Raw genomic sequence first — 72089 nt, 5'->3', positions numbered from 1 at the left:
TTACTCCTGGGTCTGTGCTCTGGGATGTGTCCTGGGAGTGATGGGTATGTTAATTTCCGTGGGAGGCATGAATTTTGAATCTTAAATACTATCACTATGTTTAAACCTTTTACCTTTCTTTTTAGTTGAATCACTGTGAGATAGACCCTTACAAAGCTGTTCAAGATATAGTTTCAGTCAGTGTTCCAACACCCATCTCTCCACCAGTGTACATTTCCCAGCACCAGTGTCCCCAGTTTCCCCTCCCACCACCCTTCACCCCCCACTCTCTAGACTTCCTCTGTGACAGGCACTTTTCTTCACTCACTTTTTAAATGGGACATTTCCTATTATATTAACTTTTTTGTCTTTTTTAGGGGTGTTACACCAGTGGTGCTCAGGGATCACTCCTGGTGGGTTCAAGGAATGCTATGGGGTGCTAGGGATTGAACCTGGTTGACTGCATGCAAGGCAAGAGCTCTACTCACTGTCCTGCTTTAGTTCGCTTGGTATACCTTTTTGTTGTTAACCTTCATTCATCATCTGGTTCTAGCTTTGTCTTTTATAGTCAATATTTAAGTTTTGTTTTTCATCCATTCTGAACATTTTACTTCAAATAGTGTGTTTTTTTGGTAAATAGACATGGTGAGATCGTTAACATAAATCTGGTACGGGATAAGAAGACTGGGAAATCCAAGGGATTCTGTTTCCTTTGCTATGAAGACCACCGGAGCACAATTCTGGCTGTTGACAATTTTAATGGCTTCAAGGTGACTAAAAGTATGAAGCAGGATTTGGCTGAATGTTTCTGATGTAATGGTTTGGTTTGATTTTTCCCCTGATTCACACAGGCCCAGGGACCACCAGGATGAGACAATAAAAGTTTCAGGCATGTGGGGAAATTGTTCTAGGAAGCAATAACATGGGCCTCTGCTCCAGTCAGCACTTTTTTCTTCCTCAGTATTAGCTATACCACCACCCACCCAGGGAGGCCTTTGTTTCTTACCTTTCCCACCTCACCACTGTATTTCTCCAGCCCAGGAGAGTTACTCTTAGAGAATTTGTCACTGATTGCACCAGTAATAAGTAGTTACAAGGACAGCATGGAATGGGGTTATAGATTTTCATTTTATGGATCCTATTTTCAAAGTCAGTCAAAGAAGGGATGGTTTTCAAAACATTTTTTCCCTCTTTGGTCATACGTAGCGATGCTCAGGGTTACTCCTGACTCTGCACTCAGGAATTACTCCTGGCCTTGCTGGGGAAACCATATGGGATGCTGGGGATCAAACCTGTATCGGCCACATGCAAGGCAAATGCCTTACCCTCTGTGCTATAACTCTGGCCCCTCAAAAATGTCTTTATTTATTTAGTTATTTTGGGGTTTTTTTTTATGACATCCCGGGGATGCACAGGGACTCCAGGCTCTACATTCAGGAATTAATTCTGGCCTTACTGGGGGGAGCATATGGGATGCTGGTAATCGAACCCAGGTCGGCCGCGTGCAAGGCAAACGCCCTATCCTCTGTGCTATCTCTCCAGCCACTCAAAAATGTTTTTAAGTTGGAAATAGGATAGATGATAAGAGGTAGATTAGACTTAAAGGTAAAACTAAAATCAGACCTTGTATTGGAACAATAAAAGCTAGACTTTGGGAATGTTGGGTGCCTAATGACTATAGAATTAAGTATGTATTGGAGAGTGAAGTGATCCTACAGTTGGTAGGCCTCATACCCTACTTGTGCCTTACCAGGGTTATGATCTGGACACCCTATATCATCTGAGCACATTCAGTATTGTTTCAACAACCCCCACCATCAAAAAAGAATTTTTAAGTCTATGCTTAAAAAAATGAAATGATGTTGATTAATGTGAGTGATGACTATTTTGTTTATTTAACAGCAAAAGTATCAGTGTGGGCTAGTCACAAAAATTCCCAGAGGTTTTTTTTATATCATGACATCAATACAGCACAAAAATATTTGTATGGCACACAGGGGTAAACTGACTGAAGATGCTAGTGCACTTGCCTCAGGGGCTCAGTAGCCCTAAGGCCTGCAGAGAAAATTGCTAGCTGGGAAAGAGTACTCAAACACAACAGTTGGGCAAACAGTATTGGAGATTTCCCCAGAGATAGAGTTAGCAGGAAGTTTTTGTGGGTCACTTCATTTGGTAGGAGGGCTGTCTTTGCTGATGCGTCGACTTTCTGTCTTAGTTCAAAGGACGAACTCCTCCAGTGGATCATGTGTCTAACTATAGGGCTCCTATGGACTCAGATGAATTGGATACTGTGTCCAGACTGCTTCAGAAGACGGGCTGTGGGGATTACACACCTACAAACAGTTCATCTAAGGACTCTGAAGATGACAAACCAACAAAAAAACACATAAAAGGTAAAATTTTATGACCAAAAATGATTCCAGGTGGTCTTAATTTTTTTGATGAATAAAGCTGTTTATTGAACGATAGAAAGGTAAGTTTATTTTCAAATAGGAAGTAAATGTTCATATAACCAAAACTGTTAAGAAATAGTGACATAACCAAAACACAGAGACAGTCTACAGAATGGGAAAGGATATTCGCCAAATACACATCTGATAAGGGGTTAATGTCAGGGATATACAAAGTACTGGTTGAACTCCACAAAAAGAAAACATTCAACCCCATCAAAAAATGGGGAGATGAAATGAATAGAAACTTTCACAAAGAACAAATCCGAATGGCTAAAAGGCACATGGGAAAATGCTCCACATCATTAATCATCAGGGAGATGCAGATCGAAACCACAATGAGATATCACTTCACACCACAGAGACTGGCCCATATCCACAAGAACAAAAGCAACTAGTGCTGGCACGGATGTGGTGAGAAAGGGACACTCCTTCACTGTTGGGGGAATGCCGACTGGTTCAGCCCTTTTGGAAAACAGTATGGACGATTCTCAAAAACTTAGAAATTGAGCTCCCATTTGATCCAGCAATACCACTCCTGGGAATATATCCCAGAGAGGCAAAAAAGTATAGTCGAAGTGACATCTGCACTTGTCTGTTTATTGCAGCACTCTTTACAATAGCCTGAGTGCCCGAGAACAGATGACTGGTTAAAGAAACATTGGTACATTTACACGATGGAGTACTATGTAGCTGTTAGAAAAGACGAAGTGACGAAATTTGCATACAAGTGGTACTACATGGAAAGTATCATGTTAAGCAAAATGACTCAGAAAGAAAGGGATAGACATAGATTACATTCATCTGGGGAACATAAAGTAACAAAATAGGAGACTAACACCCAAGAATGGCCGAGATTAGTACCAGGAATTTTACTCCATGGCTTGGAGGCCAACCACACATACTAGGGGAAAAGGGAGCTCAGATAAAGAAGGGAACACCAAATAAAGGTGTTGGGAGGATCCTCCCAGGGTGGGAGAAGCATGCGGAAGGTAGACTATAGACTAAACATGATTGTCACCCATTGCCTCTTTTGCAAACCACAACACCCAATAAGAGAGAGAACAAAAGGGAATACCCTGCCACAGAGGCAGGGTGGGAGGGCGGTATGGGGGGTGGGAGGGATACTGGGATCCGTGGGTATTTGATCATTGTATAATTGAAACCCAAGCACAAAAATGTGTAAGTCTGCAACTGTACCTCATGATGTCTCACTATTAACATTTTTTTATTAAAAAAATAGTGACTTAGTAAACTTAAGTTTATTTCAAGATACAAATATAGAATCACAATTTTTTTCTTTTTGGTTCATACCCGGCAATACACAGGGGTTACTCCTGGCTCTGCACTCAAGAATTACACCTGTTGTCGCTCATGTGACCATATGGGATGCTGGGAATCGAACCCAGTTCGGCAGTGTGCAAGGCAAACGCCCTACGTGCTGCGTTATTGCTCCATCCCGATACTGTTTTAATTTATCCGACTTCTCTAGAGAAACGTAAATTTAAGGAATATACTGATGGGCTTACGAACTTTCTAGAAAATCTTCTAAGACTTTTACAAAGCTCATCATTTTTAAATTGGAGGATGACGATTGGGATACTTTGACTCTTCATCTTATAAACCTTGCTGTTTTTGCTGTCTTGCCATGAATATTAATATACTATTAAAATTCAAATTATTAAACTGGATGATAATAGTACAGTGAGTGGGTTGGGTGTTTGATTTATACACAGCCAACCCAGTTTTGCACTCTTGCATACTATGTGGTCCTCCAAGCCCCACCACCCCAACTTCAAATTATTTTTGGGGGGTGGGAGTCACACCTGATGGTGCTTTGGCTTACAACTGGTTCTGCATTTGATCTAGTGTATTTAGAAAATAGGAAACTTTGGGGAGAGTTGTATGTTTTTTCGTTTCCTATTTGTTCCTCCCGTCCATTTTTTTTCTCTCCAGACAAAAAGGAAAAAAAGAAAATCAAAAGCGGGAGGTACAGCCAGATCCACCAGTCTCCTCTTCATCACCCAGAAGCAAGATGCTAAAGGAAAACAATTCCCTTGACTGTAAAAAGTTCAACAGCAAGAACTCTGAAAAGGTTCAGAAGTAAGAGTCCAGGGAGGGGCTGAAGCAGTACCACAGCTCCTCTGAGGTCAGGACAGCCTACCACTCCGGAGCAGAGGCCCAAGACAGGGAGTCAAAGAAGAAGCCAGACAGGAACACAGGTCCTTATGTAGGAGAGTTGAAACGGAAGAAAAGAATAGGCCTAGGGACAGAGATCAAAGGTCAGATACCCACTTTGGCTGGCAGGCACAAGGAACGTTCTGAATGGCATGGTCGCAGGAGTAGGAGTAGGTGTAGGCTACGAGTAGGAGCGGTGATAAATCCCACAGGTATCAAAGATTCTGGCACTCCCAGGATTGGGGATCCCCTACTTCCAGAGACTACAGGCGTCACTGAGACTGCAGCCGATTGAGTTGCTTGGTAGAATTGGAGATGAAATGGTTTTTTCTTGTGTGTGTGTGTGTGTGTATGTGTGTGTGTGTGTGTGCGCGTGCGTGCGTGCGCGTGCGTATATGTATGTAGAGTCCCATCGTGAGGTACTCATGACTTCTAGCTCTGGTTTAGGGGTCAATCATGGCAGGGCTCAGAACTATATGAGGTTCCGGGGACAGAACTTAGGGCAGCTGCCTGGAAGAGAAACAATCTGTACACCGAACTGTCTCTCTGGCCCCAGATTTGAACTATTATAAGAAGCAGTTCTTAAAAAGCAAAACCAATTATTTCTCACTTTTGAATATGTAAAATCTTCTGAAGATCAAATATTTTATTCCCTTGTATATCAATCCTTGAGAGAGATGTACTCTCTATAGTCGGATGTCCTTACTTCTTTTCGAGGGGGGGCAGGTAACACCTGGCGATACTTATGGTTTTCTCCTGGTTTTGTACTCAGTACTATTGACAGTGCTTGGGAGACCATGTTGGATGCCACGGGAATTGAACGCAGGTTACCTATTTGCAATCTAACGCCTAACCTGCTTTTTTATCTCTCCGTTGCCTGATGTTCTCAATTTTTAAGCGCAGTTTGTTGTCCTTGGGAATATATTTGGTACTAATCAGATTACATGTGGTAAATTGGTTGATATATAGATCCAAGAACCTATAAACCCCCTAAGAAGGATGAGAAATATTTAAGAAATAGGAAAATATCAGTTCTTGAATTTTCGTCTGTGTTGGATGACTGTCCATTTGGCAGATAAAACCGATAGAGATGTGTGACTTAATTCAGTATAAGTAGCGTGATATAGATACAGTAATGAAGCTGTTAGTCTGTTCTGTTTATGTTGAGATGTGTCTTTTCCTGAACAATTTTGTTGATACATTTCCACATATGTTCCTTGCCACTTATTTTTATTGATAAATTGACACAAAAAAATTTGCCTCATACAAAAATGCAGTTTTTCAAAATTGCCTTAAAATTGGTTTGAAATATTGTGAAGGTTCTGCTGTTAGCTTCAGACCTTTATATGTGTATAATTGTCACAACATCCACCACCAATCTTTGAGTGCTATCCCACCACGAAAAAGACCGTGCTGGTTCCTTCCACTACCAACTCCTTCTCTCTGAGAGTCACCATTGTGTTCCTTCAGTCTAGAAAGTTTGTTATTTTCTTTCCTTTTTACTGTTTTTGGTGAAGCAAGAGAGTTTTATTATTTTTTAAAACTCAAACTAATTGATTTTTTGGGGGGTCAGACCCGGTGAATCTCAGGGGTTGCTGCTAGCTCTACCCTCAGTAATTACTCCTCGCTGTACTCGGGAACCACATGGGTTTGTATTTTAGGCCATATCTTGCTCTGCTCAGGTCTTACTTCTGGCTTTGTACTCAGGAATCACTCCTGACAGGTTTGGGAGAAAATATGCTTTGCTGGGGACCAAACCCAGGTCTCCTGCATGCAAGGCACACACCTTACTTAAATACTCTGTCAATCCTTGAGAATTAACCATTTTGTCATAGACTCGCAGACTGTGACTCTCAGGGTTGATATCTCGGCTCTGAATTCAGGATTCCATGGTTCTGAAAGTTCCATCATTCCTTTAAGTTTCGAAGTTTATTTAAACACTGATTTACAAAGTAGCCTGTCCCAACACTGAGAAAGCCTGTAGATTTTAGTCACAAAGCCTGTAGATTTTGCACACCTGAACTTTCAGCAGGTTAATTTCTGGGTAAGGCTCTGTTCTGAGAGAGTGGAGTCTCTCCAGATGCATGACTGCGATTTTGCTGTTGGAGAGTGAGCAGCTTCTGGGGCTCAGTTTGAACAGGCCCTGGGCTGGCCCCTGAGGTCTCAGCCATGCATGGGTGATAGAAGGAGTTTTGGCAGCTGCTTCATCTCTTTCATGATTTTGAGTCTCTGGAGCAAGAACAATAGATGAACCTACACGGAACAGTGGGTGATTCATGGGTTTTACTGCCAGAGCTTCTAGAAGTACCAGGGAGGTAAGGGGAGGGAGCCCATCCCAAGTCAAGATATCAGCCACAAAAACTTGCATACTTGAATTTTCAGCAAGGTAATTTCTCAATAAGGCTCAATCCTGAAACAACGGGGTCCACTCAGAGAGAAGGCAGTGTGGGCTGGCTTTCCCACCGTGTAGAAAGTTTTCTTGCATTCACAGGGTTTCTCTCCTTCATGAATCTTCTCAAGTTCAGTGAGGTTTCATTTCATGGATAATCTTTGCCTACGTTTCATGCTCTAAGGGTCTGTCTCCTTTGTAAGATATGTTGTGTATCGGGTGACCTTATTTGTTGTAAAAAGTTTTCATCCACACTTTACATTCATAGGGTTTCTCTCCTGCACGAATTATGTTGAGTGAGGTACAATTTTATCAAAAAGGTTTTCCTACATTCTTTGCAATAAACAGGGTTTTCACGTGTATGAATTCTATATTGTTTAATGAGATATGATTATAAGGAGAAAGTTTTCCTGTTTACTTTCCATTCACAGGTTTTCTCTCCATGAATTTCATTCCTATTCAGTGAGGTATAATTTTTTTTTCTACTTGAGTCACACCTGGTGATGCACAGGGGTTACTCCTGGCTCTGCACTCAGGAATTACCCCTGGCGGTGCTCAGGAGACCATATGGAATGCTGGGAATTGAACCTGGGTTGGCCGCGTGCAAGGCAAATGCCCTACCTGCTGTGCTATCGCTCCAGCCCAATGTGAGGTATGATTGAAAAGGAGAGTTTTCCTACATGTATAGGGTCTCCTCTCATGGTTAGTGAGGTTTGATTTCAATGAGAATGTTTCCCTACATTTACAGGGTTTCTCTCGTGTGAATCCTGTTATGTTCAGTCAGTAATGACTTAATGGAGAAAGATTTCTTCCTGCATTCACTGCATTGGTAGGGTTTATCACATGTGAATTCTTATGTTTAATCAGACATGACTTACAAGAGAAAGATCTTCAGCATTCAGTACATGAATTAGGTTTCTCTGTTGTTTGAGTTCTTATGTTGAATGAGAGAGGATTTCACTGTGAATGTTTTCCAACATTTTTTTTGTACATAGGGTTTCTCTTCTGTATGAAATCTTTCATGTAGAATTAGATCTGGCTTCATTGAGAAAGTTTTTCTACATTGTTTTTATTTGTGTTTCTCTCCTGAGAGACTCTGTTTTGAGTTATCTATCATGCATGGCTCTACTCCTTGTTTTATTTTTATTTTTTCATGGCTCTACTCTTTCTTCAACTTAATGATTGCTTCAGGTGTGATGACAGAGTGTCCCAATGATTCCAGGTCCTGTAGTTTTCCAGTGTCTCCTCACTGAACAGGGTCCTCTGTTCATCAGCCAGGAACTGCCGTTCTTTCCACGTGAAGTTCACACGCTCCTCCTCAAACAGCACCGTCCCCAGAGGTGATTTCATTGGTATCTTTTAGAAATTCGGTGAGCTCTTGAAGTAGAGTTGAGGAAGATTGGGAAAACTGGCATGGCTGGCTCCTGTTTTTTAAGAGTCTTATATTTATGGTTTGATCAGAAGATTGCACAATTTCATGATCATGCCAAGTTAGAATCTTTCCGTCCTGTACCTGCTGTCTGTGCTCTTCTGCTGCCTTACAACCTGTGTTTGGTACCAAGGTCTTCCAAAATGAATTTTATTGAAGCAGCCCATCATGTGGAGTGACTTTTGCCCATGACGACCCTGGCAGCTGCAAGTTCTGGTGGAAAGCGTCATTGGAATTCTGATGGGCTCTGCAGGAAATCTGTTGAAAACCAGAAGAACTGTGCCACCCCTTGAACACCAGGGTATTTTTCCGTGGTGACCTCTGACAGGGAACGTGTATCGCTTGAGCTCTGCCCCTCATTATGCTTATCCCAAATTGATCCTCTCTGGGGAGAAGTAATCTATTCTTGGTTAATTTTAATTTTTCTGGGTGGAGGCTGGTGGAGATGGGTATACCACCAGGTCTCAGGGCTTATTCTTGATATTAAGCTCAGGAATCATTCCTGGGTGAGCTGTGTGCAGGGCAAGTTTATTAGTCCTAAGGCTATAGTGAACATCATTGAAATTGGTATGAGTATGTCAGGCAATCTGTTAAATAGTTTTTGTAGGATGGTCAGGATAATGGGGGTAATCTGCTCCCCCCCTTGGTGAACACAAACTTTTCTTCCACTTCCTAGTTTCCTCTAATAAGGAAATTATATTTCTGGTACCCTTCACCTGTTTTGTTCCCCCCCCCCCCCCAACAATTTATCCAGCCGTGCCTGTTGTACTGGCTCTCTAGCTCTCTTTTTTAAAAATTATTTTTTAAACTCAAAAATGTAAAGCACAAAACCCTGATGTGTGTATTCCTAAGAGATTGAGTTTTTCAGAATAGCAGCTCCTTCCATCGTTGAATGAGGTGTGGAAAGAGGAAGCTAGCCACAAGCCAGTTGTGTCATGGAAAGGCTCTGGGCTTCCCCTATAGCTCCAGGATTGAATTTGAGTCAGCCACGAGCAAGGCAAACTCCCAATGCTCTGTATTCTGAATCTAGCCCCTTCTGTAATATTTTGGACAACTCGCTCATTGTTTTATTTATTTAATCATGAGCTTCTGCAATCTCACTGAAAGTGGAAAGGGAATATATAATAATATGAAACTGAAAGGAAAGCACTAGCATCAGAGGACATGAGTATGTATGGGATGGAGGGCTCCTGAGGTACAGAAGGAATGGTCTTGTGGTTTAGTTGTTTTGTTTTGTTTTGTTTTGTTTTGTTTTGTTTTGTTTTGGGACCACACCTAGCGATGCTCATTGGTTATTCCTGGCTCTAAACTCAGGACTTAATCCTGGCAGAACTTGAGGAACCATATTAGATGCTGTGGATTGAAGGTGGATTCAAGAAGTAAAAGACATACGTCCTACTCACTATTTAGTGCTCTTGCCCAATGTTCTGGTAGTTCTAAGAAAAATCATAAGCCAATTCTTGTCCACAGTCTGAAATCATATTTTTGGTGGTCTTGCCATTCCTGGATGCAAAATGCTTCCTGGGTTCCACAATATTCATTTCCTATTCGAGCATGCCAAAATCTTTGTTCCTGCCATCCAACCAGTCAGTTTGATGTTGTGGGGGCAAACCTGGGAGTCTTTTGTGTTGGGTCCTGCTTTTGCCATGGACAAGATGCCAGGATTGGTGTGCTCCTAGATGAAATTCTCCTTACTCAGCATCTCCTTAATTTTTTCCTTTTTAAAAAAACTTTTAATTGTAGCCTTTGACTATCCAGTGGTTTGTGATGTGCCCTCCTAGGGCCTCACTCCTATCCCTGCATTCATGACAGGGGAATGCAGGAGTCTGGCGACCAAGTGAGAGTTCATCATCGACAGGCATAGTTTTGCGGGGAGGGTGTGGCTTGCTCCCCATGAGGGAGACCCAGTGCTCCCAGTCTTTCTGAGGCAGTTTGGACGCTTTTTCAGTGATGTTGATGGCTTTTTAATTATTTATTTTCACATCTGGATGGCAGTGGTAAATGGTGCGTATAGTTTTGGGCCTTCACCACTGCAAAAAAAAAAAAACAGATAAATAATTTAATAAAAAATATATATACACCTGATGTCTTTAAGACTTGTTCTGAAAGAGACTAGGCTAGGATTATTAAAAAGAAAGAGAGAGAGAAAAGATGTTTACTGTAGGAAGTTTCTAGAACCTGCATATGCATACGCTGCATTGGTCCCATCAGAGATACTTTTGCTGAAGCATCTGAACTTTGGGACGGTGGGGCTGGAGGAACTTAGGAGGGGTCTGTAGTGTGGAGGGGGTCCTGGGTGCAGGGGCCTCAGGCTCAGGGTCCGGGTTCAGGTCGGCGGCATAGAAGATCAGATTGGCGGCATAGACGAGCAGGGGTTTCAGCAGGTGGGCCTTATCCTGCAGCTGTGCTGTGAGGGGGTCTCCCAGGATCTGAACAAGGCGCCAGTCTGCTTCTTCATGTCCTGCACGATGATGTTGCCTTGCTGCGGTCTGGCCTTCACTGTCTTGATGATCAAATCCTTGCAATTGATCAGGGAGCTCCGCAGGTGCTCTGCCAAAGGTGTAGTGGTAGGTCGGTTGAAATGTTCCGCATAACATAGCCTGTTCACTTTCTTTCTTCCTTTTGGGGTCACACTCCATGGTATGGAGGTTTTTCATCTGGCTCAGTCTCAGGAATTACTCCTGATGCTGTTTGGAGGATCCTGTGGGTCAGAATCTCCTATTGATGAGTACTAATCTGCTGGTGCTGTTACGGTGAAGGAAGTCTCACCCCGGGATTATTTTGGGAAAGCAGGAACTTTTGTAACCAAAGCCTTTCTTACTGGTACTCAGCAAAAAAATTCTGCTGACTTTGAAAGTCTGCACTTCCCTGCACAACTATTGGATTTTTTTCTCCTATCCCATTCCAATCCATCTGTCAGGTTTCCTCCTGAAGGCAGATCTCATTTCTGTTGTTTTTGGGACATTTGTGGACTCTCTCTTTTTTTTTTTTTTAGCTCTCTGAATTTTCAATTCTTTTGAATTGATCTGAGAGTTTGTTCCTTATTCCAGCCCCACAAGATTTTAATTGCTCCAGATATGTAGTACACTTTGAAGATGGAAATAACAGGTTTATGGGGTGCTCTAAAGGTACTTTTGCGCCGTCCTTCATTGCACATCAGATTTCTTTTCTCCCACATTTGGAGAAGTACATGAGGCATTGGTTGCAGTCCTGCCCTCACGTGCAGTTTTAGGAAATAGAGATGTCACTCTGAAGGTGATTGAGGTCCTTTAATTGACTACACAGTGTGGAATGTGTCAAGGTTCTCTGTAGTCTACCTGCTGCCTAGAGATCAGGGTCATCTTACACCATGTTATCCCTCTGCTGAATAACAGGAGGAATAATAGTACTTGGTATCTTTAATAGTGGTGACCAAGAGAGATGGATGCCTTTAAATCTTAAGGATGTCTCTGCACAAATATTATATGAGAAGTCATTCATTACCAAAAAGGAATGACTAAAAATGATCACATCGCTGAATAAACGGTGGGTATGTTATGTTAGTTACATAACTGACTGTGGCCTCAATAAGTTGACCAATTTTGAGAGATCAGGGTCCCCAAATAGGACTCTAAAATAGAGCAGATACTTTATGTATTCAGAAGAAACTTTATAAACTTTTTTTTAATCTGCTTTACATTGATAAGGTTTTTCGTCAGCGTGACTTCCATATTGTTGAATTACATATTCTAGTGGGAAGATTTCCGACATGCTTTACACCCCTAGGATTTCATACTGTATGAATTTGATGATGCTGAATTCTGCATGACTTTTGTGAGACTGTGTATGTTTCACATTTGAAATGTTTGTCTTCAGAGTGACTTCGATATTGTTGAATTAGATGTTTTTTCAGTGGGAAAGATTTCCTACATGCTTGCTTGCTTTGCATGCAGCCCATCAGTTTGATGCCTGGCATCCCAGTACTCTGTCTTAGCATTTGATGTTTGCTATTTTGCTGAGAGATATCAGGTGATACTGTGTTACTGTTACTGTGTTTGGCATATCGAATACATCACAGGTAGCTTGCCAGGCTCTGCTGTGAGGGCAAGATACTCTCAGTAGCTTGCCGGGCTCTCCGAGAGGGGCGGAGGAATGGAACTCGGGTCGGCCATGTTGGCTGCGTGCAAGACAAACGCCCCACCGCTGTGCTATCATTCCAGCCCGCCAGGTGATAAGTGTTTGGTATTTTCTTAATATCTTACAGACAAATACCAATTGATAAGCCTCTTGAGGATTTGACTTGCATTACCCTGATCTTTCACTTGCCTGGAATATACTCATTTCCTGATATATGTATCTGTCAGATTCTAGCAAGTAAACAACTCTGAAGTCAAGAATGTAACCTCTTCTGGAGAGGCTTGATCTGATTGGTAAGGCCCACTAGAATTTTGAGGTTATTGACTTATACTTAAGTATTTCTAGAGCTGGGGAAATCCTGCATCAGGTAAGATGCTTCCCTTGTATGTGGTCGACCGGGTTTGATCCCTGGCATCCGTAGAGTTGCCTGAATGCAGAGTCAAAAGTAAGCCCTGAGGAGATTGTGCACTGAACCAGGATGGGATTGGTCCTAAATCCAGAAGAGAAAATGCTGTAACTTGCATGGGATTGGATGGACTTCTGGTAAAGTTAAGAGAATCAGAAAGAACAAAGGGTTCATCGGGTAGTCTCACCTATATGAGGTGTAAGGAAACAAGGTACCACCCAAGGATAGTGGAAAGAAGACCAGGAGGATTATTCCATGGTAGGAAGCCTGCTTCAATGACTGGTGGATTCCCAGTGTCTCCCTCTTTGGGTTTTTAATTGAATTAGATATTTTTTGTGAGAACATTTTCCTACCTCTTCCGTGAAAATTCATGTGAACTGTTACCTGTATGAATTTATTATTTTTGTCTTAGATGTTACTTTATTGAGAAAGGTTTCCCACCTGTCCAACTTTGATAGCGTTGAGTTAGGTATGATTTCAGTGGGAACGATTTCCTACATGCTTTATACCCCTCGGATTTCTTCCTGTATGAATTTGATATTGTTGGATTCTACATGACTTTCGTGAGAAAGTTTTACTACTTGCTTTACATTGATAAGGTTTTTCTTCAGAGTGACTTCCATATTGTTGAATTAGATATTCTAGTGGGAAAGTTTTCCGACATGCTTTACACCCCTAGGATTTCATACTGCATGAATTTGATATTGCTGAATTCTGCATGAATTTCGTGAGAATGTTGCTGTTTCACATTTGCAATGTTTATCTTCAGAGTGACTTCCATCTTGTTGAATTAGATGTGATTTCAGTGGGAAAGATTTCCTACATGCTTGCTTGCCTTGCATGCAGCCCATCGGTTTGATCCCTGGCATCCCAGTACTCTATCTCAGCATTTGATTTTTGGTATTTTTCTGACAGATGCCAAGTGATAAGTGTTTGGTATTTTGTTAATACCCTGGATGGCTGATACCAATTGATAAGCCTCTTGAGGATTTGACTTGCATTACCCTGATCTTTCACTTGCCTGGAATATTCTATTTTCATGATTCTAGCAAGTAAACAACTCGGAAGTCAAGAATGTAGCTTCTTTTGGAGAGGCTTGATCTGATTGGTAAGGGCCACTAGAATTTTGAGTTTGCTCACTTATACTTAAGTATTTCTATAGCTGAGGCAACCCTGCATCAGGTAAGATGCTTCCCTTGTATGTGGTCGACCGGGTTTGATCTCTGGCATCTGTATAGTTGCCTGAGTGCAAAGCCAAGAGTAAGCCCTGAGCAGATTGTGCGCTGGACCGGACTGGGATTGATCCAAATCCAGCAGAGAAAATGCTGTAACTTACATGGGATTGGATGGACTTCTCGTAAGTAAAGAGAATCAGAAAGAACAAAGGGCTCATCAAGTAGTCTCAGCTCTATGAGTTGTAAGGAAAGAAGGTGCCACCCAAGGACAGTGGAAAGAAGACCAGGAGTATTATTCCATGGTTGGAAGCCTGCCTCAAAGGCTGGAGGATTCCCAAACTCTCCCTCTTTGGGTGTTTTAATTGAATTAGATACATTTTTGTGAGAACATTTTCCTGCCTCCTCCGTGAATATTAATGGGGACTGTTAGCTCTATGAATTTATTGCCTGTACGGGACTTTCGTGAGAACGTTTTACTACGTGCTTTACATTGATAAGGTTATTCATCAGAGTGATTTCCATATTGTTGAATTAGATATGATGCTAGTTGGAAAGATTTCCTACATGCTTTACACCCCTTGGATTTCATACCATATGAATTTGATATTGCTGAATTCTGCATGACTTTCTTGAGAATGTTTTGCTACCTGCTTTAAATTTAGAAGGTTGCAGTAGCCGATCTGTTTGATCCCCAGCATCCCAGTACTCTGTCTCAGCATTTGATGTTTGGTATTTTCCTGATAGATACCAAGTGATATGTGTTTGTTACTGGGTCACTTGCAGGCAGATACCAGGTGATAAGCCTCTTGACTTGCATTGCCCTGATCTTTCACTTGCCTGGAATATACTATTTTCCCAATATATGTGTCTGCCATATTCTAGCAAGAGAACAACTCGGAAGTTAAGATGTTAGCTTCTTCTGGAGAGGCTTGATATGATTGGGTAAGCCCACCAGAATTTTGAGGTTACTCACTTATACAAGGGTATTTCTAGGGCTGGAGCATATGTGCATGAGGTGTGATGCTTCCCCTGTCTATGGTCAACTGGTTTTGGTCCGTGGCATCTGTATAGTTGCCTGAGTGCAGAGTCAAGAGTAAGCCCCGAGCAGATGGTGCACTCGACCCGGCTGGGATTGTTCCCAAATCCAGAAGAGGAAATTCATGGGGTTTCTTACGTGTACCCATTTAGTGTTGATGACTTACACGTGACTTTCGTGAGAAAGATTTCTCACCTGTCCAAATTTGATATTATTGAGTTACATATTATTTCAGTGGGAAAGACTACATGCTTTAGACCCCTCCTATTTCTTACTGTATGAATTTGATATTGTTGAATTCTTCATGACTTTCGTGAGAAAGTTTTAGTACCTGCTTTACATTGATAAGGTTTTTCGTCAGCGTGACTTCCATATTGTTGAATTAGATATTCTAGTGGGAGGCTTTTCCTACGTGATTTACACCCAGAGAATATTGTACTACATGAATTTGATATTGCTGAATTCTGCATGACTTTCCTGGGAATGTTTTCCTACCTGTTTCACATTTGAAATGTTTATCTTCAGAGTGTCTTCGATATTGTTGAATTAGATGCGATTTCAGTGGGAAAGATTTCCTACATGCTTGCTTGCTTTGCATGCAGCCCATCAGTTTGATCCCTGGCATCCTTGTACTCTGTCTCAGCATTTGATGTTTGGTATTTTGCTGAGAGTTACCAGGTGATTAGTGTTTGATATTTTCTTAATATCTTGCAGACAGATACCAACTGATAATCCTTTTGCGATTTTGACTTGAATTTTCCTGATCTTTCACTTGCCTGGAATACACTATTTTCCCGATATATGTGTCTGTCAGATTCTAGCAAGAGAACAACTCGGAAGTTAAGATGTTAGATTCTTCTGGAGAGGCTTGATCTGATTGGGTAAAGGCCACTAGAATTTTGAGGATGCTCACTTATGCATGAGTATTTCTAGGGCTAGAGCGATTGTGCATCCGGTAAGATTCTTCCCCTGTATGTGATCAACCGGGTTTGGTCCAAGACATCCGTATAGTTGCCTGAGTGCATAGCCAAGAGTAAGCCCTGAGCACTGTGTGGGCTGGACTGGGGTGGGATTGGTCCAAATGCAGAGAGAAAATGCTGTACCTTCCATGTGATTGGATGGAGTTCTGCTAAGTGAAGAGAATCATAGAAAAAGGGGTTCATCAGGGACTCTAACCTATTTGAGGTGTAAGGAAACAAGGTACCACCCAAGGACAGTGGGAAGAAGACCAGCAGGATTGGTCCATGTTTGGAAGCCTGTCAATTGTGCTGGAGGATTCCATAATTTCCCTCTTTTTTATTTTTTAATTGAAATATATAGGATTTTTTGGGTACATTTTCCTACCTACTCCTTTAAAATTCATGGAGTTTCTTACCTGTAACAATTTAATATTGTTGACTTAATTGTGACTTTCGTGAGGTTTCTCACCTGTTTAAATTTGATATTGTTGAGTTAGATATAATTTTAGTGGGAAAGATTTCCTACATACTTTACACCCCTCAGATTTCTTACTGTATGAATTTGATATTGTTGAATTCTACATAACTCTAGTAAGAAATTTTTAGTACTTGCTTTACATTGATAAGGTTTTTCGTCAGAGTGACTTCCATATTGTTGAATTAGGTAAGATTACAGTGGGAAAGATTTCCTACATGCTTTACACCCCTAGAATTTCATACTGTATGAATTTGATATTGCTGAATTCTGCATGACTTTCGTGGGAAAGTTTTGCTACCTGCTTTGCATTTGAAAGGTTTGTCTTCAGAGTGACTTCGATCTTGTTGAATTAGATGCGATTTCAGTGGGAAAGATTTCCTACATGCTTGCTTGCCTTGCATGCAGCCCATCGGTTTGATCCCTGGCATCCCAGGACTCTGTCTCAGCATTTGATGTCTGGTATTTTGCTGACAGATACCAAGTGATGAAGTGTTTGGTATTTTCTAGATACCTCCCTGGCAGATACCAAGTGATAGTTCTCTTGTGGGTTTGACTTGCAGTTTCCTGATCTTTTCCTTGCCTGGGACATACTATTTTCCCGATATGTTTTTCTGCCAGATTCTAGCAAGAAAACACCACTGAAGACAAAAAATTAGCTTCATCTGGTGAGCTTGATCTGATTGGGTAAGATCCACCAGACTTTTGTGAGTAGTCACTTATACTTAAAAATGTATATGGCTGGAGCAATAGTACAGCAGATTAGATGCTTTCCTTCCTTGGGGCCCACGTGATTTGATCCCCTGCACAGCAGATCATTTCCTGAGTATAGAGGAGTTGGGATCAGAATAGGGACCATATTGACAATGATGGTTGGAAGGGATTTCTCTGGATGGAGATGTGTTTTGAAATTGGGTAACTGACCAAACATGATGGCCTCTCCGTATCGGTATTGGAAGCCATAAGCCCAAAAGGAGACAGAGAGACAAGATGAAATATGCCTGTCTACAGGCACACTTGGTGGCCCAGAGTGTGTGGAGCTGGTAGAAGGGAAACTCAGGACATTGGTGGTGGAAGTGTATTTGGTGAAATGATGGATGTTGGAACATTGTATGTCAAAAACCTGATCACAAAAAGTTTATAACTATCTCAAATATTCAGGGAAATTAAAATGAATTAAATAATATTGGTCACTGTCACTGTCCTCCATTGTTCATCAATTTGCTCAAGCGGTCCCAGTAACGTCTCCATTATGAGACTTTGTTGTTACTGTGTTTTGGCATATCAAATACCTCACAGGTAGCTTGCCAGGCTTTGCCCTGCAGGGAGATACTCTCTGCAGCTTCCCGGGCTCTCTGAGAAGGGCAGAGGAATCGAACTCGGGTCAGCCATGTTGGCTGTGTGCAAGGCAAATGCCCTACCCGCTGAGCTATCGCTGCAGCCCCATAATATTGGTACTATCATAAAATATACATATATATTTTATACAAAAATTCAGTGGTGGAGGGTCTTTGGTACTTTGGTGCTTTCCAATGTACAATAACTTTGTACTTGAAAATGTTAATGTTAATACTTTCATAACGTGTTACTTTCAGTGCAATAAAAATGAAAGAAAAATGTAAAACCTCCACTGGTGGAGGTGGGCACATTTCATTGGGGTGTTTTAATGCCAGTCAAGAGAAATGGAGACTATGGTGTGGATTGTGGTGTTTAAAGGTTGTTTTCTGAAATCTTATCATTGACAATATTGTAAAATTGTAAATCCCACTGAAATTTTAAAAAAGCATTTTATAGAAACTGTGTTCTCCCTGATTACTTGATGTCAATGAACAATCTGCTGTTCTGTGTATACAAAATACAAACCAAAAATCTTGACCACTGTATAGGTCAATACTTTTGTAAGCACGTTGCCTACACTATAATAAAAATTAAATTTTGTTTGTTTTGTTGCTTTTTGGGTCACACCCAGCAATGCTCAGGGTTACTCTGAGTATAGAAAACTGTTTAAGTTTGAACATGGAAAGGACAAGGAAACAAGTAATGTGAGGAATATTGTCTTTAATGGAGGCATGGGGCAGGTGGGAAAGAGGGATATACCAGGGATATTGGTGGTTAGTAATGTGCAGTGGTGAAGGGATGGGTCTTTGATCATTGTGTGATTGTAACCCAAACATGAAAGCTTGTAACTTTCTCATGGTGATTCAATAAAATCAAAATACAACAACAACAACAACAAAAGAAAACCAGTAATGGACCAAACTAATCTTTCCTCAAACCCCCATTTTTTTATGTTTTGAAATGTTTTGTTTCAATTATGTTGCAAGATCCAGCTATGCGAAAGGATCACTCCTAGAGGTACTCAGGGGACCATAAATGGCAGGTGGTAAAGTGGTATGCAACTAAGGTTAGCCAAGTTCAAGGCCTTACCCGAATACTGTTTGACCTTCAGAACCAAAACTTTGTAGACAAAGGAGTTAGTTTCCAACATGACAAATCTATCTTAAAATATATTATCAGCAGTTAAAGAGAGAGTACAGCAGATGCTCACTCGCTTTACGTGTAGCCGCCACAACCTTGATCCACAGCACCCAATATGATTCCCCCAAGCCCAGAGTGATCTCTGAATGTAGAGCCAGGAGTAACTCCTGAGCACAGCAGGTGTGGCCCCAAAACCAAAATATATGTGTGTATAGATATGATTGTATATGCATATATATGTGTGTGTATATATGGGCTGGAGCGATAGCACAGCGGGTAGGGCGTCTGCCTTGCATGCAGGCAACATGGCCGACCCGAGTTTGATTCCTCCGCCCCTCTCGGAGAGCCCGGCAAGCTACCGAGAGTATTCGATATGCCAGACATAGTAACAACAAAGTCTCCAATGGAGACATTACTGGGCCCGCTCGAGCAAATCGATGATCAACGGGAGGGCCTTTTACTTTACTTTATATATGTGTGTATATATATCTGTGTACACATACATATATATGTATGTGTTTATATACAAATAAAATTGCCCATAGTCATGCTAGAGCAGGGAGAGCGTTTGTATTCTATGCAGCTCGCTCAGGTTCAATTCTTTGCACCACATATGGTCCCCATGCCGCACCAGAAGGAAGCCCTGAGCTCAGAACCAAGAGTAAGCGTGAGCACCACTGTGGCCCAAAAATACAAAAAAAAATTGTTGAAGTCATCCATTCTTTATCCCCCATAGCTACCTTTAAAATTAAGTGTTTTCAAGGGGGCCTTACAAACAGAACTCAGGGACCATTCCACGGTTATTGGGTCAGACATTTCACTGGAAGGGCCCAAGGATGTGGTGCTGCACTGACTCTGCAGATTGGGGAACCTCCAGTGCCACCTGGCAGTGCTCTGGGGCCACCAAGGCTACACCTGTTGATGTTGTGAACAGGGCTTTTAGTGCTGCGGGAATCAGACCTAGTTTAATAATCTACGCTCCTAACCCGCTATCCTCTTGCCCCCCAAAATCAGTTGAAATATGCAAAGATTAACCCTACCTCACACAGACTAAGGATTATAAAGAAAACTTTTAGGCATTTAACAAAAGTAAATCCTCGTTCAAACATATCCTACCTCTATAAATGCGTTTATTAGTATGACTCATGGGATTGTTCAAAGCAGCAAGGAATGTGTCCCAGGCAAAACAAGGAGAGGAGGGGGAAAGTGAAGAGGGGCAGGGAGGAGAAGAGAGGAGTGAGGGATAGGGGAGAAGAAAGGAAAGAGGGGGAAGAGGTGAAAGAGAGAAGGGAAAAGCAGGGAAGGGAAATCGGGAAGAGGAAGGTAAGGAAAAAGAAAAGAGGATGGGCATGGGGAAGAGGAAAGGGGGAGAGTTGGGAGGGGTGGAGGAAGGCAAAAAAAAGCGGAAGGGGAGGGATAAGGGGAGAGGGAAGAAGTGGGGGGAAGAGAGGCATGGGAAAGGCAAGGGGGAGAGAGAAAATCAGGATGGGAGGGGAAGAGGAGGAGGGGAGATAAGGGGAAGAAAGGGAAAGAGGATGATGGGGTGAAGGGGAAGGGAAGAAGGAACAAGGGACAGGATTATAAGAGGATGAGAAGGGTAAGGGAAGAAAAGGGACTGGAGCATAGCACAGCGGGTAGGGCGTTTGCCTTGCTCATGGCCAACCAGGTTCGATTCCCAGCATCCTATATGGGCCCAGGAGTAATTCCCGATAGCATAAGCCAGGAATAACCCCTGTGCAAGGCCCCGTGTGACCCAAAAAGTAAAAAAAAAATTAAAATTAAAAATAAAGGAAACTGTACAACATTAAAAAATAGAGGACAGGGGATGGGGAGAGCATGGAGAGGGGGAGGAGGAAGGAGAGTGGGAGAGGAAGGCAAGAGGAAGGCGAGAGCAGAGCAAGGAGAGGCGGAGAGGAGGACCCTGAAAGCCAAGTGGACATGAAGGGGAAGATAGAAAAGGGGAGAGGGGAATGAGAAAGGAAATGGGGAGGGGGAAGAGAAAGAGGGAATGGGAGGGGGAAACGGAGGGAGAAAAAAGCAAAACTGTCTCCTGCCCCCACGCCTGGCTGTCCTCGCCGGGGCCCCTTGGAGGGGAGTGGGTTGAGCTTTCCTCCCCGCCCCGACCAGGGCTCCGGCAGCCGAAGACCTCCAGAACCAGCCACCACCATGCTCAGACCACTCTCCGCACACATGAAGGTACTGGCAGAGGGACAAAGCCACGCGGGTTCCGGGGCCGAGATCTCCAAGCCTACTCGGATTGGGGCCGAGCATCCTACACCCAGATCCTCCATTTTCCAGTAGGCGGGGGTCACACCCACCAACTGGCCCCCTGGCGCCGTGTAATCCCATCAACGGCCAAGACTCAGAGACTATAAAAACCAGCTCCCGGACCGCGTGTCCGCATTCGTGGCCGCACGACATCTTATTCACTTAATCACTTAATCACTTAATCCCCGTTATTCATCGATTTATTCGAGCGGGTGCCAGTAACGTCTCCATTCATCCCGGTTGCGTGCTAGCGTAGCCCAATGGTATCTGTTCGTTTTAGGAACATGTAGAGCCTCAAACCGATCATTTAGGGTCTTGACGAAGAAGTCTGACCATCTTATAGGTGGGCGTCCACGTGATCTTTTGATGTCTCGTGGAATCCAATCAGTAATGGCTCTAGTCCAGCGGTTGTCTGTAAACCTCATTACATGTCCAGCCCATCTGATTTTTGATGTCTTGGCAAATGAGACAGCGTCTCTGATTCTTGAGCGTTGACGAAGATCAGAACTCCGGATTCTATCTCTCATTTGAGTGAATCGTGATATTCCAAGCATAGTTCTTTCGATTCCTCTTTGAGAGACCCGAATAGTGTTCTCATCCTGTTTTCGTAGGGTCCAGGTCTCTGAGGCATATGTTAATGCAGGAAGAATAGTGGAATCAAAGAGATGTGCTCGTAGTTGGAGGTTCTTTGTCCTTTTAGTTATTTCTTCAATGCTCTTGAAGGCATTCCAAGCCGCTCTCTTCCTCCTGCGTAACTCAGGTGCCAGGTCATTCATCATGTTGATTTCTCGACCTAAGTATATATAACTGTTGCATTCGGAGATGGTGGTTCCGTTGAGAGCGAATGGAGCGTCAGGAACAAGGCTGTTTCTCATAAACATTGTCTTCGTAAGATTCAGCTGTAGTCCAACCTTTCCACACTCACGGTCAAAGTCCGCAAGCATTTGTGCCGCTTGGCTGATGTTTGGTGTTATTAGAATGATGTCATCAGCAAAGCGGAGGTGGTGTAGTTGCCGACCATCTATCTTCACTCCCATGTTTTCCCATTCTAGTCGTCGCATGATGTTCTCGAGGGTGGCACTGAAGAGTTTTGGTGAAATGGTATCACCCTGCCGAACCCCTCTCTTGATATGGATGATTACTTCTTTGTAGAATGGTGAGATCTTGGTAGTGAATCCGCAATAGAGCTCACGAAGGATCCTGATGTATTGAGTTTGTACGCCCTGATTGGCTAGGGCTTCCATGACCGCTTCCGTCTCAACAGAATCAAAGGCCTTCTTTAAATCAATGAACGTTAGACAGAGCGGCATCTTGAACTCCCGAGATACCTCAATGAGCTTGGTTATTGTGTGGATATGGTCGATGGTACTGAATCCTTTTCGGAATCCAGCTTGTTCACATGGTTGTCCTTCATCTAGTGTTCTGCTAATCCTATTCAGGATGACTCGAGTGAATAGTTTGTAGATGACAGACAATAGGCAGATTGGGCGATAGTTGCCAATGTCGTGGATGTCTCCTTTCTTGTATAGTAGTAGTCTTGCTGGTTTTCCATTGGGATGGAACCTTGCATTCAGACAGGTAGCGTGTGAAGAGTCGAGCTAATGTATTGATGAGTACTGATGGTAAGTTCTTCAGGTGTTCAGGTCTGATCTTGTCTGGGCCAGGTGCTTTTTGTTTCTTTACCGACGAGATGGCATGTTGGATTTCGGAAGGGAGAACATTGGGAACGACATATCCATCATGTGGTATGTGGTATGTGGGCAAGTGGATGTGGCTATTAAAGAGATCTGAGTAGAATTCATGAATAATCTTCTCCATTGCCCTTCTGGAAGATGTGATAGATCCATCATGATGTCGGAGGGCAGTCATCTTGGTTTTGTAGTTGGTGAAGGACAGGCGGGCATTACGAATGTTTTTCCCAGCTTCTGCTGCATCTACCAGTACTGCTGCTCTCCTGTTTTTGAGGTCATCCTTGATGGCTTTTCTGCACTGTTTTGCCAGTTCGGACGTTTGCTTGTGGTTGCCTGAGGCACGTGCCACGCCACGTTGGCGAATAAGTTCAAGAGTGTTCGAAGAAAGACGGTTTTTTGTGGTTATCTCTCTCTTGGCATTCCTTGCACAATCATGGAGGTGCTGAATCATTCGATCGTATTCCTCATCAATGTTGTCAATGACGGCATCTTCCCATGTTGCTGCAACAGAGCCAAAGAGTTCCCAGTTGGTGGTTGTTCTGGGAGTCTTCTTCTTAAACCTTGCATTCTTTTCTCCTCGTTCTGTGAGGTAGAATTTTGCACGAAGAAGACGGTGGTCTGATCCCGTTTGGAATTTTGGGACAACAGCAACATCGGTTAGGCAAAACCGCCGATTGAATACGACATCTTATTATGACTTCTTATTATCTCACTCGCTCTCAACCCCCCATTCGCTCTCAACGGAACGACCATCTCCGAATGCAACAGCTATGTGTACCTAGGTCGAGAAGTCAACATGACAAATGACCTGGCACCCGAGCTGCGCAGGAGAAAGAGAGCGGCTTGGAACGCCTTCAAGAACGTCGAAGAAATAGCTAAGAGGATGAAGAACCTCCGGCTCCGGGCACATCTCTTTGATTCCACTGTTCTTCCTGCATTAATATATGCCTCAGAGACCTGGGCCCTACGCAAACAGGATGAGAATGCTATTCAGGTCTCCCAAAGAAGAATAGAAAGAGCTATGCTTGGAATATCACGTTTCACTCAAATGAGAGAAAAAATCCGGAGTTCCGACATCCGTCGATGATCAAGAATCAGGGACGCTGTCTCATTTGCCAAGGTGTCAAAAATCAGATGGGTTGGTCACGTAATGAGATTTAAAGACAACCACTGGACTAGAGCTGTTACTGACTGGATTCCACGGGATGTCAAAAGACCGCATGGCCGCCCACCTACCAGATGGTCAGACTTCTTTGTGAAGATCATGAACGATCGGTTTGAGGCTCTTCATGTTCCCAGAGCAAATAGATTCCATTGGGCTACACTAGCACACGATAGGGACAAATGGAGACGTTACTGGCGCCCGCTCGAGCAAATCGACGACTAACGGGAAGTTAAGTGATTAAGTGATTAAGTGATTATCTCACTCCTACTTTGGACAAACTGGCAGGCTACCGAATGTAGCCTGCCCACACGGCAGAGTCTGGCAAACTCCCCGTGGTGTACCGAATATGCCAAATACCAGTAACAATGATGGGTCTCATTCTCCTAAAGAGCCTTGAATATAATCTCAGGGCTAGGATGAAAGAGACGTTACTGGGGCCTGCTCGAGGCAATCGACAAATAACAGGATGATTTGTGATTGTGATTGTGTCGGCGTGAGACACGTGTGGGTTCTAGTGCGCATCCGGTCCTCACCTTATGTCCCAACGTGCCTAACCTCTTCCGGTTTGAATGATCTCTTTCAGGGAGCTCTAGTCCAATGGGATTTCACACTGAAGCCGGGCGACAGGTAAACGGCTTTTTCCAGAGCTCGTTACCTCGGCATGTTGGAGCGGTAACCGGTGGAAGATGAAGTAAGGCTCTGGCTGTCTTCCGTGGAGTGTGGGAGGTCGGGCTGGGGGATTGGGATGCGGGGCAGGAGGAGCTGAGGGAAGGGGCAAGCCGCCGCGGGGGCGGGGGGGGGGGGAGGGTGGACGAAGCGTCCGAGGAGGCGGGGGTCGCAAATTCTGGACAGGGCTGTGACTCTTCCAGGGGAGACCTAATTCGGGGTCTGGGTCGCTGGGACATTTCTTTACTCTGCGGCAACTTCCGCAGCCCGTCGACGAAAGTGAAGTTAATCAAGGAGCTCAAGGAGCGAGGGGTCCAGCTGAGGGTGGTGGAGAATGTGTCCTGGCAGTCCGAGTACAAGGACAGCGCCTGGATCTTCTTGGGTGAGTTCTGCCGCGGTGCGCCTCGGGTTCCCCGCCGCCGGGCTTTCCAGGGAGGGTTTCAGCCTTCCGCCTCTCTTCTCCCGTTATTCCTCTCCTCTCTCTGGCTCTCGGGCCCCCCTCCCCCTCCTCGTTTAGGTGACACCCAGCGATGGTCAGGCGTCACTCCTGGATTTCCATTCAGCAGTTCCTTCTGGCGGTGCTCACAGAACCTATGGGATGGTTCAGGGATGGTGCCAGGTATCGAACCTGGGTCAGCCTCGTGCAAGACCTCATGCCCTACCCGCCATACGAGTGCTCCATCCCTGCCGGCACTTATTTCTGCGTCTTATTTTGGGGTCCACACCTGGTGGTGCTCCTGCCTTTCTCCTCGCTCAGTGCACTGGGATCACGACTGGTGGTGTCTGGGATTATACGGTATGCCAGAGATGGGACCCAGATTTTGCCCACGGGCACGGCAAGTGCCATACCCATGGTACCACTTTTCCGGCACCCTTATTTCTGTTCTTTTTCCAGGCTTTCATTTTCCCCCTCCGTTTCCCACCCTCCCATCCCATCTTTCTTTTTTTTTTTTTATTAGTGAAACACCATGAAGTACAGTTGAAGACTTACAAGTTCTTGTGCTTGGGTTTCGGTCATACAATTGATCGAGTACCAATCCCATCACCTGTGCCCATTCTCCACCCCCACCAATCCCGGTATCCCACTCCACCCCCCATCCCCCATCTCATCCTGCCTCTGTGGCAGGGCACTCCCCTTTTGTTCTATCTCTCCTTTTGGGTGCTGTGGTATGCAGAAGAGACATTGGGTAGCAATCATGTTCGGTCTACAGACTACTTTCAGCATGCATCTCCCATCCATGGACTTTTGAGAATCTTCACCGGACCCTTTATTTGGTGCTCCCTTCTCTATCTGAGCTACCTTTACCCCTAGAGTGTGCGGCTGGCCTCTGAGCCATGGAATGAACAACCTGGTATTTATCACAGCTGTTCTTGGGTGTTAGTCTCTTATTTTGTTACTCTATGTTACCCAGATGAATGCAATCTTTCTATGTCTGTCCCTCTCTTTCTGACTCATTACCATCAGCATGATATTTTCCATGTGGTACCACTTGTATGTAAATTTCATTACTTCATTTTTTCTAACTGCTACATAGTACTTCATTGTGTAGATGTACCAAAGTTTCTTTAACCGGTCATCTGTTCTAGGGAACTCAGGTTTTTTCCATATTCTAGCTATTGTAAACAGTGCTGCAATGAACAAACAAGTGCAGATGTGACTTTGACTATATTTTTTGCCTCTCTGGGGTATATTCCCAGGAGTGGTATTGCTGGGTCAAATGGGAGCTCAATTTCTAATTTTTTGAGAATCGTCCATACTGTTTTCCAAAAGGGTTGAACCAGGCGGCATTTTCACCAGCAGTGAAGGAGGGTCCCTTTCTCACCACATCCGTGGCAACGCAGGTTGCTTTTGTTCTTTTGAATGTGGGCCACTCTCTGTGGTGTGAAATGATATCTCATTGTCGTTTTGATCTGCACCTCACTGATGATTAATGATGTGGAGCATTTTCTCATGTGCCTTTTAGCCATTCGGATTTCTTCTTTGAGAAAGTCTCTGCTCATTTTGTTACCCCACTTTTTGATGGGGTTGGATGTTTTCTTCTTGTGGAGTTCAACCAGTACTTTGTATATCCTTGATATCAACCCCTTGTCGGATGTGTATTTAGAGAATATCCTTTCCCATTCTGTAGACTGTCTTTGTATTTTGGTCACTGTTACTTTGGCGGTGCAGAAGCTTCTTAGTTTCAGATAGTCCCATTTGTCTATCTCTGTTTTCACTTGCTTGGCCAGTGGCGTGACATCTTTGAAGATACCATTAGCTTCAATATCATGGAGGATTTTGCCAACTTTGTCTTCAATGTACCTTATGGATTCTGGTCTGATGTTGAGGTCTTTGATCCATTTTGATCTTACGTTTGTACATGGAGTTAGGCAGAGATCTAAGCCCAGTTTTTTGCATGTAGTCGTCCAGTTTTGCCAGCACCATTTGTTAAAAAGATTTTCCTTACTCCACTTCGCATTTCTTGCTCCATTATCAAATATTAGATGATCATATATTTGAGGGGAGATGTCGGTATGTTCAACCCTGTTCCATAGGTCTGCAGCTCTGCCTTTGTTCCAGTACAATGCTGTTTTAATTATTATTGCTTTGTAGTAGAGTTTGAGCTTCGCAAGGTTAATTCCTCCCATTTTCTTTTTTGCCAAGAATTGCTTTAGCTATTTGTGGGGGCTTATTGTTCCATGTAAATTTCAGGAGTGTTTGCTCCATTTCTTTGAAGAATGTCATGGGTATCCTAATAGGGATCGCATTGAATTTGTACAGTGCTTTGGGCAGTATTGCCATTCTGATCATATTAATTCTCCCGATCCATGAACAGAGGATATTTTTCCATTTCCTCGCGTCCTCTTTTATTTCCAGAAGCAGCGTTTTATAGTTTTCCTTGTACAGGTCCTTTACTTCCTTAGTTAAACTAATTCCTAGGTAGTTGATTTTCTGGTGTACAATTGTGAATGGGATTGTTTTCTTCATGTCACTTTCTTCTCTCTCACTCTTTGCATATAGGAAAGCCATGGACTTTTGGGTATTGATTTTATAATCTGACACTTTACTATACAAGTCAATCGTTTCTAGGAATTTCTTGGTAGAGGTTTTAGGGTTCTCTAAGTGTAGTATCATATCATCTGTGAATAGTGAGAGCTTGATTTCTTTCTTTCCTATTTGGATGCCCTTAATCTCTTTTTCTTGCCTAATCGCTATTCCTAGTATTTCCAGTACTATGTTGAACAGTAGTGGAGACAGTGGGCATCCTTGTCTCATCCCTGATCTTAGGGGGAAGGCTCTCAGTTTTTCCCCATTGAGGATGATGCTTGCTGTAAGCTTGTGGTAGATGGCTTTAACTATATTGAGGAAAGTCCCCTCTATCCCCAATTTGGTGAGGGTTTTCATCATAACGTGCTGGATCTTGTCAAATGCTTTCTCTGCATCTATTGATATGATCAAATGCTTTATATCTTTTCTTTTCTTGATATGATGGATTATGTTGCTAGTGGAGTGTTGCTAGTGATTTATTTCTGGATGTTAAACCATCCTTGCATCCCCAGGATGAATCCCACTTGGTCATGGTGTATGATCTTTTTGATGAGTTGTTGAATTCTATTTGCTAGTATTTTGTTGAGAATCTTTGCATCCGTGTTCATCAGGGATATAGGCCTGTAGTTGTCTCTTTTTTGGTGTCATTGTTTCCTTTTGGTATTAGAGATATATGGGCTTCATAGAAACTGTTTGGGAGAGTTTCTGTTTTTTCAATTTCCTGGAAAAGATTAATAAAGAAGGACTGGCAGTAGGTCATCTTTAAATGTTTGGAAAAATTCGCTAGTGAATCCATCTGGACCTGGGCTTTTGTTTTTGGGAAGACTTTTGATTACAGTTTCAATTTTCTTGATGTTAATAAGTCTATTCAGGTATTCTATATCTTCTTGACTCAGCTTTGGGAGATTATAGGAATCCAGGAATTCATCCATTTCTTCTAGGTTCTCTTGTTTCGGGGCATACAGACTTTCAAAGTAGTCTCTGATGATCTTTTGAATTTCTTTGGTTTCCATTGTGATATCTCCATTCTTATTTTTGATTCAGTTTATTAGGATTCTCTCTCTCTCTGTTTCTTTGTGAGTGTTGCTAGTGCTTTATCTATCTTGTTTATTTTCTCGAAGAACCAGCTCTTGGTTTCATTGATCTTTCGGAATGTTTCTTTGGTTTCCATGTCGTTGATTTCTGCTCTAAGTTTTATGATTTCTTTCCTCCTGCCCAATTTGGACTCTTTCTGTTGATCCTTTTCTAAGATCTTGAGCTGTGAAGTCAAGTTGTTTATGTGCATCCTTTCTTCCATCCTGAGATATGCTTGCAGGGCTATAAATTTTCCCCAAAGTTTCTTTTTGATCCCCTACAAACTAGGGATAACATCCCTTCTCTGCCCACACCTGTGTGACTCTATCCACTTAGGGCAAAGTATACAGTATTTAGGAGAAAATAACAAATGGTTTTTGTTGAAGTTTGCTTTGTTTCCAGATAAGTGTGAGGTTAGTGAGCCGATCAGATCTCCTGTGACTGGAAAGCTTAGGGTACAGTAGGTTCTGGTCAGGGGATGCGTACCATAGAGGTTAAAAGGCCATGGGAAAGAAACTTGGCAATGTTTTTTATGAGAAGTGAGCCGTGGGTATAGGTTTTGGGCATCCCACTCAGGCTGAGAGTTCTGGCAGGGGTAGAGGTGTCTTACTCCTAGCTTCTGGGTGTTGGGGAAGTTCACAGTAGGTACAGCACATGATTTCCATTTCTTCATGGTATCTCTTCCTGGTATATTCTCTCATCTAGGGCTGCATCCTTCAATATCACTGGCTTGCATACTGGTCCATGGACTGGTGTTTGAAGACCCATTGATCTAGATGTTTTTGTCTTGTTTCTATTGAGTGATGGTCAGCTAGTAAGTGTATTCTAGTTCTCGCTCCATAGTGCTCTTCATGAAGACCTTTTGCCAATGTTAAAAATGACTTTGAAAAACATTTTTCACTTAGATCATTTGTCTAGAATTGGGTTAGAGCAGAGTGGTTTACTCTACAGAGGTAGTGTGAGGGAATTTGAAGGGTTATGGAACTGTCTTTGGAATTTTGGAAAAGTGTGTTTTCTGGAGACAAACCTAAGGACAACAAACAACCATTGTCAAATGCACTGCATAGGTTTTTTTTTTTAATTCCTAATTGTCTTTTATTTGTGGGCAGTGTTTCCGGTAGTTTACTACTGTAAGTTAAACCATAATGGGGCTAGTTTTCTCTTTAATGATTTTTAATTTTTTTTTAGTTTTGAGGCCACACTAGTCTCTGTTTAAGTATCATTTCTGAGGAGCTCTAGGGACCATATGTGGTGATAAAATATGGTTTGGTCTTGTGCAAGGCAAGCACCCTGCCTGCTGTACTCTCTCCAGTCCCTCTATGGTAACTTTTAAATGTTCCTTTAAGATGTTTTTATATTATTTTCAGATTGCTCTCTATAAAGTTCTTCCAGATTTCCCCTTAATAGAATGCCCCTTGGGGGTATGGTGCCACCAGCAGGTCAATCTGTACTTGTGAGGCGAGTGCATTAGCAGCCTGATGGCGCCTTCAGACTTCCAGATACCCTGAAATTGCTGCTGTGCCTTTGGCCAGACCCCAAAAACTTGGGGCAAAGATTACCAAGAAAGTAAATGGCCAAAAGTTAGGTATGTGGGAAACACACCCACAAACCACCTCCGGCTCAGCTATATAATTGGAGGCATGGCCTCTCTGGTTCCTGATTGAACTGCTTAATGGCTATGATCCCAGAGACTCAGAAACAAATCTCGAAAACCAGCGGCTTTTGGGCAGAAATGCATCCGGTCCCTGCAGTAGGTTACTGGTACTGGGTCAACCCAGGTGGGAATAGGTTTTGTGCCTTCGCCTGTTCCCCCTGGCGGCTCGGTGGCCACCATCCTTCAGAGGCCACTGGACAGTCAGGTTTGGGCCCGCAGCGATGAGACATTTTGGGCCTCACAGAATGGGGGTCGAGCCGGTCCTGTCCTCCCAACCCCAACTTGACCCCAAGTCATTGCCCACAAATGGCCTCTCTGGCTTCTGATCAAGCTGCTTAAGGGCCATGGTCCCAGAGATTCAGAAACAAATCTTGAAACCCAGAGGCTTTTGGCAGAAATGAGTTCAGACCACGCAGTAGGTTAATGTTGCTGGGCCACCCCAGGGGGGAAAAGGTGTTGTTCCTCCCCCTGCTCCCCCTCGGTGGCTCAGAGGCCGTCATCCTCCAGAGGTCATTGGACAGTCAGGTTTGGGCCTGCAGTGACAAGACATTTTGGGCCTCACGGGATGGAGGTGGAGCCGGTCCTGTCCTCCCCACCCCAACGAGACCCCAAGTCATCGCCCACAAACAGCCTTTCTGGCTCCTGATCAAGCTGCTTAACGGCCATGATCCCAGAGACTCAGGGGCAAATCTGGAAACCCAGCAGGTTTTGGCAGAAATCCCTCCAATTTGGTGTTAAAATTTTGAAATTTCAAAATTGCGCAGCCACTACTGCAGCCATGCGACATCATATGTTATTCATAACCAGCAATAGAAAACAAATTGTCTACTCTTGCCTTTTCAGCAGATCTGAGTGTTGGGGTAAAATCTCAAATAATGATGGTGGGTCTGGTGTCAAAATATTGAATGTGATCAAAGTAGAGAGAGAGTAATGTGTAAATCATCTGCCCTACGAGTAGGGGGAGGGTGGGGGATGGGGGCATATTGGAATTGTTGGGGGTGGAGAATGGGCACTGGTGAAGGTACAGGTGTTTCATTGTATGACCAAGACTTAGACCCGAAAGCTTTGTAATTGCTCTCATGGTGATTCAATAAATAAAATTATAAGAAATGGAAAAAAATGTAAGTTGGAGTTCATGCACAATTCAATCAGCTAATCACTGGCTGAGTAAATAGCAGTACTCCTACATAAAAAAAAATAGAATGCCCCTTTTTTCTGAATTCTAATTAACAGTGATTTGTTATTTGAAAAATATTTGCCATTGACTTTCTTTCTGAAATTTATTAAAGAATTGTGGTTTCCAAAGTCATTGAAAGTTGAGTTTTAGACATTTATTTCAACATCAGCCCTACCACCAGTGTTCCCTTATTCCTTCCCACCTCAACCCCCACACCATCCTCCACCTGAAAACTTGGCAAGAACACGACAAGTTCCCATGGTTGCAGCTTAGATCCCATGTTTTCAGTTTTTGTATTCCCTTGCTTTCTCTTTTATTTTTTTAATTTTTTTAAAAAATATGGAATGCTTCACGAATTTGCGTGTCATCCTTGCACAGGGGCCATGCTAATCATCTCTGTATTTTTCCAATTTTAGTATATTTGCTGCCAAAGCGAACACTTGTTTTATCTTTTAATTTCTTTTAAATTCATCATCACTGTATCATTGTAGCACTGTCATCCTGCTGTTCATCGATTTCTTTGAGCAGGCACCAGTAAGGTCTCCTTTCGTCCTCAACTGAGATTTTCTCAAGTTCCACATTGGAGACTCTCTCAGGGACAGAGGAATGAAAGCCATCATTGTTACTGGGTTTTGGGATATCAAATATGCTATGGGCTGGAGCGATAGCACAGTGGTAGGGCGTTTGCCTTGCATGCAGCCAATATGGCCAACCCGAGTTCGATTCCTCCGCCCCTCTCGGAGAGCCCGGCAAGCTACAGAGAGTATCTAGCCCACACGGCAGAGCCTGGCAAGCTACCTGTGACGTATTCAATATGCCAAACACAGTAACAATAAAGTCTCACTATGGAGATGTTACTGGGCCCGCTTGAGAAAATTGATGAACAATGGGAGGACAGTGACAGTGACAGTGATATATATTAATTGATTTTTAAAAATGTGATATACTAGGATGGAGGGAATACAGAGATTAAGGTCCTTGGCTTACATACCATTTTTGGCTACAGTAGTGGTTCATTTTTGGGCACTTTATATGATTTCTTGTACACAGAGCCAGAAGTTGCCACTGAACTCTCCTGGGTATCCTTCCCCCCGCCCAAATTCAATGTGTGCTAGTACTGTGCCATTATTCTTTCATGTTGAGAAGTTTTCAATTTGATGTCTAAAGAGGCCTTTTAAACTGGTTCCTCTACTGTTTCTTTGATTTTTATTTTGAAATACTACTTATATTTCATGTTAATGTATTTTATACTTTTATTTCAGACGTTATACAGAAAAACTATAAAATGTAAGGAATGCCACTGTATTCCCTTAGCCACATCCCTGAATATTAGCATTGTACCTAGTTGTTATTACTATTTTTACCTGTTTCACGGTTTCTGATTTTACTAAATTATCAGAGAGTCCATTGAAAGACATGATTTGTGGGTTTGGACCATACCTGGCGATGCTCAGGGATTACTCCTGGCTGTGCACTCAGGAATTACTCGTAGTGGTGCTTCGGGTAGCACATAGGATGCTGGGGATTGAACCCCAGTCACAAGGCAAGTGCCTTTGTGCTGCCCTCCAGCCCAGTATCAAAATCTTTCAGTTTCCGGAAAATAAGGCCATCAGGAAATCATCACTGATACAGAACTATGATGAACCTTTTGGTTTTATTCGGTTTCACTCCCTGTCTTATAAAGCCCTTTTTTGTTTCTGGGCCATACCCAGTGGTCCTTTGGGTTACTCCCAGTCCATTGCTTGAGGTCGTTCTCACTGGTGCTCAGGGGACCATGTGGTGCTGGTGATCAAATCTGGGTTTTCAGCATGCAATGCAGTTGTACCAGCCCTTTGAGCCGTCTCCCCAGCTTGCTGATAATCTGTTTATTGTAGGAGAAAAATTGCTTTGTGGTCCTTGATCTGTCATGTAAATTATAAAAATCGTAGTCTTTTTTATTTTGCCAGAGAGAAAGTACCAGGATAAAGGTGCTTGTCTTGCATGTGGGTAACCCTAGGTTTTTTTTGGGGGGGGGGGGTAATGTAATTTTTCTTTTATTTATGGGATTGCTATTATTTTTTTGAAAATTTTTTTAAAAATTTAGATTTTTATTAGTGAAACACCATGAGGTACAATTGTAGATTTAGAAATTTTTGTGCTTGGAATTCATTTATACAATGACTGAATACCCATCCCTCCACTAGTGCCCATTATCCACCACCACTGATCCCAGTATCCCTCACACCCCCCGTCTCCCCCATCTCACCCTGCTTTTGTAAATTTTATTGAATCGCCGTGAGAAAGTTATAAGCTTTCATGTTTGGGTTACAGTCACACAATGATCAAACACCCATCCCTCCACCAGTACACATTCCCCACCACCAATATTCCTGGTATACCCCCCCCCCCTTTCCCACCTTTCCCCTGCCTCCATGGCAGACATGATTCCCCATATCCTCTCTCTACTTTGGGGCATTATGGTTTGCAATACAGACCCTGAGAGGTTACCATGTTTGATCCTTTATCCACTTTCTGCACACATCTCCCATCCCAACCGATTCCTCCAGCCATCTTTTTCTTAGCGATCCCTTCTGTATTCCAGCTGCCTTCTCCCCTTTGCTCATGAGGCAGACTTCCAGCTATGGAGTAATCTATCTGTCCCGTGTATCTAACTATCTTTAGGTGTCAGCCTCATGTTATGTTGTTTTATACTCCACAAATGAGTGGAGTCCTTCTATGTCTGTCCCTTTCTTTCTTAACTCATTTCACTTAGCATGATACTCTCCACATCTATCCATTTAGAAGCAAAGTTCATGACTTCATCTTTCCTGAGAGCTGCATAGTATTACATTGTATAGATGCCCCAAAGTTTCTAGGGCACTTGGGCACTAGGCCCAGATTTTGGCTATTGTGAACAGTGCTGCAATTAACATAGAGGTACAGATGTCATTTCTGCTGTGCTTTTTTGCATCCTTGGGATATATTCCCAGAAGTGCTATTGCAGGGTCATATGAAAGCTCACTTTCTAGTTTTTGAAGAAATGTCCATATTGTTTTCCAGAAAGACTGGACTAGTGGGCATTCCCACCAAAAGTGAAAGAGTGTCCCTTTTTCCCCACATCCATGCCAGCACTGGTTGCTTTTGTTCTTTTGAATGTGTGCCAGTCTCTGTGGTGTGAGATGATTTATCTCATTGTTGTTTTGATTTGCATCTCCCTGATGACTAGCGATGTGGAGCATTTTTTTCATGTGCCTTCTGGCCATTTGTATTTCTTTTTTTGAGGAAACTTCTGTTCATTTCTTCTCCCTATTTTTCATGGGGTGGAAGGTTTTTTTCTTGTACAATTCTACTAGTGTCTTGTATATCCTGCATATTAATTCCTTATCACATGGGTATTGAGTAAATATACTTTCCCAATCTGTGGGCTCTTTTTGTATTTTTGTCACTGTTTCTTTTGAAGTGCAGAAGCTTCTTAGTTTGATGTAGTCCCATTTGTTTATGTTTGCTTCCACTTGCATGGGGCTGACCCTGTGTTAATGTCCAGCATTGGTCCCCTGAGTGCCTAGAATGACCCCTGAACGTAGAGCTAGGAATAACCCCCGATCACCACTGGGTATTTATTATAGGAAAAAACTCATTTTTAGGGTGTTCATTTTTTAAAAGTTTTGTAGTATTGATAACAGGGTCTCGCATGTGCTGTAATGCTGAGCCACCTTCCTGGCCCCTATAAGTTTTAGTGCAATTATTTTGTAATCATCGCCTGAATCAGAAAGCTCAGTTTCATTACCCTCAAACTTTCTTCATGTGGTACCTTTTATTTTTTTATTAAAAAAATTTTTAATAGTGAGACATCATGAGGTACAGTTGCAGACTTACACATTTTTGTGCTTGGGTTTCAACTATACAATGATCAAATACCCATCCCTCCACTGGTGCCCATTTCCCACCACCACGGATCCCAGTATCACTCCCACCCCCCATCCCATCACCCTGCTTCTGTGGCAGGGTAGTCCCTTTTGTTCTCTCTCTCTTATTGGGTGTTGTGGTTTGCAAAATAGGCAATGGGTGACAATCATGTTTAGTCTATAGTCAACCTTCCGCATGCTTCTCCCGTCCTGGGAGGATCCTCCCAACACCTTTATTTGGTGTTCCCTTCTTTATCTGAGCTCCCTTTTCCCCTAGTATGTGTGGTTGGCCTCCAAGCCATGAAGTAAAATTCCTGGTACTAATCTCGGTCATTCTTGGGTGTTAGTCTCCTATTTTGTTACTTTATGTTCCCCAGGTGAATGCAATCTTTCTATGTCTATCCCTTTCTTTCTGAGTCATTTCACTTAACATGATACTTTCCCTGTAGTACCACTTGTATGTAAATTTCGTGACATCTTTTCTAACAGCTATATAGTACACCATTGTGTAAATGTACCAAAGTTTCTTTAACCAGTCATCTGTTCTCGGGCACTCAGGTTTTTTCCAGATTCTGGCTATTGTAAAGAGTGCTGCACTTTTTATAGTAGTCTTCTCTTTCATTTTATTTCTCTATTTTTTTCTTTGAGGTTGGGCACTCCCAGCTGTGCTCAGGGTTTACTCCTGGCTCTGTACTCCATGATTCTTTTTCCTGGTAGGCTCGAGCGACCATATGTGGGTTTTGTTTACTGGTTTTGTTTTGTTTTTTCTTTTTCTTTTGGCCACAACCTGTGGTGCTTTGATATTCCTGGCTCAGTAGACTGAAATTATTTCAGGTGGACTCGGAACCAACTCCCCCTCCCCCGCCGCCGTTTGATTATTTTATGTGGTAAAGTGTATCATTCTTTCATGTTTCTGGATTTGGAATCAATTATAGGTGTTTCTACTCACCCACTGCTCTGGTGTTTTTTTCCTCATGTGTATCATTTTAGTGCCATAAATTGAAATCCCTGATCCATTTATAGTTATTTTTATGAATATTTGTGAGATACGGATTCAGTTTGTCTTTTCAAATGGCTAATTTTTGTAAATTGAAACATTAACCGTACCATATTTGTATACTAATTCATATAAGCTTGACTTTCTTGGTGTTTTTCTTCCTTTTTATTGGTTTATTTCTTCATAACACATACCAACTAGCTAATCATATGAGCTGTTCAGAGTTTTTCTAGTTTTTATTTTTTTTCCCCCTTTTTGGGTCACACCCGGCAATGCACAGGGGTTACTCCTGGCTTTGCATTCAGGAATTACTCCTGGCTGTGCTCGGGGGACCATGTGGAATGCTGGGAATCAAACCCGGGTCAGCTACGTGCAAGGCAAACGCCCTACCCGCTGTGCTATCACACCAGCCCCATTCCTAGTTATTCTTTTTTTTCCCAGCTTTGGATGTATTTATTAAACAGGATCCTAAATAAACAAACATTTTGCATAAGAAGATAAAGAAGGCAACTGGTAGGAAAGCACTAAATGTCACATAACCTGTAAGTGCTGAAATCAACAATGAGGTTACTGTGCTCCCAGTCTAAAATCATTCTATTATATACTTCCTTATTTTCTAAGTCTTAAATATGCACTATAGTCAAACAATAAAAATGAGGATGCAACTAGAATAGTAATAGGTTTTCTGATTTCCCCTATGAAAAAGAATTGCTTTTCCTTTAACACAATGTCAAGGAAATAAAAAAAAATTACAAACCTCTGAAAATTGATCTCCTTTCCCGGATACATCTGACATGCATGACTTAGAAAGTCTGAAATATTTTATCTGTTATATTTAAATAAACCTAATAGGCAAATCTAATTTTGTCAGCAATCCATAACACATTTAAATATGAAAGTATTCTATCTCCTTCATGCTTTCTAATAGTAAGCACCTTTCACAATACCACTTCCAATAAATGTTATATTAATCACAAAACTTCTTTTTTTGTAGGAATACTGCTATTTATTCAGCCACTGATTAGCTGATTGAATTGGGCATGAACTCTACCTTAATTTTTATTTATTTATTTATTTTTATTTTTATATTTATTTATTGAATCACTGAGGGAAAAGTTACTAAGCTTTCAGGTTTAAGTCTCGGTCATACAATGATCAAACACCTTTCCCTTCAACAGTATTCATTTTTCACCACCAAGAACCCCAGTATATCCCCCCTCCCACCCCTCCAAATGCCTGTGAGGCAGATGATTTCTACTTAACTCTTCTCTACATTGATTACATTCATTATTTCGATAAAAGATGCACCATTATTGTTTAGAATTTCCCCCCAAACAATCAGAATTACTGAAAAGGCATTGGGAAATACTTTGTTTTCTATAGCTGGTTATGAGAATCATATAATGTCACACAGCCACGATTTTGGATTTCTGCAAAGAGCCAGATAATTACGAGATTGGTTTCTGTGTGTATGGTGTTATGGCCGTGCCAGAGAGCCGCTCATGGGGGGTAACTCCTAACCTCGGTATGGCATGAAGGACGTGCTCGTACAGCCCCCCTTCCCATGAGACTGCAGTTACCCCGTCACCACCGGCTCATACCTGGCTTTCCTATAAGCTCTGAGGCGGCGGCCACCCTGCTGCCAGGGGCGAAAAAGGCAGAAGGGAGCAACACCCTTTTCCGACTGGGAAGGTATGGCACCATAGTTTAACAAATGGTCCATTCACTTTTCATCTGCAAGCTGCTGGGCTCTGGAGTAAGTCCTTTTGCCTCTGGAGCCATGGCCATGCCAGATAGCCGCTTGTGAGAGGCAACTCATGATGTCGGTAGGGCGTGAAGGACGAGCTGGTACCATCCCCCTTCCCATGAGACTGCAGTTGCCCCGTCACCGCCGGCTCATACCTGGCTTTCGTATAAGCTCTGAGGAGGTGGCCACCTTGCTGCCGGGGGGGGGGGGGGGCAGAAGGGAGCGACACCCTTTTCCTCCTGGGGAGGCATGGCGCCATAGTTTAACGCATCGTCCATTCACTTTTCTTCTGCAAGCTGCTGGGCTCTGGACTAAGTTCTTTTGCCTCTGGAGCCATGGCCATGCCAGAGAGCCGCTTGTGGCAGGCAACTCATGACGTCAGTAGGGTGTAAAGGACGAGTCGGTACCGTCTCCCTTCCCATGAGACTGCTGTTGCCCCGTCACCGCCGGCTCATACCTGGCTTTTGTATAAGCTCTGAGGTGGCGGCTACCTTACTGCCAAGGTGGAAAAAGGCGGAAGGGAGCAACACCCTTTCCTTCCCAGGGAGCCATGGCGCTGTAGTTTAACACATGGTCCATTCACTTTTCTGCCGCAAGCTGCCGGGTTCTGGATTAACTTCTTTTGCCTCTGGAGCCATGGCCATGCCAGAGAGCCGCTTGTGGGGGGCAACTCGTGACTCGGTAGGGCATGAAGGACAAGCTGGTACCTCCCTCCTTCCCATGAGACTGCAGTTGCCCCATCACCGCCGGCTCATTCCTGGCTTTCCAATAAGCTCTGAGGTGGCGGCCACCTTTCTGCCAGGGAGAGAAAAGGCAGAAGGGAGCAACACCCTTTCCCTCCTGGGGCAGCATGGCACTGTAGTTTAATGCAAGCTTCCGGGCTCTGAATTAAGTTCTTTTGCTTCTGGAGCCATGTCCGGGCCAGAGAGCCACTTGTGGGGAGCAACTCATGACCTCAGTAGGGTGTGAAGGATGAGCCGGTACCGCCCCCCTTCCGATGAGACTGCAGTTGCCCCGTCACCACCAACTCATACCTGGCTTTCCAATAAGCTCTAAGGTGGCGGCCACCTTGTATGCAGTCCAGATGCATTTCTACCAAAAGCCGCTGGGTTTCAAGATTTGTTTCTGAGTCTCCAGTATTATGGCTATTAATCAGCTTGATCAGGAACCAGAGAGGCCATTTGTAGGCGGCGACTCGGGGTCTCATTGGGATGGGGAAAAAGACTCGGCTCCACCCCCATCCTGTGAGGCCCCGTGTGTCTCATCACTGCAGGCCCAAACCTGACTGTCCAGTGGCCTCTGGAGGATGGTGGTCACCGGGCCGCCAGGGGAACAGGCCAAGGCACGAAACCTATTCCCATCTGGAGTGGCCCAGCACCAGTAACCTCTGCAGGAACAGGACGCATTTCTGCCAAAAGCCTTTGGGTTCTGAGATTCGTTTCTGACACTCTGGGATCATGGCCGTTAAGCAGTTCGATCAGGAACCAGAGAGGCCATGCCTCCAATTGTATTGCTGAGCTGGAGGTGGTTTGTGGGTGTGTCTCCCACATACCTAACTTTTGGCCGTTTACTTTCTTGGTAAACTTTGCCCCAAGTTTTTGGGTCTGGCCAAAGGCACAGCAGCAATTTTGGGGTATCTGAAAGTCTGATGTTGCCATCAGGCTGCTGATGCACTCTCCTCACAGGTACAGATTGACCTGCTGGCAGCACCATACCCCCTCCTAGTTATTCTAATGTTCATTTGTTCACAAGAATGTTGGAAACAACTTACTCTGCTCCAGGGAAAAAGGGTTTCTTTTTTTAAAATATTTTTCCTTTATTTATTTATTTATTTATTTTTACCTTTTAATTTATTTTATTTTATTTATTTTTTTTTTATTATTGAAACACCATGAGGTACAGTTATAGACTTACAGATTTTTGTGCTTGGGTTTCAGTTATACAATGATCAAGTACCCATCCCTCCACCTGTGCCCATTTTCCACCACCACGGGTCCCAATATCCCTCCCACCCCCCATTCCCCCCATCCCACCCTGCCTCTGTGGCAGGGCATTCCCTTTTGTTCTCTCTCTCTCTCCTTTTGGGTTCTGTGGTCTGCAAGAGAGGCACTGAGTGGCAATCATGTTTGGTCTGTAGTCTACTTTCAGTGTGCTTCTTCCATCCTGGGAGGATCCTCCCAACAAAAAGGTGTGCATTTTAAAAGTAGAATTGCGTGAAATTTATATACTAGTTTTTGAAGGACTTTTATTTTTTCTTTCTTCTTTTTAATTTTTTATTAGTGAATCACCGTGAGGTACAATTACGGACTTGCAAACTTTCATGCTTGCATTTCAGTCATACAATGATCGAATACCCATCCCTCCACCACTGCCCATTCTCCACCACCACTGATCCCAGTATCCCTCCCACCCCCCATCCCCCCAACCCACCCTACCTCTTTTGCAGGGCATTCCCTATTGTTATCTCTCTCCTTTTGAGTGCTGTGGTTTGCAAAAAAGATATTGAGTGGCAATCTTATTAGGTCTATAGTCTACTCTCATCACGCATTTCCCATCCTGAGAGGGACCTCCCAGCACCCTTTATTTGGTGCTCCCTTCTCTATCTGAGCTGCCTTTTCCCCTAGCATGTGCGGCTATCCTCAAAGCCATGGAGTAATCCTCCTGTTACTCAACTCGGCTATTCTTGGGTGTTAGTCTCCTATTTGTTACTTTATGTTCCCCAGATGAAAGGCATTGTGATTTTAAGTAAAGTTTGGAATTTTACAATGAGCACTTAGGGTTTCTATAATACTATCACATCTAATCTTCAAGCAAATATGGTTTCACCCTTTATTTTTCATTTTTATGTTTTCTCATAATTGTATTGGCAGATAGCATTGCACTGTAGCACTGTCCTCCCGTTGTTCCTTAATTTGCTCGAGCAGGCACCAGTAACGTCTCCATGGTGAGACTTGTTCCTGTTTTTGGCATATTGAATATGCCACGGGGAGCTTGCCAGGCTCTGCTGTGTGGGCGGAATACTCTCGGTAGACTGCCGGGCTACCTGAGAGGGATGGAGGAATCGAACCCTGGTTAGCCAGGTGCAAGGCAAACGCCCTACCCACTGTGCTATTGCTTCAGCAATTAAATAGGTAAATAGTTCTTGAAATCACTTGAGCTGTTTTTAGTCGTTTCTGTTAAAGATGCTAGATTTTGGCAGAAGTTTGTGTCTATGATTATGTTTATAATGTATTCATCAATTTTTTTTTGTTCTTTTTGTTATTTGGCTCTGTCCAGTGATGCCTGGGAACTTTCCCTATCTCGGTGCTGGGTGATTACTTCTGGTGGTGCCTGGGGGACCATTTAGTACCAGGGATTGAGCCTAAGTGTCCTACCTGCAAAGCATATGCTGAAACGCACTAAGATTTCTGTTTGATATTTTCTTTTTGTGACTCTGTTAAAAATATCATTTTTTTTTGTTTTTGTGCCTTACCTGGCAATACTCATGGCTTTGCGCTCAGGAATCGTTCCTGGTGGTGCTCGGGAGAATGTATGGGATGCCCGGGATTGAACGTCGTTCGGTCGTGTGCAGGGCAAGCACTTTACCAGATTTACTGTTGCCCTGGTGACACCGAGCTCTACTCAGGAAGTACTCCTGGCTCTGTGCTCTGGGATCTCTCCTGGGAATGATTGGATACATTAATTGGGAAGGGGGCGTGAAATTTGAATCTTAATTATTATCACTATTTTTGAACTTTTTATTTTTATTTTTAATTGAGTCACTGTAAGCTAGACCCTTACAAAGCTGTTCAAGATTAGATTTCAGTCAGTGTTCCATCACCCATCTCTCCCCAGTGTACATTTCCCAGCACCAGTGTCCCCAGTTTCCCCTCCCATCACCCCCCCACCCCCCAACCTGCCTCTATGGCAGGCACTTCTCATCTCCACTCACTTTTCAAATGGGACATTTCCTATTATATCCTTGAATAACTTTTTTGTCTTGTTTAGGGGTGCCACAGCAGTGGTGCTCAGGGATCACTCCTGGTCGGGCTCAAGAGACCATATGGGGTGCTAGGGATTGAACCCAGTTGACTGCATGCAAGGCAAGAGCTCTACCCACTGTCTTGCTCTAGTTCCCTCCGTATAGCTTTTTATAGTTAATCTTCATTCGTCACCTGGCTCTAGCTTTGTCTTTTTCTACTCAGTATTTAAGTATTGTTTGTCAAGCATTCTGAGCATTTTATTTCTAATAGTGTGTCTCTTTTGTAAATAGATACGGTGAGATTGTTACCATAAATCTGGTATGGGATAAGAAGCCTTGGAAATCCAAGTGATTCTGCTTCCTTTGCTATGAAGTCCAGCAGAGCACAATACTGGAGGTTGACAATTTAATAGCATCAAGGTGGGTATAAGTATTAAGCAGGATTTCGCTGAATGTTTCTGATGTAAGGGTTTGGTTTTATTTTTCCCCTGGTTCAGAAAGTCCCAGGGGCCATCAGGATGAGTCATAAAGAGTTTCAGGGTGTGGAGAAATGGTTCTAGGAAGCAATTACATGGGCCTCTGCCCCAGTCAGCACTTTCTTCTTCCTCAGTAATAGCTATTCCCCCACCCACCCAGGGAGGCCTTTGTTTCTTACCTTTCCCTCCTCACCACAGTATTCCTCCTGCCCAGGAGAGTGACTCTTGGAGAATTTATCAATGATTGCACCAATAATCAGTAGTTTCAAGGATAGCATGGAATGGGGATATAGGTTTCCATTTTATGGAGCCTATATTCAAATCGACTCAAAGAAGGGATGGTTTTCAAAACATTTTTTTCTTTTCGGGTCGTATACAGCAATGCTCATTAAAATTGTCGCTCTGCACTCAAGAATTACTCCTGGCCTTGCTGGGGACGGGATGCTGGGAATCAAACCTGGGTCTGCCAGCTACAAGGCAAATGCCCTACCCTCTGTGCTATCGCTACGGGCCCTCAAAAATATTTTTATTTATTTCATTTTTGCTTTTTGGGTCACACCCGGCAATGCACAGGGATTACTCCCGGCTCATACACTCAGGAATTACTCCTGGCGGTGCTCAGGGGACCATATAGGATGCTGGGAATCGAACCCGGGTCAGCCGCGTGCAAGGCAAATGCCCTACCCACTGTGCTATCGCTTCAACCCTTCAAAAATGTTTTTAAATGGGAAATAGGATAGATGAAAAGAGGTAGATTAGACTTCAAGGTAAGACTAAAATCAGACCTTGTATTGGAACAATAAAAGCTAGACTTTGGGAATGTTGAGTGCCTAATGCCTATACAATTAAGCATGTATCAGGGACTGAAGTGATCCTACAGTGGGTAAAGCTCATACATTACCTGTGGCTGACCAGGGTTATGATCTGGACATCCTATATGATCTTCTGAGCACATTCAGTAGTGGCTCAACTCCCCCCACCCTCAAAAAAGAATTTTTAAGTCTATGCTTGAAAAGTGAAATGGTTTTGTTTGATGTGAGTAATTACTATTTTGTTCCTTTCCCAGAGTTTGTGTTTCACAGCAAAGTATCAGTGTGAACTAGTCACAAAATTTCCCAGAGTTTTCTTTTTTTATGTCATGACATAAATAGAGTACAAAAATATTTGTATGGCACACAGGGGTAAACTGACTGATGATGCTAGTGCACTTGCCTCAGGGGATCAGTAGCCCTCAGGCCCCATGTGGTTGCCCTGAGAGCAGAGAAAATTGCTAGCTGGGAAAAAGTGCTCAAACACACCAGTTGGGCAAACAGTGTTGGAGATTTCCCTAGAGATAGAATTATCAGGAAGTTGGTGTGGATCACTTAGTTTGGAAGGAGGGCTGTCTTTGATGATGCATTGGCTTTCTGTCTTAGATCAAAGGACGAGCTATTTGAGTGGATCATGTGTCTAACTCTAGGGCTCCTAAGGACTCATATGAATTGGATGATGTGACCAGATTGCTTCAGGAGAAGGGCTGTTGGGCTCACATGCCTCCAAACAGTTCAGCTGAGGACTCTGAAGTTGACAAACCCACCAAAAAAAAAAACACACAAAAAAGGTAAAGTGTTATGACCAAAAAGATTCTAGGTGGTCTTAATTGTTTTTTTTCTGATGAATAAAGTTGTTTATTTAATCATAGAAAGGTATGTTTACTTTCTAATAGAAAATGTTCATATTCAAAACTCCTTACAAATCATGACTTAGTAAACTTGTTTATGTCAAGATACTAATGTAGATACTAATTTTTTTTTCTTTTTGCGTCGCACCCTACGATACACAGGGGTTACTCCTAGCTTTGTACTCAGGAATTACTCCTGGTGTTGGTTGGGGGACTATACGAGATTCTGGGAATCGAACTAGGGTTGGCAGTATGCAAGGCAAATCCCCTACCTGTGGTGTTATTACTCCAGCCCTGACACTCATTTTATTTTATCTCGACTCCCCTAGAGAAAAGTAAATTTAAAGAATATACTGATGGGCACTGAAGAGTTTCGGTGAAATGGTATCACCCTGCCGCACCCCTCTCTTGACATCAACGATCACTTCTTTGTAGAATGGTGAGATCCTGGTAGTGAATCCGCAATACAGCTCACGGAGGATCCTGATGTATTGGGCTTGAATGCCCTGATTGGCCAGGGCTTCAATGACAGCTTCCGTCTCAACAGAATCAAAGGCCTTCTTTAAATCAATGAACGTTAAACAGAGCGGCATCTTGAACTCCTGAGAAACCTCAATGAGCTTGGTTATCGTGTGGATATGGTCGATGGTGCTGAATCCTTTGCGGAACCCGGCTTGCTCGCATGGTTGTCCTTCATCTAGTGTTCTGCCAATCCTATTTAGGATGACTCGAGTGAACAACTTGTAGATGACAGACAATAGGCAGATCGGGCGATAGTTGCCAATGTCATGGATGTCTCCCTTCTTGAACAGTAGTACGGTACTGCTGGTTTTCCATTGGGACGGAACCTTGCATTCAGACAGGTAGCGAGTGAAGAGCCGAGCCAGTGCCACCCTCGAGAACATCATGCGACGACTAGAATGGGAAGGAGTGGGAGTGAAGATAGATGGTCAGCAATTACACCACCTCCACTTTGCTGATGATATTGTTTTAATAACACCAAACATCAGCCAAGCGGCACAAATGCTGGCCGACTTTGACCATGAGTGTGGAAAGGTAGGACTACAGCTGAATCTTACGAAGACAATGTTTATGAGAAACAGCCTCGTTCCTGACGCCCCATTCGCTCTCAATGGAACGACCATCTCCGAATGCAACAGCTATGTGTACCTAGGTCGAGAGGTCAATATGACAAATGACCTGGCACCCGAGCTGCGCAGGAGGAAGAGAGCGGCTTGGAACGCCTTCAAGAACGTCGAAGAAATAGCTAAGAGGACGAAGAACCTCTGGCTCCGGGCACATCTCTTTGATTTCACTGTTCTTCCTGCATTAACATATGCCTCAGAGACCTGGGCCCTACACAAACAAGATGAGAACGCTATTTAGGTCTCCCAAAGAAGAATAGAAAGAGCTATGCTTGGAATATCACGTTTCACTCAAATGAGAGAAAAAATCCGGAGTTCTGACATCCGTCGATGATCAAGAATCAGGGACGCTGTCTCATTTGCCAAGGTCTCGAAAATCAGATGGGCTGGTCACGTAATGAGATTTAAAGACGACCGCTGGACTAGAGCTGTTACCGACTGGATTCCACGGGATGTCAAAAGACCGCGTGGCCGCCCACCTACCAAATGGTAAGACTTCTTCGTCAAGATCATAAACGATTGGTTTGAGGCCCTTCATGTTCCTGGAGCGAACAGATGCCATTGGGCTACACTAGCACGCGACAGGGACAAATGGAGACGTTACTGGCGCCCGCTCGAGCAAATCGACGACTAACGGGAAGTTAAGTGATAAGTGATAAGTGATACTGATGGGCATACACACTTTATAGAAAATCTTCAAAGACATTTTCACAGCTCATCATTTTTAAATCGGAGGATGATAATTTGAATATTTTGACTCTTCATCTTATAAACTTTGCTCCTTTTTGCTGTCTTGCCATGAATATACTATTAAAATTCAAATTATTAGACTGGGTGATAATAGTACATGCAGTGGGTAGGGTGTTTGATTTATACACAGAACCAGAGTTTGATCTCTTGCATAGCATATGGTCCTCCAAGCACCACCATACCAACTTCAAGTTATTTTGGGGGTGGGGGGCCACACCCGTTGGTGCTTTGGCTTACTCCTGGTTCTGCATTTGATGCAGTGTATTTAGAAAATAAGTACTTTTGGGGAGAGCTTTTTATTTTTTCATTTCCTATTTGTGGCTACCTTCCTTTTTTTTTTATCTCCAGACAAAAAGGAAAAAAAGAAAATGAAGACAGAAAAGTGGGAGGTACAGCCAGAGCCACCAGTCTCCTCTTCATCACCCAGAAGCAAGATGCTAAAGGAAAATAATTCCCCCGACTGTAAAAAGTTCAACAGCAAGAACTCTGAAAAGGTTCTGAAGTCAGAGTCTAGGAAGGGGATGAAGCAGTACCACAGCTCCCCTGAGGTCAAGACAGCCTCCCACTCCAGAGCAGAGGGCCGAGACAGGGAGCCAAAGAAGGAGAAGCCCAAACAGGAATACAGGTCTTTAAGTAGGAAGGAGGAAAGGGAAGAAAAGAACAGGGATAGGGACTGAAATCAAAGGTCAAATATGCAAGTTGGCTGGCAGGCACAAGGAGCGTTCTGAATGGCATGGTCGAAGGAGTAGGAGTAGGAGTAGAAGTAGGAGCAGGAGCAGGAGCAGTGATAAATCCCACAGGTATCAAAGATCCTGGCACTCCCGGGATTGGGGATCCCCCACTTCCAGAGACTACAGGCACCACCGAGACTGCAGCCGATTGAGTTACTTCGTAGAATAGGACATGGAATGGTATGTTCTTGTGTGTGTGTGTGTATGTGTGTGTTTGTGTGTGTGTTGGGTCCCACTAGGAGGTACTCATGACTTACTCCTAGCTCTGTGCTCAGGGGTCAATCCTGGCAGGGCTCAGGACCATATGAGGTGTGGAGACTGAACTTAGGACAGCTGCCTGGAAGAGAAACACCATGTCCACCGAACTGTCTTTCTGGCTCCACATTTGATCTGTTCTAAGAAGCAGTTTTTAGAAAGCAAAACCAATTATTTCTCTCTTTTGATATGTAAAATCTTTTGAAGCTCAATTATTTTATTCGCTTGTGTATCAATCCTTGAGAGAGATGTACTTCCTAAAGTCTTATGTCCTTATTTTTTTGGGTGGGTGAGGCAGGTAACACCTGGCGATGCTTAGTGATTACTCCTGCTCTCCACTCAGATATTACTCTTGGCAGTGCTTGGGAGACCATATTGGATGCCACGGGGATTGAACACAGGTTAGCTATGTGCAGTTCATATGCCTGACCTGCTTTTTTATCTCTCCATTTCCTGATATTCTTAATTTTTATGCAAAATTTCTTCTCCTTGTGAATATATTTGCCATTAATCAGATTACATGTGCTAAAAATGGTTCATATATAGATCCAAGAACCTATACCCCCCAAGATGGATGAGAAATGTTTAAGAAATGGGAAAATAGGAGTTCTTGAATTTTTATCTGTGTTTGATGACTTTCCATTTGGCAGATAAAACCATAGAGATGGGTGACTTAATTCAGTTTAAGTAGCGTGATATAGATACAGTAATGAAGCTGTTAGTCTCTTCTGTGTATATTGAGATGTGTCTTTTCCTGAACCATTTTGTTGTTGATACATTTCCACATATCTTCCTTGCAGTATATTTTTATTGAGAAATTCACGCAACAAAATTCACCTTGTACAAAAATGTAGTTTTTCAAATTTGCCTTAAAATTGGTTTGAAATATTGTGAAGGTTCTGCTGTTAGCTTCAGACCTTTGTATGTGTATAATTGTCACAACATCCACCACCACGTTTTGGGTGCTTTCCCACTACCAAAAAGACCCCTGCTGGTTCCTTCCACTACCTACTCCTTCTCTCTGAGAGTCACCATTGTATTCCTTCAGTCTAGCAAGTTTGTTATTTTCTTTCCTTTTTACTTTTTTTGGTGAAGCAAGAGAGTTTTATTATTTTTTAAAACTTAAAATAATTGTTTTTTTTTTGGTCAGACCCGGTGAAGCTCAAGGGTTGCTGCTATCTCTACCCTCAGTAATTATTCCTTGCTGTACTCGGGAACCACATCGGATTCTGGAGGTAGAATGCAGGTTGGCCCTGTGCAAGGCAAATGCTCCACTCACTGTTCTGCCGTCCCGGCCCTGAAGCAATTTAGTTTTTTTTTTGTTCCTTCAAACCTTTATTGAAGAGCTGTGATCCATAATGGATTTAGATCTCACTGAAAGCAGTCACATCCATGAACTACACCTAGTCCTCAAAAGCAGTGATCTGCTCCTCCAGCACATCTTTGTCCAACTTTATCATCTTCAACCACATACTGTATTTGAAGTTTTCTAATTACGTATCCTACTGGAACTAGTTTGGTAGAGCCCCAAACCAAGCAATCTGCTTGAATGCTTCTGATGCACTCTTCTAATTTTGCCATCTTCATTTCATCTTCCCAAGGCTTCACATCTAATAAGATGGAAGACTTGGCAACAAGTGCAGGTTTTTTGGCTTTCTTTGATTCATACTGTGCAAGGCGTTCTTCTCTTAGATTCTTTGCTTCTTCGCTCTCATCATCATCATCAGATCCAAAGAGATTAATGTCGTCATCATCTTTACTGTCCCCAGCTCCACTTCCCGTGGTGTCTTCCACATTAGCAGGGCCATATTTGCCCAGAGCTTTCTTCACCCCTGGCAGACTGGCCTTCTCCTTCTCGAAGGACTTGATGTGGTTGCACCAGCGAAGGGCATGATACAAGTCTGCAGGGCCTGTGACCACCTCAAACACCGCCAGATTGGCCTGCGACGACACGTACCCCTCAATGTAACGTTTGTCCGCCAGGTAATATTTGAGCACCTAGAGGCCTGCGGGAGTCTTCAGAACTCCAAAACCCATGCGGGAGTCTTCAGAACTCCAAAACTCCAAAAACCAGAACCCAAACTTGGCTGCTGCTGCTGGGGCGAGTCCACCGAGGGAAAGGGTAACGCAGAGCAAGAAAGCGAGAAACGCTCGCCACTAAGAGGCAAGAACAAAAGGGTGAAGGAATTTAGTTTTAATTAAAATTTGAAAATCTGTGAGAACAGAGAAAGGAAGAAATGTGTGTTTGGGAAAGAACACGGGATTCTCCAGAGTAGAAAAAGGCAAGTAAAGAACACAGAAGCAAGTGATATGCAAGTTTAAGTGAGTACACAGGCTTAAAGAGCAAGCCAATTTTGTTATTTCTTTGGGGTGTACTTTCTTTAGTAATGCATACTCCAAATGAGTAAATAGTGATGATTGTCTTTAACTTCCAGACTTGGTCTATTCCATTTTGTCCAGAATGACATTTCATCTTTTAAAATGACAGAATAGTATTCCAGAGTCAGTATGCTCTTGCTTCTTTGGCTAGTCATATGTAGATGGGCATTTAGGTGAATTCCTATGTTTTACCGATTTCGAATCTGATATAATCAAAAAGGGGTGTAAATGTCTCTAGATAAGTATTTTTATGTCAGAGAACTGCCCAGGAGTTTTTTTGGTTCCAGAAGTGATTTTGTTGTATCACACAGAATTTCTTTTCTTGTTTTGTATTTTAGGCCATATCTAGCTCTGCTCAGGGCTTACTTTTGGCTTTGTACTCAGGAATCACTCCTGGGAGGTTTGGAGGAACATATGCTTTTCTGGGGACCAAACCTAGTTCGGCTGCATGCAAGGCACACAATCTACATGAATACTCTTTCTAATCATTGAGTATTAACCATTTTTTGCGTCACACCTAGGGATGCAAAGGGGTTACTCCTGGCTTTGCACTAGGGAATTCCCCCTGGCAGTGCACAGGGAATTATGTGGGATGCTGGGAATCTTACTCAGGTTGACTGATTGCAAGGGAAATGCACTCCCCGTTATGCTAATGCTCCAGCCCGGAGAATTAACCATTTTAGTGGTAACATTAGTGGCATTTGGTCAATTCAAAGTGTTGTGAAAGCACCACTTCTGTCTAGTTCAAAGTATTTTAATCTGCCCTTAATAAAACCCTGTACCCATTAAGCTATGTCTCCTCATGCCTTCCTTGCTCTTCCATATTCACCAATCTCTTTTCCATTTCTATGAGTTTGTCTATTCTAAGTGACATCCTATAACCTTTAACCTTTTGTGACATTTTTTATTTCAGCTAGGATAATGTTTTTGAGGTATATGGTATGAAAGAAGGATGTGGTGTCATTTTGGGTTAAGTGGTGCATAGTTATCTTAGCGGCATTTATCGAGGAGCCTTTCTTTGGCCTGACTTCATGAATTCCACTCCTTTGTAATAGACTCAGACAGAGTCTCTGACTCTGACGGTTGATATCTGGGCTCTGAATTCAGAATTCCTTGGGTCTTAAAGTTCCATCATTCCTTTAAGTTTCGAAGTTTATTTAAACACTGATTTAGAATGTAGCCCGTCCCAATACTGAGAAAGCCTGTTGATTTTAGAGACAAAGACCTGCACACCTGAACTTTCAGCAGGTTAATTTCTGGGTAAGTCTCTGTTCTGAGATAGTGGAGTCTGACCAGATGCATGGCTGTGATTTTGCAGTTGGGGAATGAGCAGCAGCCGGGGCTCAGTTTGGGCGGGCCCTGGGCTGGAACCTGAGGTCTCAGCCATGCATGGGTGATAGAAGGAGTTTGGGCAGCTGGTTGGTCTCTTTCAAGATTTTGAGTCTCTGGAGCAAGAACAATAGATGAGCCTACATAGTATGGTGTGTGGTTCCTGGGTGTGACTGCCAGAGCTTCCAGAAGTACAGGGAGGTAAGGGAGGTAGCCCATCCCGAGTCAAGATTTTAGTCACAAAAACTTGCATACTTGAATTTTCAGCTAGTTAATTTCTGACTAAGTCTCAATCCTGAAACAGTGGGGTCCACCCAGAGAGAAAGCAGTGTGGGAGTAAGAAACTTCTGGGGCTCTGGCTTGCCTACCTTTGAGAAAGTTCTCTTGCATTCACAGGGTTACTCTCCTTTGTGAATCTTCTCAAGTTCAGTGAGGTTTGATTTCATGAATCATCTTTTCCTACATTTCATACTCTAAGGGTTTGTTCTCTTTGTGCAATATGTTGTGTATAGGGAGACCTGATTTGCTGTAAAAAGGTTTCATCCATTCTTGATATTCATAGGCTTTCTCTCCTGCATGAATTATGTTGAGTGAGGAACAATTTTATCGAAAAATTTTCTTTCTTTACAATTCATAGGAATTCTCACGTGTATGAATTCCATATTGTTTAATGAGATACGATTATAATGAGAAAGTTTTCCTGTTTCCTTTCCATTCACAGGTTTTCTCTGTGAATTTCGTTCTAATTCAGTTAGGTATGATTTGAAAGGAAAGTTTTCCTACATTCATAGGGTCTCCTGTGTAAATCCTCTCGTGGTTAGTGAGGTTTGATTTCACTGAGAATTTTTTCCTACATTTACAGGGTTTCTCTCATGTGAATTCTGTTATGTTCAGTCAGTTATTACTTAATGGAGAAATATTTCTTCCTGCATTCACTGCATTCATATGGTTTATCTCATGTGAATTCCTTATGTTCAATCAGACATGACATATACAAGAAAGATCTACATTCAATACATGAATAAGGTGTCTCTCTTGTTTGAGTTCTCTTATGTTGAATGAGAGATGATTTTAGTATGAATGTTTTCCTACATTGTTTATGTACATAGGGTTTTTCTCCTGTGTGAGTTCTTTCATGTTGAATTAGGTCTGGCTTCCTTGAGAAAGTTTTGCTACATTGTTTTATTTATAGTGTTTCTCTCCTGAGAGACTCTGTTTTGAGTTATCTATCATTCCTGGCTCTACTCCTTGTTCTATTTTTACTTTCTCATGGCTCTACTCTTTGCTTCAACTTGCTGATTGCTTCAGGTGTGATGACTGAATGTCCCAGTGATTCCAGGCCCTGTAGCTTTCCAGCATCACGTCACTGAACAGGGTCCTCTGCTCATCAGCCAGGAACTGCCATTCTTAACACGTGGAGTTCACAGGTTCCTCCACAAAAAGCACCGTCCCCAAAGGTGTTTTCATACGTATCTCCTAGAAATTCCATGAGCTCTTGAAGTAGAGTTGAGGAAGATTCGGAAAACTGGCATGGCTGGCTCCTGTATCTTAAGAGTCATATGTTTATGTTTTGGATAGAAGTCTGCATAATTTCATGATCATGCCAAGTTAGAATCTTTCCTTCCTGTACCTGCTGTCTGTGCTCTTCTGCTGCTTTAAAACCTGTGTTTGGTACCAAGATCCTCCTTCACATCACAATGAATTTGAGTGAAGTAGCGACTTTGACCCAGGATGACCCTGGAAGCAGCAAGTTCTGGTGGATAGCGAAATTGGAATTTTGATGGGCTCTGCAGGAAATCTTTTGAATGCTTTGGACTGACCAGAAGAATTATACCACCACTTGAACACTAGGGTTTTCTTCCCTGGTGATCCTGATAGGGAAATTGTATCCCTTGAGCTCTGAACCTCATTTTTGTTTCATTTTTAATCTTAATGATTTTACCCGAGATCTAGTGCTGTGAGTTAGGCCAATTGTCAAACCTCTTGGAAGAACACCACTTTTGACTACATTGGTCGAGGTGAGTGCAGTATATCTGGACTTAGTGGTGCCCTGTTCCAGAAAGCAGCTTCAATCTGTAAACAGTGAGATCTGATTTTCAAAAGGACTGTTAGAGCAATCAGGTCTTTTGTTGTATGTGTATTCCTAGGTTTGTAGATAAGGCTTTTTAGAGGAGGATCCTGGCCTAGACAATAAAGTAGCAGGGTTCAAGGTATTACATGAATTTAAGGTGATATTTTGAAAGAGGACATGACACTGAAGAAGGCCAACTATCTGTCATGCAAAAATTTGTGTCTTGGTTTCAAAAAATAGTGTTAATTGATGAGAGGTGTGGATTATTCATGCCTGTCCCCAAACTCAGAACAGCGCAGAGTCTCCTACCCCCGCGCCTGGCTGTCCTCGCCTGGGCCCCTTGGAGGGGAGCGGGTTGAGTCTTCCTCCCCACCCCGACCAGGGCTCCGGCAGCCGAAGACCTCCAGAACCAGCCACTACCATGCTGAGACCACTCTCCGCACACATGAAAGTACTGGCAGAGGGACAAAGCCACGCGGGTTCGGGGGCCGAGATCTCCAAGCCTACTCGGATTGGGGCTGAGTATCCTCCACCCAGATCCTCCAAATTCCAGTAGGCGGGGGTCACACCCACCAACTGGCCCCCTGGTGCCGTGTAATCCCATCAAGGGCCAAGATTCAGAGACTATAAAACCCAGCTCCCAGAAGACATCTTATCATCTCATTCCTACTTTAGACAAACTGGCAGGCTACTGAATGTAACCTGCCCACACGGCAGAGTCTTGCAAACTCCCCGTGGCATACCCAATATGCCAAATACCAGTAACAATGAAGGGTCTCATTCTCCTAACTCTGAAAGAGCCTTGAATATGGCACTTTCTAAAAAAAAATCTCAGGGCTAGGACGAAGATACATTACTGGGAATTGCTCTAGGCAATCAACGAATAACAGGATGGTTGTGATTGTGATTGTGATTGTCCCCAAACTCAGTCATTGGCCTATGTAAAAAAGCTGTGGCAGCTACTGCTCTTAAAGCACTTGGCCATCCTTCTGCACCTGGCTCTAGCTTCTTGCTTGAATATCCCATTGGTCTTTTTCTGGGACCTAAAGACTGGGTTAAATCTCCAGATGCTATGCCTAACTTTTGGAGTCAAACATTAAAGCTCTTGTGCAGCTGTGGCAAAGTTAAAGCTGGGGCTCACGTTTAAGCCCACGTTGGGGCCAGAAAAGCATTTCTCTGTTCTGATCTACAGAAGAAGAGGAATGTCCCTGGCATCCCTCAGACTTTTACGTAGGTCTTTATTGCATTTTAGAATCAATAGTTCAGTCCACACTGTTAGGCTTGAAGGTGCTTCCAGATTGTAGGCATTGAAGCGTCAATATAGCATGGAAAGTCTGGTTCTAAGGTTCTAGTCGTGGGGACCTGAATAACTCCCAGGCGTTTCACCTGTTATTGGTTGTGCTTGGCCTTATTTCTTAGGATTTCATATCCCCAAATCTAAAAATTTAGAGGAGTTTGTACAGTTTTTGTTATCCTTATTGTGTAGGGGAACAGATGAACAGATTATCCACACACTGAACAGGTTTTACCTTTGTAAGAGTACATCCTCTCGATCATGACCCAGAGCATGTGCACATAGAAGAGCATGCGGAAATAGACCTAATAAAATGTATAGGTTGTTTCCCCACATCCCACTTTAAAGGTAATAGGTGCTGCGAGTCTTCTATTCTCTGAATGCACAAAGAAGATTTTTTTCGATCTACTTCTGTCAACCAGAGTGTGGACGGAGAAATGTTTCCCAAGATTCAGTAGGGATTTGGTAGTGTAGGGTAGATTGGAATAAGAGGTTCCTGGGGTGTTCTTAAGTTACTTTTGTACCATCCTTCCTTGCACATCAGATTTGCTTTCTGCCACGTTTGGAGAAGTACATAGGGGCTCAGGTGTTTTTAAAAGACCAGCAGCTCAGATTTTGTCTCTGATTGGTTGCAGTCCTGCCCTCACTTGCAGTTTTAGGAAATAGTGGTATCAGTCTGAAGGTGATTGAGGTCCTTTAATTGACTACACAGTGTGAAATGTGTCAAGGTTCTCTGTGGGCTACCTGCTGCCTAGAGAGCAGGGTCATCTTGCACCATGTGATCCCTCTGCTGAATGAACACGAGTTCTAATAATAATAGTACTTGGTACCATTAATAGTGGTTAGCAAGAGAGACTGATGCCTTTAAATCTTAAGGATGTCTCTGCACAAATATTTATATGGGAAGACATCCATTACCAAAGAATGAATGTCTAAAAATGATCACACCACAGAGAGTGTAGAGGGTGGGTATGGTATGTTAGTTACATAACTGACTGTGACCATAAGAAGTTGACCAATTTTGAGAGATAAGGGTCCCCAAATAAGACTCTAAAATAGAGCAGATCTTTTCTGTATGCAGAAGAAACTTTATAATCTTACTTGCTACTTCCAATATTACCGTAGGTTCTTCTGTAATATATTTTAAAATTTGGGGGAGGTTGGGAGGTAGACCCAGCAGTGCTCAGTGCTGACTTAAAAACTTTTTTATAAAGTTCACAATTTATTACACTCAGTGTTCAAACACCAATCCCACCACTGTTACACCTTTCCAGCACCACCCAAGCTGGCCCCAAAGGCAGGTCCTAAATTATTATGTATTGTTTCTAATGAAAAAGTCACTAAAGTGATGCAAAAAAGTTTCCTTAGAGGAAAGTATGTGAAGCTTGTTGTACCTCACAATGGAGTCCTGAATCCCTTGTATGACGAGTAATTAACACGTTGTTACAGACCAAGCCTTGTGTGCTTTAATTGGTTGTCTTCTACTTAACACCCCATCCCATGTGGTGTGCTCTTCCTGGTACAGTGGTGGTGGAGAATATGGGATATCTCTCCAGGAATTCTACGATTTTAAATAGGGTGATACAGCTGGAGTTAAATGTTTAACTAAAGGGTGACTTTGGGGTCTGCAGCATCTCTGAAGCTTGTTGCTCTCTTCTAAGATTTATTGGCGAGTCTCTGGCTCATGGACTTTAGTGAGCTTTGATGGCCACAGAGGCAGTTTATGGGCATGACTGCCAGGGATATGGGGAAGGTCACCCAGTCTCAGGGCTGACACTTGAGTTTCAGCTCAGGGATCAAACTTGAATCCGCTGCGTGCAGGGCAAGTGGCTCATTTTGGGCCAGAAAGGCAGTTTCCTATTCTGAATTCCAAAAGAGGAATGTCTTTTGCATCCCTCAGACTTTCACATGGGGCTTTAGCTAATGAATTCCAATGTAGAATCCATAGTGAATTCTACACGGCAGGCTTGAAGTTGTTTCTAGATTGTAGGCATTGCAGTGTCAATATAGCATGGAAGCTCTGGCCCTAAGGTTCTAGTCCTGGGGATCAGAAACATCTAGTCCTAGGTGTTTCATCTGTTATTGCTTGAGCCTGGCCTTGTTATGATTTCCTGGCTCTGCAGTCGGGGACCACTCCTGGAAGGGCTCTGGGGATCAGCTATAGCACCAGGACTGAACTTGGGTCAACCACATGCAAGGCAAACTCCCTATGCTCTGTATTCTCAAACTAGCCCCTTCTGTAATATTTTGGACAACTCGCTCATTGTTTTATTTATTTAATCATGAGCAACTGCAGTCTCACTAAAAGTGGAAAGGGAATATAAAATAATATGAAACTGAAAGAAGTGCAAAGAAAGCACAAGCATCAGAGGACATAAGTATATAAGGGATGGTGGGCTCCTGAGGTACAGAAGGAATGATTTTGTGGTTTATTTGCTTTGTTTTGTTTTGTTTTGTTTTGTTTGGGACCACACCTAGCGGTGCTCATTGGTTATTCCTGGCTCTAAACTCAGGACTTCCTCCTGGCAGAACTTGTGGAGCCATATTAGATGCTGCAGAATTAACCTGGATTCAGGAAGTAAAAGGCAAATGTCCTACTCACTATTTAGTCTTATTGCCCAATGTTCTGAAAGTTTTTTTTTTTTGCTTTTTGGGTCACACCTGGTGATGCACAGGGGATACTCCTGGCTCTGCACTCAGGAGTTACTTCTGGCGGTGTTCAGGGGACCATATGGGATGCTGGGACTTGAACCCGGTTCGGCCACGTGTAAGGCAAACGCCGTACCCGCTGTGCTATCTCTCCAGCCCCTGTTCTGGTAGTTTTAAGAGAAATCATAAGCCATTAATATTGTCCACAGTCTGAAATCATATTTTGGTTGGTCTTGCCATTCCTGGATGCAAAATGCTCCCTGGCATCCACGATATTCATGTCCCTTTCACTATGCCAAAATCATCGTGCTTGCATTCCAACCCATCAGTTTGATGGTGCAGGGGAAGAACTGTGAGTCTTTTGTATTAGTTCCTACTTTTGCCATGAACAAGATGCCAGGATTGGTGTGATTTTAGATGAAATTCTCATTATTCAGCATCTCCTATTGGTTTTTTTAAATTTTTAACCTTAGCCTTCGAATATCCAGTGGTTTGTAATGTGCCCGCCTAGGGACTCACCCCAATCCCTGCATTCATGATAGGAGAATGCAGGAGTCTGACCACTGAATCAGAGTTCTTCAGCAACAGACACAGTTGTAGGGGGTAGAGAGTGGCTTGCTCCCCCAGAGGGAGACCTAGTGCTCCCCGTCTTTCCAAGGTAGCTTTCCCGTCTTTCCCTGGCGGTGCTCAGGGAACCATATGGGATACTGGGAATCAATCCTGGGTCAGCTGCGTGCAAGGCAAAGGCCCCACCCGTTGTAGTATGGCTCCAGCACTGAAGGTATGATTTCTTGTAAAAAGTTTTCATCTATTCTTTACATTCATAAGGTTTATTTCCTGTATGAGATTTGCAGTGACTCAGGAGAACTTTTAGGCAGAAGAAATTTTTCCTTCAAAAGATTTCTCTCCTGCATGAATTCTTCGTTTTGAGTGAGATAGGATTTGGTTGAGAAAGTCCTACTACGTTTTTTACAATTCATAGGGTTTCTCACCTCTATGAATTCTATATTGCTGAATTCAATATGATTTTAGTAAGAAAGATTTCCTACATTCCTTCATAGGGTTTCTATCCTGTATGAATATGATAGTGTTGAATTAGGTATGATTTTAGTGAGACTGGGGGTCAACATATAATATCATTCAGAATGATTATATGTGGGCAGAAGGAACCTTATATATGTGAGCCAAGTCGATATGGTTTCAGAGATTGACACTGGCCCGTCCTCAAAGTATGCCCTCCTAGAGCATTCTGAGTCATCTCTCAGGAATCAGTCTCTTTCACCATTTGCTGTTATTTGTTAATAGAGTTGATTACAGATAAACTCATTGTTGATTTTATTTGCCTTTTCCTGGTATAGAAAATTGTAAATTAAATCTTCCTTGGCTGGGATATACAACTTTTCCATATGTGTCTGCCAGATTCTAGAAAGTAAACAACTCTTAAAGACAGGGAGTAAGTTTCATCTGGAAAGACTTGATCTATTTGGTAAGACCCAACAGATAATTGAGGTAGTAACTTATACATATTAAGGTAAGTAATCTATATTTAAATACTACTATGTTTGCGGTCATCGTATTAAAGTTTAAGATGTTTACTTGCCTTGAATTCAGCCCGCCAATTAGATCCTTGGCACTTCAATATTCTTGGTAATAGCCCTGGTAACAGACGTCAAGTGATATATGCTACCTGTGGTTTTGGTCTCTATTTTCCTGATAGATTCCTTACCTGGGATTTACCATTTTCCCAATATATGTGTCTATCAGATTCTAGCTAGAAAACTACTCAGAAGTCAAGAAGTTAGCTTCTTCTGCAGAGGCTTAATTTCTTTGGGTAAGACCCACCAGAATTTTTAGGTTACTCACATATACAAGAGTATTTCTATGGGTAGAGCGATTGTGCAGCAGGTAAGATGCTTTCGTTGTATGTGTTCAACCGGGTTTGCTCCCTGTCATCCGTATAGTGGCCTGAGTGCACAGCCAAGTGTAAGCCCTGAGCGTAGTGTGGGCTGGACTGGGCTGGGAGTGATCCAAATCCAGAAGAGAAAATGCTGTAACTTTCATGGGATTGGATGGAGTTCTGGTAAGTGAAAAGAATCAAAAAGAACAAAGGGTCCATCGGGCAGTCTTACATATGTGACGTGTAAGGAAACAAGGTACCACCCAAGGACAGTGGAAAGAAGACCATGAGGATTATTCCATGGTTGGAAGCCTGCCTCAAGGGCTGCGGGATTCCCAACGTCTTTCTCTTTGGGTTTTTTAATTGAATTAGATATATTTTTGTGAGAACATTTTCGTACCTCCTCCGTGAAAATTAATGGGGGCGATAGCACAGCGGGTACGGTGTTTTCCTTGCACGCAGCCAAGATGGCCGATACAGTTTTGATTCCCCAGCATCCCATATGGTCCCCCGAGCACCACCAGGAGTGATTCCTGAGTGCATGAGCCAGGAGAAACCCCTGAGCATCGCTGGGTGTGACCCAAAAAGCAAAAAAAAAGGAGAAAATTAATGGGGAATGTTAGCTGTATGAATTTAATATTGTTGACTTAGTTGTTACTTTAGTGAGAACGGTTTCTCTCCTGTCCGACTTTGATATTGTTGAATTAGATACAATTTCAGTGGGAACGATTTCCTACATGCTTTACACCCTTCGGATTTCTTCCTGTACAAATTTGATATTGTTGAATTCTACAGGACTGTCATGAGAAAGTTTTTCTGCCTGTTTTACATTAATAAGATTTTTCATCATAGTGACTTCCATATTGTTGGTCTCCTTATGATTCTAGTGGGAATGATTTCTGACATGCTTTACACCCCTAAGATTTCGTACTGTATGAATTTGATATTGCTGAATTATGCATGACTTTTGTGAAAATGTTTTGCTCCCTGTTTCACATTTGAAATGTTTATCTTCAGAGTGTCTTCTTTTCTTTTTTTTTTTTTTATTAGTGAAGCACCATGAGGTACAGTTGTAGATTTACAAATCTTTGTGCCTGAGTTTCGGTCATACAATAATCAAATACCCATCCCTCCACCAGTGCCCATTTCCCCCCACCCCCCCTCCCACACTGCCTCTGTGGCAGGGCATTCCCCCTTGTTCTCTCTCTCCTTTTGGGTGTCGTGGTCTGCAAAAGAGGCATTGAGTGGCAATCATGCTCAGTCCATAGTCTACTTTCAACATGCATTTCCCCTCCTGGGAGGATCCTCCAAACACCTTTCATTTGGTGTTCCCTTCTCTATCTGAACTGCCCTTTCCCCTAGAATATCCGGCTGGCCTGTAAGTTATGGAGTAATCCTCCTGGTGTTGATCTCAGCTATTCTTAGGTATTGATCTCATATTTTGTTACTTTATATCCCCCAGATGAATGCAATTTTTCTATGTCTATCCCTCTCTTTCTGACTCATTTCGCTTAGCATGATACTTTCCATATTGTACCACTTGTATGTAAATTTCATGACTTCATCTTTTCTAAGAGCTACGTAGTACTCCATTGTGTAGATGTACCAGAGTTTCTTTAATCAGTCATCTGTTCTTGGGCACTCAGGTTTCTTCCAGTTTCTGGCTATTGTAAACAGTGCTGCAATGAACAAACAAGTGCAGATGTCACTTCAACTACACATTTTTGCCTCTCTGGGGTATATTCCCAGGAGTGGTATCGCTGGGTCGAATGGGAGCTCAATTTCTAATTTTTTGAGAAACGTCCATACTGTTTTCCAAAAGGGCTGAACTAGTCGACATTCCCACCAACAGTGAAGGAGTGTCCCTTTCTCGCCACATCTGCGCCAGCATCGGTTGCTTTTGTTCTTTTGAATGTGGGCCAGTCTCTGAGGTGTGAGATGGTATCTCATTGTGGTTTTGATCTGCATCTCCCTGATGATTAATGATGTAGAGCATTTTCTCATGTGCTTTTTTGCCATTCGGATTTCTTCTTTGAGAAAGTTTCTGTTCATTTCATTGCCCCATATTTTGATGGGGTTGGATGTTTTCTTCTTGTGGAATTCCACCAGTATTTTGTATATCCTTGTTATCAACCCCTTGTCAGATGTGTATTCAGTGAATATCCTTTCCCATTCTGTAGACTGTCTTTGTATTTTGGTCACTGTTTCTTTGGAGGTGCAGAAGCTTCTTAGTTTAAGATAGTCCCATTTATCTATCTCTGTTTTTACTTGCTCGGCCAGTGGCGTGGCATCTTTGAAAGTACCATTAGCCTCAATGTCATGGAGGGTTTTGCCAACTTTGTCTTCAATGTACCTTATGGTTTCTGGTCTGATGTTGAGGTCTTTAATCCATTTTGATCTTATTTTTGTACATGGTGTTAGGCAGAGTTCTGAGCCCATTTTTTTGCATGTAGCCGTCCAGTGATGCCAGCACAATTTGTTAAAGAGGCTTTCCTTACTCCACTTCACATTTCTTGCACCTTTATCAAAGATTAGATGATCATATGATTGAGGGGAGATGTCAGTGTATTCAACCCTGTTCCATTGGTCTGCAGTTCTGCTTTTGTTCCAGTACCACGCTGTTTTAATTATTACTGCTTTGTAGTAGAGTTTGAAGTTAGGGAGGTTGATTCCTCCCATTTTCTTTTTCCCAAGAATTGCTTTAGCTATTCGTGGGGGCTTATTGTTCCATATAAATTTCAGGAGTGTTTGCTCCATTTCTTTGAAGAATGTCATGGGTATCCTTATAGGGATTGCATTGAATTTATACAATGCTTTCGGTAGTATTGCCATTTTGACAATGTTAAGTCTCCTGACCGATGAGCAGGGGATATCTTTCCATTTCCTTATGTCCTCTTTTATTTCCTGAAGTAGCGTTTTGTAGTTTTCTTTGTACAGGTCCTTTACTTCCTTAGTTAAGCTGATTCCTAGGTACTTGATTTTCTGGGGCACAATTGTGAACGGGATTGTTTTTTTCATGTTGCTTTCTTCTCTCTCACTGTTTGCGTATAGGAAAGCCATGGACTTTTGGGTATGGATTTTATAGCCTGCAACTTTACTATACGAGTCTATTGTTTCGAGGAGTTTTTTGGTGGAGGTTATTGGGTTCTCTAAGTATAGTAACATATCATCTGCGAATAGTGAGAGCTTGATTTCTTCCTTTCCTACCTGAATGCCCTTAATATCTTTTTCTTGCCTAATCGCTATTGCAAGTACTTCCAGTACTATATTGAACAGCAGTGGAGAGAGTGGGCATCCTTGACTCGTCCCTGATCTTAGAGGGAAGACTCTCAGTTTTTCCCCATTGAGGATGATGCTTGCTGTAGGCTTGTAGTAGATGGCTTTAACTATGTTGAGGAAAGTCCCCTCTATACCCATTTTGGCTAGGTTTTCATCATAAAGGGGTGCTGGACCTTGTCAAATGCTTTCTCTGCATCTATTGATATGATCATATGCTTTTTATCTTTTCTTTTGTTGATATGGTGAATTATGTTGATTGATTTCCGAATGTTGAACCATCCTTGCATCCCTGGGATGAATCCTACTTGGTCATGGTGTATGATCTTTTTGATGAGTAGTTGGATTCTATTTGCTAGTAGTTTGTTGAGGATCTTTGCATCTGTGTTCATCAGGGATATCGGCCTGTAATTCTCTTTCTTTGTGGTATCTCTGTCTGCTTTTGATATCAGTGTGATATTTGCTTCATAGAAACTATTCGGAAGTGTTTTTGATATTTCAATTTCATGGAAAAGCTTAAAGAGGATTGGGAGTAAGTCTTCTTTAAAGATTTGGAAGAATTCACTAGTGAATCCATCCGGGCCAGGGCTTTTGTGCTTGGGGAGACTTTTTATTACCATTTCAATTTCCTTGATGGTGATAGGTCTGTTCAGGTATTCCAGGTCTTCTTGGTTCAGCCTTGGGAGTCTGTAGGAGTCTAGGAATTTATCCATTTCCTCGAGGTTTTGATGTTCCGTGGCATAAAGCTTCTCAAAGTACTCCCTGAGGATCCTTTGAATTTCTGTAGTTTCTGTTGTGATGACCCCCTTTTCATTTCTGATTCGGTTTATTAGGGTTTTCTCTCTCCCCTTCTTTGTGAGTTTTGCTAGAGGCTTATCGATCTTGTTAATTTTCTCAAAGAACCAGCTCTTGGTTTCATTGATCTTTCGGATTGTTTTTTGGGTTTCCATCTCGTTAATCTCTGCTCTGAGTTTTATTATTTCCTTCCTCCTGTTCGGGTTGTGCTCCTTTTGTTGGTCCTTCTCCAAGCTCTTAAGCTGTGAGGTTAGTTTATTTATGTGGGCTCGCTCCTCCTTTCTGAGGAATGCTTGTAGAGCTATAAACTTTCCTCTTAAGACAGCTTTTGCTGTGTCCCATAAGTTTTGGTAACTCGTGTCCTCATTTTCATTCGTTTCTAGGAATCTTTTGATTTCCTCTTTGATTTCCATTCTAAGCCACTCGTTGTTCAATAGCGCACTGTTCAATTTCCAGGTGTTTGATTTAGTTTTCTGTTTTTGTGTGTGATTTACTTCTAATTTAAGCGCATTGTGGTCTGAGAAGATTATTGATACGATCTCTATCTTCTTAATTTTATGGAGATATGTTTTGTTGCTCAGCATGTGGTCTATCTTGGAGAATGTTCCATGTACGCTTGAGAAGAATGTGTATTCAGCCTTTTGAGGATGAAGTGTCCTGTATATATCTACTAAGTCCCTTTCTTCCATTGTTTCCCTCAGATTAAGTATGTCCTTGCTAAATTTGAGTCTGGTTGATCTATCCAGAGGTGACAAAGCGGTGTTGAAGTCTCCCACTAGTATTGTGTTGCTATTGATGTCTTTTTCCAAATCTATGAGTAGTTGTTTTAAGTACTTTGCTGGTCTCTCATTAGGTGCATATACATTTATTATTGTAAGTTCTTCCTGTTGTACAGATCCTTTGATCACTAAGAAATGGCTTTCACTGTCTCTTATGACCTTCTTCACTCTGAAATCGATGTGGTCTGATATTAAGGTGGCTACCTCAGCTTTTTTATGGGAGTTGTTTGCCTGTAGGATTGTTTTCCAGCCTTTGACTCTGAGTCTGTGTTTGCTTTGACTATTAAGGTGTGTTTCTTGCAGGCAGCAGAATGTTGGGTTCAATTTTCTAATCCATCCAGCCACTCTGTGTCTTTTAATTGGTGCGTTTAGCCCATTGACATTGAGAGAGATTACTGTTATGGGATTTTGTCCCATTGTTCTGTTGAAATTAGGTGTATTTGAGGGGCCTGTCCTGTCTTAAAGTAGCCCATTTAGTTGTACTTGTAACCATGGTCTTGAGTCTATGAAGTTCCTGAGCTGTTGTTTGTCTGTGAAACTGTGTGTTGTTCCTTCTATTATGAATGAGAGTCTTGCCGGGTAAAGTATTTTTGGAGAGGCATTTATTTCATTGAGTTTTCTCACTATGTCCCACCACTGTTTTCGGGCCCTGAGGGTTTCATCAGAAAAATCAGCTGTGAATTTTAAGGATGCTCCTTTGTAAGAGATTTCTTTTTTCGATCTTGCTGCTTTCAGAATTTTGTCTCTGTCTAAAGTTTTGGTCATTTTGATCAGGATGTGTCTTGGGGTATTTTTGTTCGGATTTCTTCTAGCTGGTACCCTCCGGGCCTCCTGAATGTGGTCACAAGTTTTCTTCAACTCTGGAAATGTTGTAGCAATGATGTCTTTGACAGTTTCTTCTTCATCAGGGTTTTCTTCCTGTCCCTCTGGGACTCCAATAATTCTTATGTTACCCCTCTTGGCTTCATCACGATCTTCTCTTGCCATCTGTTCCCGAACTGTGAGTCTCTTTTCCATTTTCTGCTCTTTTCTGGCGAGTCTCTGAACTTCATCTTCAAGCTCACTGATTCTGTTCTCAGCAGCTGTTACCCTGCTTCTGAGACCTTCGACTGAGGTTTTCAATTCGCCTACCAGGGTTTTCAGGTCAGACATTTCCGATTGCATTTTTCTCATTTCTGCCTTCAAATCCTCTTGTCTTTTATTGGCATTGGTTTCCATTGTTTCTTTTAGTTCCCTAAGCATCCTAACTAGCTCCCTTCTGAATTCCTTGTCAGAGAGGTTGTCTGATACTACAGTACTGTTGGTGTCTTCTGGGCTTGCCTCTTCAATAAGAAAGTTTGGTGGGCTTTTGCGTTGCTTTACCATTGTGACCAGTGTGCTTTAGTCCTTCACGTTCACTGTTACTATTCTGGTTGAGTGAGGAGAGAGTTCCCTGATCCCTTCAGCTTTGTTGCCACGGAATCTGATGTTGCCTAGTTCCCGTCCTGGTTGAATGAGGAGAGACTGCCAGGAGCCGTTCAATTTTGTTGCCAAACAATGGGCCTCGGTTCGTCCAGCACAGATTATACTATTCTCTCTTATAGTGGGAAGGGATTATGGATAAGTTTTTGTCCATGGTAGGCACCCTTCTACGTTTCTGAGTTTGACGTTCTTCTCAGTCAGGTGTTACTCTTTGTTTTATAACAGACATTGAGTGAAACCTTTGGAGGAGGTGCTATTTGGAAATGAACTTATACAGCTGTTTTCAAACAGGTCTTTGTTGGAACTTGAGTAGGCGAGTGGGTTGTTGTTGTATTGCAGTAGAAGAGGTGGGAAATGTTTGGTTGGTATTAGGAAGCAAGTTGGGGATGGGAGTCCTGAGTGCTTGATGTGAGTGATCTAACTGCGGCCACGTTAGCGGCCGCCCGCCAAGGAGAAGACCACGCCCACTTTAAGAGGCCACGCCCCTTTCCTGGTGGCCACGACCCGAGCCTGTCCCAGGCTACACCCACCCAGGATCCTGGAATGGAGGAAGGGTGGTCTACAGTCTCCCCACTGGGCTTCAGGTGGGAATCTGAGGCACGGCTGGGGGGGGCAGGAGCACTTCCCGGCTGGACGCCGCCGACCCACCTGGAGGGGAGGAGTCGAGGGACTGGTGGTCCGGTCCCTCGGAGATGGAAGGGCGCTTTCCCCACTGGGCTTCAGGCGGGAATCTGAGGCGCGGCTGGGGGGGCAGGAGCACTTCCCGGCTGGACGCCGCTGACCCACCTGGAGGGGAGGAGCCGAGGGACTGGTGGTCCAGTCCCTCAGAGATGGACTGGCGCTTTCCCCACTGGGCTTCAGGCGGGAATCTGAGGCGCGGCTGGGGGGGCAGGAGCACTTCCCAGCTGGACGCCGCCGACCCACCTGGTGGGGAGGAGCCGAGGGACTGGTGGTCCGGTCCCTCGGAGATGGACTGGCGCTTTCCCCACTAGGCTTCCCAGAGTGTCTTCTATATTGTTGAATTAGATGCGATTTCAGTGGGAGAGATTTCCTACATGCTTGATTGCTCTGCATGCAGCCCAGCGGTTTGATCCCTTGCATCCCAGTCTTGCCTCAGCATTTGATGTTTGATATTTTGCTGACAGATACCAAGTGATAAGTGTTTGGTATTTTGTTAATACCCTTGCTGGCAGATACCAATTGATAATCCTCTTGAGGTTTGGACTTGCATTACCCTGATCTTTGACTTGCCTGGAATATACTATTTTCTCGATATATGTGTCTGTCAGATTCTAGCAAGAAAAGAACTCGGCTGTCAAGAAGTTAGCTTCTTCTGCAGAGGCTTGATCTGTTTGGTAAGATGCACTAGAATTTTGAGGTTACTCACTTATACTTAAGTATTTCTGGGGCTGGGGTGATTGTGCATCAGATATGATGCTTCCCTTGTTTGCTGTCAACCGGGTTTGATCTCTGGCATCTGTATAGTTGCCTGAGTTCAGATCCAAGAGTAAGCCCTGAGCAGATTGTGTGCTGGACCAGGCTGGGATTGATCCCAAATCCAGAAGAGAAAATGCTGTAACTTGCATGGGATTGGATGGAGTCCTGGTAAATGAAGAGAATCAGAAAGAACAAAAGGTTCATCAGGAAGTCTCAGCTATGTGAGGTTTAAGGAAACAAGGTGCCACCCAAGGACAGTGGAAATAAGTCCAGGAGGATTTTTCCATGGTTGGAAGCCTGCCTGAATGGCTGGGGGATTCCCAATGTCTCCCTCTTTGGGTTTTTTAATTGAATTAGATATATTTTTGTTCTTTACAGCATTCAGCCAAAGAGAAGGACAACATGGAGGGCGGGATCCACAGATCCCGAAGGAAAAAAAAAACAGGTTCCAAAAAGAGCCGAGATCATCGGGAAGTCCCAGATGGGGTAGGTACCGCATCCCGCCTCCCCCAGATGGAACCCCGGTGACCAGAAGCCTCTACAAGCACAGCTCGAGTATGCGGGAACTAGGACTTTTCCTCAAATCTGCCGGGACTACAACTCCCAGGTAACCTCAGATTCCGGAAGTCACGCCCACAGCCCGCCCCCCAGCACCATCTTTACAGCATTCAGCCAAAGAGAAGGACTACATGGAGGGCGGGATCCACAGATCCCGAAGGAAAAAAAAAAACAGGTTCCAAAAAGAGCCGAGATCATCGGGAAGTCCCAGATGGGGTAGGTACCGCATCCCACCTCCCCCAGATGGAACCCCGGTGACCAGAAGCCTCTACAAGCACAGCTTGAGTATGCGGGAACTAGGACTTTTCCTCAAATCTGCCAGGACTACAACTCCCAGGTAACCTCAGATTCCGGAAGTCATGCCCACAGCCCGCCCCCTAGCGCCATCTTTATAGCATTCAGCCAAAGAGAAGGACAACATGGAGGGCGGGATCCACAGATCCCGAAGGGGGAAAAAAAAAAAACAGGTTCCAAAAAGAGCTGAGATCATCGGGAAGTCCCAGATGGGGTAGGTACTGCATCCCGCCTCCCCCAGATGGAACCCCGGTGACCAGAAGCCTCTACAAGCACAGCTCGAGTATGCGGGAACTAGGACTTTTCCTCAAAACCGCGCGGCCGCTTATGCGGCCGTGCCTACGTCTCTCTATATACAAAGTGATCCATGGGAAGTAAACCACCCAACATTTCTCTCTGAAAATCATAGTTAAGTTTGGAGCACGGCCACAGCCCCAGAAACACAAGGACTTAATGCATAACCCAGCAGCTTGGAGCAGAAAAGTGAACGGACTATGCGTTAATCCAGGCCATCATGTCTGTCCGGAGGGGAAAGGGTGTTGCCCCAGTCGCCCTCTCCTCTCTGGAAAGAAAGATGGTGGCCGCATGGGAGCCTTGTGGACAGCAGGTATGAGCCGGGGGAGTGGGGGCGACTAAAACCTCATGGGAAGGGGGGCGTTTCGGTCCGCCCTTCACGCCCTACCGAGGCCACCAGTTGCCCCCCAATAGCGGCTCTCCAGCACGGCCACGACTCCAGAGCACAGAAACCAATTTCTTAACTATCTGATTTTCAGTAGAAATACTTCCAGGGTCAATAAGTAAAATAGCAGAAATCCAAAACCAACATTTAATTCTTGAACCCAGCTGTAGAAAGCAAATCACTTTACAATGCTTTTTCAACATGTCTGATTGGGGGGGGGGTGGTAAACTCTAAATAATAGTGGTGAATCTTTTATTGAAACAATGAATCTAATCAAAGCAGATAGAGTGTTAACTAGAATTCATCTGCCCCACAGGGACTGGGAGGGGTGGGGGGTGGGGTTTTATTGGGGTTCTTCATGGTAAAAAATAAGTATTGGTAAAGGGAAATGTGTTTGATATTTGCATGACTGAGACCTAAACCTGAAAGCTTTGTAACCTTTCCCACGGTGATTCAATAAATAAATAAATAAATAAATAAATAAAATAGATATATTTTTGTGAGAACATTTTCGTACCTTTCCTTGAAAATTAATGTAGACGGTTACCTGTGTGAATTTGTTATTGTTGACTTAGATGTTATTTTAGTGAGAAAGTTTTCTCACCTGTACGGATTTTCGTGAGAAAGTTTTACTACATGCTTTACATTGATAAGGTTATTCTTCAGAGTGACTTCCATATTGTTCAATTAGATATGATACTAGTGGGAAGGATTTCCTACATGCTTTACACCCTTTGGATTTCATACTGTATGAATTTGATATTGCTGAATTCTGCATGACTTTCGTGAGAGTGTTTTGCTACCTGATTTAAATTTGGAAGGTTTATCTTCAGAGTGACATCGATCTTGTTGAATTAGATGTCATTTCAGTGGGAAAGATTTCCTACATGCTTACTTGCCTTGCATGCAGCCGATCGGTTTGATCCCTGGCATCCCAGTACTCTGTCTCAACATTTGATGTTTGATTTGATATTTTGCTGATAGATACCAAGTGATAAGTGTTTGGTATTTTGTTAATACCCTTGCAGGCAGATACCAGGTGATAAGCCTCTTGAAGTTTTGACTTGCATTTTCCTGAACTTTCACTTGCCTGGGATATACTATTTTCCCGATATATTTGTCGGTCATATTCTGCAAGAGAACAACTCGGAAGTTAAGATGTCAGCTTCTTCTGAAGAGGCTTGATCTGATTGGGTAAGAACCACCAGAATTTTGAGGTTACTCACTTATACAAGGGTATTTCTAGGGCTGGAGCAATTGTGCATGAAGTATGATGCTTCCCCTGTCTATGGTCGACCGGGTTTGGCCCAAGGCATCCGTATAGTTGCCTGAGTGCAGAGCCAAGAGTAAGCCCTGAGCACAGTGCGGGCTGGACTGGGGTGGGATTGGTCCAAATCCATAAGAGAACATGCTTTAACTTTCATGGGATTGGATGGAGTTCTGGTAATTGAAGAAAATCACAAAGAAAAAAGGGTTCATCGGGCAATCTCACCTATGCGAGTTTTAAGGAAAGAAGGTATGACACAAGGACAGTAGAAAGAAGACCAGGAGGATTGGTTCATGGTTGGAAAACTGCCTAAAAGTCTGGGGGATTCCAACATCTCCCTCTTTTTTTGTTGTTGTATAATTGAATTAGATAGGATTTTTGTGAGAGCATTTTCCTACCACCTACTAGAAAATTCATGGGGTTTCTTACCTGTACCCATTTAGTGTTGATGACTTACATGTGACTTTCATGAGAAAGGTTTCTCACCTGTCCGAATTTGATATTGTTGAGTTAGATATGATTTCAGTGGGAAAGATTTCCTACATACTTTAGACCCCTCGGATTTCTTACTGTATGAATTTGACATTGTTGAATTCTACATGCCTTTTGTGAGAAAGTTTTAGTACCTACTTTACATTCATAAGGTTTTTCGTCAGAGTAACTTCCATATTGTTGAATTAGATATTCTAGTGGGAGGGATTTCCTACGTGATTTATACCCCTAGAATTTCGTACTGCATGAATTTGATATTGCTGAATTCTGCATGACTTTCCTGTGAAAGCTTTGCTACCTGCTTTACACTTGAAAGGTTTATCTTCAGAGTGACTTCGATCTTGTTGTACTAGATAGGATTTCAGTGGGAAAGATTTCCTACATGATTGCTTGCCATGCATGCCGTCCATCTGTTTGATGCCTGGCATCCCAGTACTCTGTCTCAGCATTTGATGTTTGGTATTTTGCTGAGAGATACCAGGTGATAAGTGTTTGGTATTTTGTTAATACCCTTGCAGGCAGATACCAAGTGATAAGTTGACTTGCATTTTCCTGATCTTTCACTTGCCTGGAATATACTATTTTCCTGATATATGTGTCTCAGATTCTAGCAAGATAACAACTCGGATGTGAAGAAGTTAGCTTCTTCTGGAGAGGCTTGATCTGATTGGGTAAGACCCACTAGAATTTTGAGATTACTCATTTATACAGGAGTATTTCTAGGGCTGGAGCGATTGTGCATCAGGTAAGACTCTTCCCCTGTATGTGGTCGACCGGGTTTGTTCCAAGGCATCCATATAGTTGCCTGAGTGCATAGCCAAGGGTAAGCCCTGAGCAATGTGTGGGCTGGACCGGGTTGGGATTGGTCCAAATCCAGAGAGAAAATGCTGTAACTTGTATGAGATTGGATGGAGTTCTGCTAAGTGAAGAGAATCAGGGAAAAAAGGGGTTCATCAGTGACTCTCACCTATTTGGGGTGTAAGCTAACAAGGTACCACCAAAGGACAGTGGAAAGAAGAACAGGAAGATCGGTACATGTTTGGAAGCCTGCCAATAGTGCTGGGGGATTCCAAAATTTCCCTCTTTTTTATTTTTTAATTGAAATGGATGAGATTTTTTTAGTACTCTTTCCTACATCCTTCTTTAAAGTTCATGGGGTTTCTTACCTGTAAAAATTTAGTATTGTTGACTTAGATGTGACTTTCGTGAGAAAGGTTTCTCACCTGTTTGAATTTTATATGGTTGAGTTAGATATAGTTTCAGTGGGAAAGATAACCTACATGCTTTACACCCCTCAGATTTCTTAATGTATGAATTTGATATTGTTGAATTCTACATGACTTTCGTGAGAAATTTTTAGTACCTGCTTTACATTGATAAGTTTTTTCGTCAGAGTGATTTCCATATTGTTGAATTAGATATGATTCTAGTGGGAAAGATTTCCTACATACTTTACACCCCTAGAATTTCATAATGCGTGAATTTGATATTGCTGAATTCTGCATTACTTTGGTGCAAAAGTTTTGCTACCTGCTTTACATTTGAAAGGTTTATCTTCACAGTAACTTCGATCTTGTTGAATTAGATGCGATTTCAGTGGGAAAGATTTCCTACATGCTTGCTTGCCTTGCATGCAGCCCATCGGTTTGATCCGTGGCATCCCGGTACTGTGTCTCAGCATTTGATATTTGGTATTTTGCTGACAGATATCAAGTGATTAAGTGTTTGGTATTTTCTAGATACCTCCCTGACAGATACCAAGTGATAGTTCTCTTGTGGTTTTGACTTGCATTTTCCTACTCTTCCTTGTCTGGGACATACTATTTTCCCGATATATTTTTCTGTCAGATTCTAGCAAGAAAACAACTCGGAAGATAAAAGATAGCTTCATCTGGTGCGGCTTGATCTGATTGGGTAAGATCCAACAGACTTTTGAAGCTGGACTTATGTGGCTGGAGCAATAGTACAGCAGATTAGATGCTTTCCTTCCTTGGGGCCAACTTGTTTTGATCCCCTGCACAGCAGATAATTTC

The 72089-nt window shown here is 43.0% G+C and overlaps 1 protein-coding gene, 1 non-coding gene and 2 pseudogenes across 2 annotated transcripts in view; 2 read left to right on the top strand and 2 right to left on the bottom strand.

Annotated features, from left to right (window-relative positions):
• LOC130017041 (RNA-binding motif protein, X-linked 2-like) overlaps positions 1–4629 on the top strand; it is a 21069-nt gene extending 16440 nt beyond the window's left edge. Inside the window, exons 4-6 of the mRNA XM_056107756.1 lie at positions 620–749; positions 2195–2372; positions 4386–4629. Coding sequence (XP_055963731.1) covers positions 620–749; positions 2195–2372; positions 4386–4471 — 394 coding nt within the window. The 3' untranslated portion in view covers positions 4472–4629. The remainder of the gene's footprint in view (positions 1–619; positions 750–2194; positions 2373–4385) is intronic.
• Positions 4630–24660: 20031 nt separating this feature from the next.
• Positions 24661–47313, top strand: LOC130017040 (RNA-binding motif protein, X-linked 2-like; annotated as a pseudogene).
• LOC130017058 (U6 spliceosomal RNA) lies at positions 32127–32229 on the bottom strand. The gene has a single exon (XR_008791319.1). It is a non-coding gene; the product is annotated as a U6 spliceosomal RNA (small nuclear RNA).
• Positions 47314–48763: 1450 nt separating the features above from the next.
• Positions 48764–49436, bottom strand: LOC130017045 (elongation factor 1-beta-like; annotated as a pseudogene).
• Between the last annotated feature and the right edge of the window lie 22653 nt (positions 49437–72089).

Source organism: Sorex fumeus, unplaced genomic scaffold, assembly GCF_029834395.1.
Source record: "Sorex fumeus unplaced genomic scaffold, SorFum_2.1 ptg000171l, whole genome shotgun sequence".
Lineage (NCBI taxonomy): Eukaryota > Metazoa > Chordata > Mammalia > Eulipotyphla > Soricidae > Sorex > Sorex fumeus.
This window is presented reverse-complemented; position numbering and strand designations above follow the sequence as displayed.